This window comes from Thermobia domestica, chromosome 4, assembly GCF_964235325.1.
Source record: "Thermobia domestica chromosome 4, izTheDome1.hap1.1, whole genome shotgun sequence".
In the NCBI taxonomy this organism is placed as follows: domain Eukaryota; kingdom Metazoa; phylum Arthropoda; class Insecta; order Zygentoma; family Lepismatidae; genus Thermobia; species Thermobia domestica.
In genome coordinates, this window is record NC_137457.1 from 301718669 (window position 1) to 301780324 (window position 61656).

General features: G+C 38.3%; 1 long non-coding RNA gene across 4 annotated transcripts; it reads right to left on the reverse strand.

Moving 5' to 3' along the window:
- Nucleotides 1-38615: 38615 nt before the first annotated feature.
- LOC145684252 (uncharacterized) lies at nucleotides 38616-49138 on the reverse strand. 4 transcript variants are annotated; one of them, XR_014131263.1, is made up of 5 exons: nucleotides 48468-49138; nucleotides 46665-46825; nucleotides 44055-44233; nucleotides 41944-42091; nucleotides 38616-40885 (listed from the first exon to the last, which is right to left on the reverse strand). It is a non-coding gene; the product is annotated as an uncharacterized LOC145684252 (long non-coding RNA). The 4 variants fall into 4 exon arrangements; XR_014131261.1 differs by having other exon boundaries at nucleotides 46665-46993; XR_014131262.1 differs by lacking the exon at nucleotides 46665-46825.
- Between the last annotated feature and the right edge of the window lie 12518 nt (nucleotides 49139-61656).

Genomic DNA, 61656 nt, shown 5'->3' on the forward strand with positions numbered 1-61656 from the left:
AAAACCAATAGCTACGCCACCGTTAGCCCGGCGGGTGGGAATGGTATTATCGTGTCGAAGAATGTGATAGGGTGAGAGTTTGCATAAGATTTTAGGAGTGAGAAACGTTTCGTTGAGAAGAAAACAATGAACGTGTTCTTCCAGAAGTAGCTGCTCAAACAAAGGCTTGTTTTTTTGTAGAGATCGAATATTCAGAAAGAGAAAATGCACTGCCATAATGAAAAATAATGAGAAGAGATGGGGAGAGAACTTAGACTGCAGATTCATAGACTGTAGAATGAAAATGAGCATAGTTGTTGGAGTAAGTGCCAGTGAAGTTAACATGCAGGATAGTTTTAGCAGCGAGTTGTACTTGTTGGAAGATATGTTGACGAAGAAATGGATGTATGTTCTGCAAGGTTACAGTGAGAAATGACAAAAATTTATCGATGGTGATCGGTTCTTGTGCAGAGCTAGGAGGCGGAGTAGTAGAATCTGTGTTATGAATGCGGATAGGTACAGTGAGCTCGGGTTTTAGCATCTCTGCAGCTGGTTTAGCCTTACATTTATAGCTGTATGTAGGATGCTGATCTGGGCAGGTCGAGCATTGCGGTGGATTACTGAGATTGGGACAAGACTTGGTGGAATGGGGACCTGCACAGTACCCGCATTTGAAAGGGTTCCTGCAGTCGTTAGTGTGATGGGAGTTATAGGCTTGACATCGCTCACAACGGACAGGAAGAGGCGGAGGTGAGTGAGACGGTTCCACCCGATGTCTTTTCAGGTATATATAGGCACCATTGCTAAGAAGGTCATCCACGGTCTCTTGACTGTTTGTGAGAACTCGGACCATATAAGTGGGTCCGGATGCGTTCTTTATGCGAAGGCATTTCAGGATTGAATGACCCTCCAGCTTAAGTTCATCAGCGACCTCGGCATCCGTGAACTGGGGATCTACTCCTCGTATTACAACAGAGAGAGCTGGAGGCTTGCGAGGAGGTGGAGGCTGCTTAGCCTGGTTGGATGAAAGCTTTTGGAGGTTTGCCGAGGTGCCAAAGATCTCGAACGAGTAGGTGTTACGGAGAGTGGTTGCCATGTTAGGATCTGTCGATCGGATGATAATACCGTTCTTGGTAGGTATTAGCTGTTTGACATCCGATCGTGGCACGTACTTTAGTAGACGTAAGTAAATCTGCTTTAAATCATGGTACTTAACGTCGTAGTTGGTAAGAAGAAAAGAATGGACTACTGGTTTAGATGATTTTCCTTGAATCTCGATATCCATATTGTTAGACTCAGACGAGGACTCACTCAATGTATGATGACGTTTGGTTGGAGGTGTCATCTGGAGTGCAGCAGAAAAGGTAGCAGCTGTCGTAGAGTGAGCCGTTGGACTGCTCGGCTCTGACTCTTGGCGGGCTTTTCGTTTGTCGATCTTTGCCGCCGTCAGAGAAGGTCCCTGAGCAACAACAGGAGGTAGTCCAGTATGACCAGTACCTTGTCCAGAAGCCATAGCGAAGGTCGTCTAGGTTACAGGTTTGAAGAAGACCACCCGTTTGGATAGTGGTCTAGGTGGGCCAAAGAGGCTATCAACCTGCGTAGGTATCTGATGAGTTGGGCTAGATTAGTCTCTCAACCGATACACACAGATGCCAAGCTTCAGTGACCATGACAGTGGGATAGGAGATTGCAAAAATCGTCACTATGCTCTAGTGGCGCTTCAGAGCAGAGCAAAGCTAAGCTGTGGGAAAGTATGAAAATGTTTAGTAGTTCTATTATTTGTTGTTGTTGTTATTAACAGTATGCGTGAGAATAAAAATATACCTATCAGAACAAAATTTAAAATGACATTTAAAAATATTTCCCGGTATTATATTCTAATTATATTTTATTCTTCCGTTTACCTTCGCAATTCCCATGTGGAGAAACCTAATGTAGACGACCCCTTAATAATTTTTTTAAAAAGATTCTCTATAATTAGAAATATATATATATATATATATATATATATATATATATATATATATATATATATATATATATATATATAGTACTCTTTCTCTTTTATTATTTTATGGACTTCGTCTTAGCTTACCTCTGTGCCGAAGGACACGTTACTTTTCGATTCAGTCAACCGAAAAATTTCTTTGCCACTTCCTTCTTGTTTCAGATGTCCTTGTACAGGATGTTGGCCAGATTCCCTGATTCTTCTGTTTCTTTATCAGTGGCGGCTGTTAAGAGAAGTAACATCAGTTATCACAGCAATGGAAGAGTTGAGTTGATTTTAGTTTAGCGTCCCTTTCAGCAGCGAGGCTATATGAGACGTGGAACTACTGATTAACGTGGAATCTGAACCACATGAGCTCCCGCCGGGAATCGAACCCGGACCTCCCACACGTCCGAGAAGTTGGCCCCCCCCATTGAAGCACTAATGATCTCTTCTAGTGCAATCGTTAGTGCTTCGTTAGTGCTTCTTAGAAAACCAACTCCCAACATTAGTGCTTCAATAGTTTGGACGCTAGAAGCAAAAAACTTTGGGGGGGGGGCAACTTCACGTTAGCCCCCCCCCAGAAAGCACTAACGATTAAACCTAGTGGAATCGTTAGTGCATCGTTAATGCTTCCAGAAAACACGAATAGTTTCGTTAGTGCTTCACAATTAGTGTGGCTAGAGCCAGTTATATGTCACGAAATTCCCATAAGGAATACATGGGGAATTTTTAATTGGCACAAATTCCCAACAAATTCAAAAGCGCTAATGATCTCTTCTAGTGCAATCGTTAGTGCTTCGTTAGTGCTTCTTAGAAAACCAACTCCTAACATTAGTGCTTCAATAGTTTGGACGCTAGAAGCAAAAAACTTTGGGGGGCCAACTTCACGTTAGCCCCCCCCCCCAGAAAGCACTAACGATTAAACCTAGTGGAATCGTTAGTGCATCGTTAGTGCTTCCAGAAAACACGAATAGTTTCGTTAGTGCTTCACAATTAGTGTGGTTATAGCCAGTTATATGTCACGAAATTCCCATAAGGAATACATGGGGAAATTTTAATTGGCTCAAATTCCCAACAAATTCAAAAGCGCTAATGACCTCTTCTAGTGCAATCGTTAGTGCTTCGTTAGTGCTTCTTAGAAAACCAACTCCCAACATTAGTGCTTCAAGAGTTTGGACGCTAGAAGCAAAAAACTTTGGGGGGGGGGCAACTTCACGTTAGCCCCCCCCAGAAAGCACTAACGATTAAACCTAGTGCAATCGTTAGTGCATCGTTAGTGCTTCCAGAAAACACGAATAGTTTCGTTAGTGCTTCACAACTAGTGTGGTTATGGCCAGTTATATGTCACGAAATTCCCATAAGGAATACATGGGGAATTTTTAATTGGCACAAATTCCCAACAAATTCAAAAGCGCTAATGATCTCTTCTAGTGCAATCGTTAGTGCTTCGTTAGTGCTTCTTAGAATACCAACCCCAACATTAGTGCTTCAATAGTTTGGACGCTAGAAGCAAAAAACTATGGAGGGCCAACTTCACGTTAGCCCCCCCCAGAAAGCACTAACGATTAAACCTAGTGCAATCGTTAGTGCATCGTTGGTGCTTCCAGAAAACACGAATAGTTTCGTTAGTGCTTCATAACTAGTGCGGTTATGGCAAGTTATATGTCACGAAATTCCCATAAGGAATACATGGGGAATTTTTAATTGGCTCTAATTCCCGCCAATTTCAAAAGCGCTAATGATCTCTTCTAGTGCTTCTTAGAACACCAACTCCCAACATTAGTGCTTCCATAATTTGGACGCTAGAAGCAAAAAAACCTTGGGGGGGGGCAACTTCACGTTAGCCCGCCCCAGAAAGCACTAACGATTAAACATAGTGCAATCGTTAGTGCATCGTTAGTGCTTCCAGAAAACACTAATGTTTTCGTTAGTGCTTCACTATTAATTTGACTTTGGCGAATTACATGTCACGAATCTCCTGTAAGGAATACATGCGGAATTTTTCATTGGGACAAATTCCCGCCAAATTCTAAAACGCTAATGATATCTTTTAGTGCAATCGTTAGTGCTTGGTTAGTGCTTCTTAGAACACCTAGTCGAAACATTAGTGCTACAATAGTTTGGACGCTAGAAGGAAAAAACTTTTGGGGTGCAACTTCACGTTAGCCCCCCAGGAAACACTAACGATTAAACCTAGTGCCATCGTTAGTGCTTCTAGAAAACACTAATGGTTTTGTTTTGCTTTACTATTAGTATAGATGTGCCCACTTATATGTTACAAATATGTCCAAACTCACGAGGTCGGCGCTCACGAGTTCGAAACTTACGCTAAATCGACCTTAACCTCACGAAGTGAGCGTGAGATAAGGCTGGTGATGTGAGCGTGAGGTTGAGTGAGCTCTGGGTGAGACGGGTGAGGTGAGCGTGAGGTCAGACTTGTGATGTGAGCGTGAGGTCAGACTGATAATGCGAACGTGAGGTTGAGTGAGCGTGAGGTCAGGCTGGTGATGTGAGCGTGAGGTCGAAATGAGTTTGTGAGTTCAGGTCGAAATTAATTTTTTGAGCGTGAGCTTGAGTGAGGTTAGGTCAAAGTGGTCACCTCTTTTTACGAAACTCCCATAAACACATGGGGAATATTTCACTGGGACTAATTCCCGACAAACTCAAAAGAGCTAATGATATCTTTAATACAATCTGTAGTGCTTCGTTAGTGCTTCCTACAGTAGTGACTCTTAGCACTAGTGCTGCAATAGTTTGGTCTCTAAAAGCAAAAAAATTCAAGGACAAACGTGAAGTTAGTCTTTTTTTTTTTTTTTTTTTTACTCCTAGCATCCAAACTAATGAAGCATTAATGTTCAGATTTCGTGCTCTAAGAAGTATTAACGATTGCACTGGAAGAGATCATTAGTGCTTTTGAATTTAGCGGAAGTTTAACTCAACGAAAAATTCCCAATGTTTTTCTTACGTGAGTTTCGTCACTAATAATGAAGCACTAACGAAACTATTAGTGTTTTCTAGTACCACCAACAATGTATTATCAATTGCACTAGGTTTGATTGTTAGTGCTTCCTGGGGGGCTAACTTCACGTTTGTCTATGAAACTTTTTTGCTTTTAGTGACCAACTATTGCAGCACTAGTGTTAAGAGTCACTGCTCTAGGAAACACTAACGAAGCACTAAAGATTGTATTAAAGATATCATTAGCTCTTTTGAGTTTGTCGGGAATTAGTCCCAGTGAAATATTCCCCATGTGTTTATGGGAGTTTCGTAAACAGAGGTGACCACTTTGACCTAACCTCACTCAAGCTCACGCTCAAAAAATTAATTTCGACCTGAACTCACAAACTCATTTCGACCTAACACTCACACAACCTCACGCTCACATCACCAGCCTGACCCCACGCTCAAATAACCAGCCTGACCTCACGCTCACTCAACCTCACGTTCGCATCATCAGTCTGACCTCACGCTCACATCACCAGTCTGACCTCACGCTCACCTCACCCGTCTCACCCAGAGCTCACTCAACCTCACGCTCACATCACCAGCCTTATCTCACGCTCACTTCGTGAGGTTGAGGTCGAGTTAGCGTAAGTTTCGAACTCGTAAGCGCCGCCCTCGTGAGTTTGGACATCTTTGTGACATATAAGGGGGCACATCTACACTAAAAGCAAAGCAAAACAAAACCATTAGTGTTTTCTGGAAGCACTAACGATGCACTAACGATTGCACCAGGTTTAATCGTTAGTGTTTCCTGGGGGGCTAACGTGAAGTTGCACTTTAAAAGTTTTTTCCTTCTAGCGTCCAAACTATTGCAGCACTAATGTTTCGACTTGGTGTTCTAAGAAGCACTAACAAAGCACTAACGATTGCACTAAAAGATATCATTAGCGTTTTAGAATTTGGCGGGAATTTGTCCCAATGAAAATTTCCGCATGTATTCCTTACAGTAGTTTCGTGACATGTAATTCGCCAAAGCCAAATTAATAGTGAAGCACTAACGAAAACATTAGTGTTTTCTGGAAGCACTAACGATCCACTAACGATTGCACTATGTTTAATCGTTAGTGTTTCCTGGGGAGCTAAAGTGAAGTTGCCCCCTAAAGTTTTTTGCTTCTAGCGTCCAAACTATTGAAGCACTAATATTGGGAGTTGGTGTTCTAAGAAGCACTAACGATTGCACTAGAAGAGATCATTAGCACTTTTGAATTTGGCGGGAATTTGTGCCAATTAAAAATTCCCTATGTATTCCTTATGGGAATTTCGTGACATATAACTGGCCATAACCACACTAGTTGTGAAGAACTAACGAAACTATTCGTGTTTTCTGGAAGCACTAACGATGCACTAACGATTGCACTAGGTTTAATCGTTAGTGCTTTCTGGGGGGGCTAACGTGAAGTTGCCCCCCCAAAGTTTTTTGCTTCTAGCGTCCAAACTCTTGAAGCACTAATGTTGGGAGTTGGTTTTCTAAGAAGCACTAACGAAGCACTAACGATTGCACTAGAAGAGGTCATTAGCGCTTTTGAATTTGTTGGGAATTTGAGCCAATTAAAAATTCCCCATGTATTCCTTATGGGAATTTCGTGACATATAACTGGCTCTAGCCACACTAATTGTGAAGCACTAACGAAACTATTCGTGTTTTCTGGAAGCACTAACGATGCACTAACGATTCCACTAGGTTTAATCGTTAGTGCTTTCTGGGGGGGGGCTAACGTGAAGTTGCCCCCCCCCAAAGTTTTTTGGTTCTAGCGTCCAAACTATTGAAGCACTAATGTTAGGAGTTGGTTTTCTAAGAAGCACTAACGAAGCACTAACGATTGCAATAGAAGAGGTCATTAGCGCTCTTGAATTTGTTGGGAATTTGAGCCAATTAAAAATTCCCCATGTATTCCTTATGGGAATTTCGTGACATATAACTGGCCATAACCACACTAGTTGTGAAGCACTAACGAAACTATTCGTGTTTTCTGGAAGCACTAACGATGCACTAACGATTGCACTAGGTTTAATCGTTAGTGCTTTCTGGGGGGGGCTAACGTGAAGTTGCCCCCCCCCAAAGTTTTTTGCTTCTAGCGTCCAAACTCTTGAAGCACTAATGTTGGGAGTTGGTTTTCTAAGAAGCACTAACGAAGCACTAACGATTGCACTAGAAGAGGTCATTAGCGCTTTTGAATTTGTTGGGAATTTGAGCCAATTAAAATTTCCCTATGTATTCCTTATGGGAATTTCGTGACATATAACTGGCCATAACCACACTAGTTGTGAAGCACTAACGAAACTATTCGTGTTTTCTGGAAGCACTAACGATGCACTAACGATTGCACTAGGTTTAATCGTTAGTGCTTTCTGGGGGGGGCTAACGTGAAGTTGCCCCCCCCAAAGTTTTTTGCTTCTAGCGTCCAAACTCTTGAAGCACTAATGTTGGGAGTTGGTTTTCTAAGAAGCACTAACGAAGCACTAACGATTGCACTAGAAGAGGTCATTAGCGCTTTTGAATTTGTTGGGAATTTGAGCCAATTAAAATTTCCCCATGTATTCCTTATGGGAATTTCGTGACATATAACTGGCTATAGCCACACTAATTGTGAAGCACTAACGAAACTATTCGTGTTTTCTGGAAGCACTAACGATGCACTAACGATTCCACTAGGTTTAATCGTTAGTGCTTTCTGGGGGGGGGCTAACGTGAAGTTGCCCCCCCCCCCCAAAGTTTTTTGCTTCTAGCGTCCAAACTATTGAAGCACTAATGTTGGGAGTTGGTTTTCTAAGAAGCACTAACGAGGCACTAACGATTGCACTAGAAGAGATCATTAGTGCTTCAATGGGGGGGGGCCAACTTCTCGGACGTACCTCCCACTACAATGGAAGAGAATAAGTCTTCATGTAGATTCAAAAAGTATAACCACAACACTAGTTAGAAAATATAAGCTTTTTATACATAGTTTGTCGCTATTATTCTTTTATTCTTTTAATTTAATTTTAAATATGTGACTTTCCTCATGAACCACCATTATATAGTTAATTTTACCAGTTATAATTGCTGACAGAGAGATTCATTTTATATGATTAAAAAACTGAAAGAAAATCTATGGAACAGCATTACCACTCTTTTAAACCCAGAGCTAGCATAAGTTTTATTACTTCCAAAATGTTCAATAGATGGCAGCACTATTACGACTGTAACTAAGACTATTTATTTTCGCTAATAGCACAGATTATTACTAACATCTCAACATAAGCATTGAGAAAAATATATTGAATGCTGTAATAAGTAATACATTTTATGATGGAATCAAATAAATGATTAATACGTATCATTTACTTCAAAGACAACCCAAATATATTGAGAACAAATAAGGGAAAAAAGATGTAAAAAAAGCGCGATTAAGAAAATCGGGGTGTTATTGTATCATACATCTTTAAATTTTTTTAGGGGCCATTGAGGGGCATTTTAAGTCCTTGGCTCTAATTTTTCAAGACGAAGGTGGTGTATGACTGGTATTCCTTGCAAAAAATAATAAACAAAATATTGGTTTATGTCTTATGATATGATGGATTTGCTGTTTAGGAAAGTACTGTATAGGATAGCATCTAGGGCCTGCAACTAAATGGTATTCAAATTGTAGCCAGCGGCATAGCGAGCATTGGGGGGTAGGGGATTAAACTTGAAATTGCCAAGTCTTGAAAAAAAAATGCCTAGTGTTTCGAACCAACCCTGTGGAAAACTATTGCAGGAAGTTTATTTTCATATTCGTCCTATTGCATGCCCCGTATCAGATACGAATACAAACCATCCATGTTCTGCTTTCGAGTCCAATTTCTCACCTCAACTCGGGATTATTATCCCCCACAATGCATAACTAAATTCAGGGTTGTAGCCAGCTGGTTTTTCTAGTAGGGGCCCGTCGTTTTTTAATGCGGTCCAGCTACAACGTACAAAACAAAAAGAAATGTGTTGCAGTTAGTGTTTTTGAGGCTGAAAAAGACCGAAAATTTTGGTTTCCTTCCGGAAAACAAAGAACAGTTTTTAGCTTATTATTATTATTATTATTATTGTTATTATTATTTATTTATTTATTTATTTTGCGGGGCCTCGGTGTCTCAGTGGTAGAGCGTTCACCTCTGGTGCTCGGAGTCCCGGGTTCGATCCCAGCCCCCGCCAAGTGAACTTTGTGATGGACAAACACCGTGTGCGTGGGTTTGGTCGGGGTTGTCCCGTTTCCTCCGACTTTCTTCATTCCACCATTTCATTCATTACTCATCATCACCGTCTCCTTTAGCCTAACCGGCATAACCGTGAGACGTAAAACTCAAAGATTTCAAAGATTTATTTATTTATTTATTTTATTGCTTTTTCTTCATAAATTATAATTATGGTAGTTTTTATTATTTTTTTTACTAAGAACTACTGACCCGGACCAAACATTATACCTTTGTGCATAACTATTTGAATTTAAGCCCTTGTACACAGAACCTATCTATAAAGGTAACCAAGAAAGTTCTATCGCTTTTTCACCCACCACTTTCGAACATCCATATGTCACCTAAAATGTACCTGAAAGATCTAAACTATCCCCATCATTATCGACGACCTTCTGCCAACGTTCTGGAAGACCATGGATTCCATCGCGCTAGAACTTCGTGGTCCGTAAAGCGAAGAAGGTATCAAATGCATTTTGGACCTCTACTAGGGATTTTAACTGGCGTCCTCGAAGGTGATTATCCAAGGCATAAAACAGAAGATAATCGGACATGCAATACCCGGGAAGAATGGCGAATGCAGGTGTTTCCTATCCAAGCCGAAGAATGGTGTCCTTGTTATCCTAGCTACGTGGGGCTTAGGGTTGTCCTGTAACTAGAGATGCAAAAAAGCCGGCTTTTTTGAATCGATGGTTTTTTTCACATAAAAGCCGGCTTTTTTAGGAAAAAAACGAGAATTTTGGAAATTTTGGCTTTTTACATTTTCATGATTTTTCTATCTAAATAGCTTTCTTATAGTATATTCTATACTTAGATAAGAATTCCATGACCTAAATGCCATATTTGGCTCTAAAATTCACCATCAAGATGGATGGAGCACATGTTTTACGAATTAAAGCTAACATGAAAAATGTAGTATTTGAGGGCAATTTTAGAGGCTAAATAAACTTTATTTTAACTTTTGAGTTATCGATATTTTTTCTTCTCGATATCAATTCAGTTTGTCGTCTGTTTCATTTCTAAGAGCTTAGTACTCTAGCTTCTAACGCAGAAGTTAAACTTACTTTTTTCAATATATCCGTCTAACCATACTTCCACATTTCTGTTATACTGTAGCTGTGCAACGATTTAGCAATAATTTTCCGGATACAACCTTGAATACTAATTTATACAAATAATCAGTAGCGGATTTAGAAACGTACTTTGGGACGGGTTTCTCTGATTGTTTCATTTTCTAAAATCTAATTTTATTTCGAAGGAGCTTGAAGTTTATGAGTACAGGTATAACTAATAGTGTATTTCGTTTCGTTTATATATTTAGCGATAATTTTCCGGATACAACCTTGAAGATCATTTTATACTGAGAATCAGTGGCGAATTTAGAAAAGTATTTTGGGAGGGTTTTTTTCTTACTAATATTTAGTTTTTCTAAACATTCGTAATTTTTATTTGACGGCAGCTTAAAGTTTATGAGTAAAGGCATAACTAATAGATATTTCGTTTGTTTTAGACATTCCGAAATTTTGGGGAACAGGCTTCAGTCCGAAAGACCGCCCCCCCTAACCCTCGCAAAACCGTCACTGCTGGTAATTAGTAATAATAACGATTTAAAAACAATAAGAAATGAAGTCAGCCAACTCACAGTACACGCACTATTTCTACTTCATAGATGGAATAAAGAAAAGTTTTGTCAGAATGGTCGAATGCTGAGTTGAATTCCGGACTTCTCGATAGAAGCGCAAAAGCTCCAGTCAATCATGTTTGTTGTGCAGTTCTATTTATCTTAACTTAAATATATTCCGTAGTCTTTTTGTGTGTGTGTGTGTGTGTGTGTGTGTGTGTGTGTGTGTTGGTGGGGTGGGGAGAGTTCAATAATGATATGAAGGATGTGAGCCAAGAACATGGTAACTAACAAATTTTCAATTGCTGAGTTACGCAGCATCAGATAGGCAGCAACGCATACCGCTTCGTTTAATCCCTCATGTATAGACTTATGTGAAAAATCAGCTTTCCGACTTTCAAAATGGATTGTGCAGCAGAAAATTTCTAATTTCTTAAAATAGTAAAATTATGGGTTACCATGTTCTTATCTCACACCCTTCATGTTCAATTCCTCTTGTTAAAAATACAGAAAACTTGAGAACTGAATAAACCGTGATGGTGGTTATATAAAACTGTAGAATTTCAAGAATATACAAAACCAAAAGCTCTAGGTGTGCAGCCTTTAAGTGTATCATATAAATCTAAGTATTTTTATTATGTTTTATTTTAATTTTATTTTGTTCCAAAAAGAGGGTATGGAATATTTTGAAGTAAAAATACTACATAGAATTTTGCTACTTATTTGAGTATTTTTTTAAAAGAAGTATTTACTTTTAGGGTTGGCTGATTTACACCAGCTGTTTTTCTTCTTTTTTTTTAACTAAACAACTGGTTTAAACCAAAAAAATAAAAAAATAAAAGGTACGAAAAATGCGAATCGTGTGAACTTCATGGTGACGTTTCCATACATCAAACCATCTGTATTAGTTTTATTTTCTTTTCACCTTTTAATCAAGGTGTCCCATGTTCAATTCTCGGTCGTACCACAACCCTTCTTTCATGCGTAAACAAAGTAGCGGTTTGGATGCCACTTTAAGCGAAAGTCTTCTCCTTGCTAACCTCGTTATTACGTAAGGATGTTAAGCCTGAACATACGAAACGAAACTAAATTGTATAATTCTGCATGCCTGAATGCCTGTTGTTTTATAAAGAAGCCAAGGTTCCTTAAATATACTGATATAAATTGACAAAATTTATCGATTGCCTACGTAGCTTCCAACATTAGCTTGGATTGTACTTTCAATGATATGTACGCACTAAATTTGTAATTTAATACCTCAGTTTTAGCGTACTGATTATGATACGTTGACCTTTAAATTTTACATGCAAAGCAATAACAGGATTTTTTCCGTTATTGTTTTACATTTAGAGTAATGACGGGATTTTCCCGATGGCTAGGGCGGGAGATTCTCAATTTAAGAAATTTACTGACCGGACTTCTTTAAGCTTATGTGACCTCTTCCAGCATAACCCCGTTGTTGCATAATAACACCAAGGCGAAACCAACTTATTTCTGTCAATATGTAATAGAAATACATAAAGCAAAATATCTAAACCCAAAAAAACCTGGTTTAAACCAAAAAAGCCTACTTTAAACTCCCCCCAAAAAACGGGTTTTTGGAATTTTCAAAAAGAACCATGGCTATTGCTAACCCTGCTTACTTTTGTATGTAGGAGGTTAAAAAATCTTATTATATACATTGGTTGATCCTTTGGAATTCATAATGTAAATATGTTGAGAAGTAAAATTGTTTGAAATATCTTTTCCAAATTCATGGTTTATTTTCGAGGTTTTATATTATTATCGGCATCAACCACTAATTAAATGACTTTTTGTGTTGTAGAGAAGCGAAACAAAATCTGGTTTATCAATTTAAAGCAGAATTTTCAAAAAAGCCCAAAATTTCCCAAGCAAAAAAGCGAAGCAGAAAAACCCGTTTTTTTTCCAAAAAAGCCGAGTTTTTTCCGAGCCCTTGCATCTCTACCTGTAACAGAAGGACCCCTTTAAGATTCACAAGTGTTGTCTCCAGTTTTTTTTTTTTTTTTTTTTTTCACGCTTCAACTGCTGACTGTACACAGTTGCATTGATACTCTGACCAGCTAGTAGCAGTTCCCGATGCACGATGCCACGAGCAGTCCACCAAACACACAGGACCTTCTTCTGGTGGAGTGTTGGTTTCGGCTGTTTTGGAACCGCTTCATGGGATGCTGACCAATGATGACGGTACAGTGGAGCTTCGTACAGGACCCACTTATCATCACGTTTCAACATCCTGGTGAGAAATGGCTCCTCCTTCAGACTAGACAGCGAAGAAATACAGGTCTCTGCTCGCGTTGCTTTCTGGTCCGTATGCAAATCATATAGGAAACATCGACCCAATTTGTAGTGTTATCCCAGTTGATGGAGGTACTGTCGAATGGTTTCGCCACTCACACTGAATTGTAGACCCAATTCCTCACTTGTCTGGCCACTGTTCGCTTGAATTGCTGCCTGAACACCTTCATTATGTACATGTGTTTGTCTTCCGACCCATGGTGCGTCTTCGAGTGTTTCGTCACCGTCCTTAAACTTCGTAAACCACCACTACACTGTCCGGTGGTCATTGTACCCTCACCAAAGGCCTGGAATATATTCCGTCCCGCTGCAGCGGCGTTTGAATCCAGTTTGAACTTGTACAGCATACGCGCCCTTATGACGCTCTGTGGAGGTTCCATGTTCACTCTGCCCTTACGCAAATTCTCGGTGTAATTTAACTGCCACAATCAGGTAATATGTTGGATATACCCACACCAACACCTAAACTTCGCCTTATCTCCATTCGCATTCAACTCACGGTGGGAATGCCAATTGAACACAGACCTCCACAAAAAGCAACAGAACTTTCTGGGTTATCTTTATACATAATACTGATTCTCTTTGAAAATAACTTAATTTCTTTAAGATTTCCTGACAAAAATATGTATTTACTATTCGTGACTTAAGAAAAAATTATTTTGTTAACAGCTATATCTCACTTCCTGTTTTACACCAAGTAACATTTAAAGAAAGCGAATGAAATCCGAACTGAATAAAAACGTTGTTTTTCACCAAATTTTCAATGTGATAAAAAAATGTTTTTTAAAACACAAGTTACAGCATATAAAAAATATAATGTACTTACAAAGGGCGTGAGTGGATAGGTATAGTGAAATGGCCACTGATGAATCTTGGGACGACAAGTGCATGGTATTTAAGTACCCCCAAGATACATTAATCCCTCACGTTTCAAAACTCAACCCTCATTGGTTCATGAGAAATGGCGCTAAATCGGGAAAGTGCGATTAATTTATATCTCAAGAATGGCTCGATCGATTTTGTTCAAACTTGGATTATGTATAGGTGTATACAAGGGCTTTGTCTGAAAAATTAAGTTCCCCCCTCATAAAGATCGATTGAATATTTCGAGCACCTTTTGACCTATGATGGTCTGCGAGCACAATTATGAAAAAATAAATTTTAGATGTGACTTTAACCCTACAATCACACATATTTTTTCCAAAATTGTATCACGGGTACGCCATTGTCAAAATTAGCCAAAACCAACCATAGCACACCTATAAGGGAGTAAATTCAGAAAGAACAGCTTTTGATGTAACTTTAGCATATTTGTTAAGTAAATGATTGAGAAATAACACCTGAAGTGCCATTCACTGAGGCCCCATTTGACGGCCTGTAGTGCCTCCATCCCTAGTTTGGGATATAGTAATACTTTTGATATTTAACAATTTATTTGGGAATGAACACCCTTGTCACTTTAAAATAAACTCGAAACAATGAATCTTTCTGATTGTATGAATTTCTCGCAAAAAAAAAAAAAAAAAAAAAACCGGAATACTGACAGCTAGGATCGTCTGTTGCGATTTTTCTTGGGGGGCAAAACCCCCATCTACATAAGAATTGTACGTTTTATGTTAGTAAACTAGCAGTCAATGGATTAAAATATAGACCCTGTAAAACTTATATTGTAGACAAAGGTTATGAAGTTCCTATGCCTGCAATTTAAACTCAAAAAAAAAAAAAAAAAAAAAAAAATCACAATTGTGCACTGCAGAAACAAATGATTCTAGGTTTGTTACAAGAATCCGTTGGGCAGTTGAAGCTACACATGGAATGAAAAAAGAAAAATATCGTTTGTTGGATGAAATATTTGACAATAAAATGATAGCTAGTATCGACCCGGATTATAGAATTGCTAGTTCTCTACACAATAAATTCTCCATACGTGCGACACCATGTGGAGACCACTCCGCAATCACCGTAGTCATGAAATATGCCAAAACTTCAGGAAAAGAAAACACCTTAGCAGCCTTTGTTGAACAGAAGAAATTGCGGACAAGAGAATTTAGGTTTACATCTACTTATTCAGAGGATCTTGAGGATTTTCCTCGAATGACCGAAAAATATTTGAAAAGATTGTTTTGTGGATCCTTCCAATATAAACAGGCAATATGTTATTTGGCTGAAATGTTGGATGAAAGAGGTAGTATTAATATGCAAGACATACATATACTTTATCTAAAACCAAATACAGAAAGTTACATCAGTGTTATTAAGTATTGTTGCGACTGTGCAAATGGATTGCGAACAGTTGGCTCTTGCTCCCATGTTGCATCCATTTTTTTTATCTAAGTTATGGAAGATACAGTATTTGTCGAGGATCTGAAAACCAGCACAAATATTGAGCAAAATATTTGGTCACAAAAACATTTGTGTGCTGATAAATGAAAACAGTGACAAGGACTAAAGTACATACTACAATGTTCTTTTCATCCCTATTTATTTCACACATTGAAATACTTGTACTTCTTACATGGAACTTATTTTCCGTTTGCATCATATTTTCTTCTATTTCTGGGATGAAATGCACCTTTTATTCAAATATTGCAGTTTTCCAGTACTCTACTTCTTATCCCCATCCCCCTCTTTCAGGACCTATTGAGACACTACAACAAAGATGCATTACATTATGTTTTTGTTAGTGGTTATTCTCCTTAGGTTATTTCACTTTGATTTGACACTGTAGGTATAGGTAACATTGATTTTTTATATGAATATAGACACTGAAACTTCAGGTATCCTCAAATAGAATACTTACGGGGATCCAATGGCAATTTTAACCTCACATTCATGTTCAGGTTGATTGATTCATATGAAATAAACACCCATATCAACAGTTTCATTTTGGCTCAAATGGGGATGGGGACGCCACAGGCCATCAAATGGTGCCTCAGTGAGTTTGGTGCTTTTCAGATGACATTTCTTATTCATCCACGTAGCAAATATACTAAAGCTACATCAAAAATTGTTCATTTTGCAATTGCTCCCTTATACATGTGGTATGGTTGGTTTTGGCTAATTTTGACCATGGCGTACCTGTGATACGATTTTGGACAAATATATGTGATTGTAGGGTTAAAGCCACACCTAAAATTTATTTTTTCGTAATTGTGCTCGCATACCATCAAAGGTCAAAAGGGGTTCAAAATGTTGAATCGAAGTTTTTCAGGGGGCAAATGGTTGAAGGAGCTGTTAATTTTTTTCAGACAAAGCCGTTGTATGCACCTATACATACATGCAAGTTTGAACAAAATCGATCGAGCCATTCTTGAGAAATAAGTTAATGGCACTTTTCCGATTTTGCGTCATTTCTCATGAACCAATGAAAGTTGAGGTTTGAAACGTGAGGGATTAATGTATCTGGAGGGTACCTATATACAGGACCGTAACTTGTGGGGGGAAAGGAGGAAACTGCTCCCCAGAGAAGCTCCCCGTCGTTCGAACGGGGATATTTTAAGACTTTCTTTTTCGTTTTTTACTCAATGTACGATACGAACATGGAATTATAAACGAAGCATCAAACAGGTTCACTATTACATAAACAAAACATCATACAAAAGGTCAATAAAACAAAAATAAGTCGTGGACCCATTTCAGGAAGAAAATGTCTACAATTTGGGACCTTAGAAATAACATTTATTTGTGGTTTTGAGATTTTCCAATAGTATCCCTTTAATTAATTTGTCATGTATCGAACGAACCCAAGAGTGTAACTTACTGCCCCACAAACTTTGCCGTGCAGGAGGGTCCACAGGCTCCGGGAAGCCCATAAAGACTAAGAGAAAGATGGGGCCTAAGAATTAGAAAAACAACTTTCCTAGGGGCTCAAATACGCGTATTAATTCTTCCCCCAGAAAAAAATCCCTCCCACTTATTGTTAGAAGACTCATCTGGGGCCATTTCACGATAGGCCCCGTTTTTTATTTACAAATAAACAATACTTGGCATAATTAGACTGCAATTTGTTCTAAAATCTTTATATATATATATATATATATATATATATATATATATATATATATATATATATATATATATATATATATATACCTTCTATATATACCTTCTGAATGTCCCCCCCCCCCAAATTTACTGCTTGTGATGTAGGGATATCTAATTTACATAAAAATTGAATTGAGGGGTTCAGTGAGAGACCATTCTAATCTAGGCCTATATCCTGGTCAAAATTAACATTTTGACGGAACAGCATACTGACGTCATTAATTAACTTTGGCTGAACCACTTGTTTGTGTGGCTTTTCTTTAGACCGGAGCGGAATCAAGGAAAGTCCATTGCCCCCTAAGAAGAGGAAACATTTTTATTTTAAATAGCTATAAAATAAAACCCATCCAGAGTTGGAGCTCTTAAAAGTAGCTCTAAGTTGTAAAATACTGGAGCTATTTGGGTAGGCTGCGGAACAAGGCTCTGGCAGAGAAGGGGGAGAAAGTCTAAGAGAATGTCTCTGTAGAATGATTTTCCACCAAAATCAATAATGTGTTTGGTTAGAGAAGCGAAAAATGCACTATAATACATATTTTAATGTATGAGATTTAATTGTACATTATTATTTATTAACGAATTGAAATATGGAAATTTATGATGAAAAGCAGGGTGCGAAATCCTTTGGGAACAGAGAAATTGCTCCACTAATTATTTTTTGACAAAATTTTCCACACTAAAGCCTTAACGGCTAGAACAATACTGTGAAACAATGTCAGATCTTTGCATAATAACTACAGTTTTTCATATGTAATCAACGTGTATTTCATGTCATTATTAGGTGAACTAGTGGTCAGCGATATACTCGTAATACCTAATTTTGTAGAGTTCAATACAAATGGATGCCCAAACACATGAACTTTCTATATCTAAACCTTGAAATGTAAAAGTGGGCAGATGTTTTATTTATTTTATTTATTTACTCTTTATTCCTACAGCTTCCTCCCACTTCGATTTCATGATTTCGCACTCTGATGAAAAGTATTAAATACCGGCAGGAGAAATACTAATATATAACCTCCCGTTTAGGCGCCCCTCCAACCACGTACCTCGCTTTCTTCCCCATAGTTGCGGCCCTGCGAGATACGTAAGTAGCATACAAGGGTTACGTAATGCCTTAACTTATAAATAGGGCCCGGATAATTATGTACTAAAAACAATGAAAATATGTACATATATATGTACATAAAATCTCAATAATATGTAATAAAACCCTTCCAAAAGAGCAAAATATGTAAAATGAAAATACCAGCATTTTCTATTACGTTTTCTACATTTGATGTGGTAAATGCAATATTTATTCAATTACAATGTTTACTACCTGTTACTTTTCCAGCATGATCTCCGCAACACTAAGAAACAGAATGAGTTTCAAATTTTCAGTCAGAAAACTTATCTTGTTATCGCGTATAAAAGAGTTTCTATGCACTAAATAGTCGTTTCACTTCACACAAAGTCTTGCTGCATATTTATACTTTCAGAAATTATCCAAAGGTCGTTCAACTGTACATTACGGGAGAATTCTAGAACACTGGCCCGCCTACCTGTACAACAGATAGTAACCTACCATAACATAGCCTAACCTCTTTAATCTCTAATTAATCTTAATTAACCTTATTTAGGAAGGAATTTTTACGAAAACTTTGTTTATGCCATTGTACATCTAATGAGCGTCCAGCGTTATAGAACCTTCCCGTACATTACACACTCAAAACATTTTAGTAAAAAATATCGTGAAGAACAAAACATTCTCAATTAATCTTTTCACTATTTCAACAGTCGATCTCCGTAACAGTAAGGAACGAAAATGTGTTTCAAATTTTCAAACACAAAACCTCTCCTGGTATCACGCAACAGAGCTTTTTATTGACTGAACGATCGTTCAACATTACACGCATTAATTGGTGCATACTTAAACTTGCACAAATCAGAAGGTGCGTTTTCAGTAGCCACGACATGGATTTAGCTTCACTTAACACTCCACTAATAGCATAAATTGCCTTCTAGCCTGGATTTCTCTGCAAAACGAAAGCTATCTTCTTATTCAATGCATCCCCAACCGGTCCTTTCACACCTACCAGAGAAGCAACTGTTGAGCGAACAATGTCAAGATTGTCTGAAAGGGTAGATGATGATCTCTCCAAGGATTAAATAGCACTACTGAGACATGAAAAATTGCTCTGAATGCAGGAAATATCATGCTTCAACTTCCCGTCATCAAACATTTGTTTCGCTATTTCTATGGAAGATGCATCTTCAGAATCAAAATGTAACACTTGTTTCACTGCATCAAAGTACGTAACATAGTAACACACAGCATCAATCTAGCTTCCCCACCTCGTTAGTACCGGCTGAGGAGGAAGAGGTAGTTCAGGGAACAGTTCTTTAAATTTCTCAACTCTACTGGGAGCCTTCAAAAATACCTTCTTTGTATTTGAAATTAATGCATCCACTTGTGAAAATCTAGAACGAACAAATTTTGCAACACGATGAAATGCGTGGGCAAGACAAGTTAGATGTAACAGCTTCGGATACAATACTTGCAAAGCTTCTGCAGCTTTGCACATGTACGTTGCTGCATCAGTCACTAGAAGGAAGACATTGTTATGCTTGATACCATCAGGCCACAAAAGTCCCATAGCATCATTAAAAAGTTTTGTAATGGCTTGATGGTTGCATCGCGGCAACAAATCACTAGTTAACAGGATAGGCTAGCTGACTTCATTATCTTTCAACAAACCTATTATAACATTACCAACATGTCGCCCCTCTACATCAGTTGTTTCGTCAATTGACACCCAAATAGGACCATCACCGATTTCCCCACGAATAGAATTCATTGTTTCCACATATAAATCAGGCACGTAATGCTTTCTGATTGTAGATTCATCTGGAACTGTTTCGTGTGTGTATTGTTGCAGAAATTCACGAAGTAATGTATTGTTTAGTTTCCAAATAGGGGTAACAGCACATACCTTAGCACGGCACAGATCACTTGAAAACTGAGACTTCCGTGGCCCTAAACTACTTTGAGCTTGAGATTAAGTTACTAACAACTGCTTTTGTGGTTTAAGTTTTGAAGCTCGGGTCTGATGGCGTGATGTGGATATGTGTTACACAACTTGGGAATGTTGAGCGCATGAGACACCCTTCTCACAAACCTGGCAATAAAGCACTTTTCCATCGGTGGAAAAATGCTCAAACTCTTCCGTGAAATGCTTAAGTCTTATTGACAACGGGGTTTTGTCCTTTGGCATCTTGGAAACAGGATTTGCTGACAGCACAGGAGATTAAATATTCAATAAAATAGCTCACACTTTCCCTACGGCATGCGTTGTAGCGGCAGGCGCTTCACTTTTGTAAATCAAGAGTCCAGCCTTACCAATTGCGTGAATGCAAACTTCCCCATCTGATTTAATATTTTTCGCCGAAGGAAAATATTAGTGGGGCGAGTTTGCGATAAAAACACGATAGGCAATCGTAAAGCCGCGTCGCGATAGTAATTCCATTGAATTATTAATCTCACGTAAGGATGTGAGCGCTACTACCGCGACCGAGAGTTTACGATTGCTAATCAAATCAGGTTGTTTCTAACTCTCTCTACCAATCCGCCAAACTACGCTTCAATACTATTTTAAAAGGGTGGAACGCAGTGAAACAATAAATAAATAAGTAAATAAATAAAAATTAAAAATAAAGCAAGCCCTTTAAATTCAAAGAGAGGTGAGTATTTTCTTCTTTTCAAAGTCTATTGTTGAACAGTTTTTGTACGAAAAAATCCCTATAAAACATGAAAATACCAAGAAATATGTAAAATTATGTGCTCATGAGTAAAATATGTAATTATATGTACATAAATGTAAAATATGTAAATATATGTACTTTCAAATGGGTGTTTTTAGACACTTTGGGTCACAAATCACATTATTACCCTGATTTGGTATAAAAATATAACCCCTACAAAAATATGTAATTAAATAATTATCCGGGCCCTACTTATAAATATTGTATATAAAGGAAGAATTGGAATTTTTGTTTAACTATTCGAAAGAAGCAACGACGGGATTAAAAATAAGGTAGAAAGGCAACACATTTGTATGAAAATGAAGTAAAACACTTCACCGGTCAATGCTTTCAACCAGCAAACGTATTGTTTGGAATCCAGAAATCTTACTCTTAGAAAGTTACACTTAGGCTCACAGTTGAAGCGATGAAATGACTTGGCTGATCAATTGTAGCTTTCCCTCCACCGAACATCGCCCCCAGAAACCTAGTATGATACCATTCCCAAAACACTTTTGTTCAGTTCTCTCTATTCGAGAAGCTCTGTAGACAGAAAGTCTCACTACAAAGCAGAACTGAAATAAGCTATTGTAGTCCTCTATATTAATATGATTACCTTTTGTTTAAGAGCGAAGGGTTTTTGACACACAAAGCAGACACAGTTCCACAATATATTCACTCTGGTATCTACTTCCCTTTGAGATTTTACAATTAAAAAGTAACTCTTAAATTTGTCAAATTTACATACTAAACATAGTAAAAACTTTGTACTAACCAGTCACTGCCTTGTTTTTGTTTTATAAATATCAAGTTTTATTGTTCTCTTATTAATCTCCACAAGCTGCCTGTTGTTTTGTTTATGCTCTTGTAATAGGTGCATTTCGCCAGCCCAACCAACTTGGAGTTTCGAAAAAAAAAACTTATCCCAACCGTTTGTGCTACGTTTGTGCCGGAATGTACCGCAAAAATTTTCGTTTTTACCACTTCCGGTACGAAGTTATAATAGTTTTAAAGTGGGGGGCTGGGGAAACGGCAGCCCCCACCTTGGAATTTCGAAACGAAACCTATGCCAATCGTTTGTGCTACGTTTGTGCCGGAATGTACCGCAAAAATTTTCGTTTGTACCACTTCCGGTACGAAGTTATAAGAGTTTTAAAGTGGGGGGGCTGGGGAAACGGCAGCCCACCACCTAGGAATTTCAAAACAAAACCTATGCCAATCGTTTGTGCTACGTTTGTGCCGGAATGTACCGCAAAAATTTTCGTTTGTACCACTTCCGGTACGACGTTATAAGGGTTTTAAAGTGGGGGCTGGAGAAACGGCAGCCTCCAAACTTGGAATTTCGAAACAAAACCTATGGCAATCGTTTGTGCTACGTTTGTGCCGGAATGTACCGCAAAAATTTTCGTTTGTAGCACTTCCGGTACGAAGTTATAAGGGTTTCAAAGTGGGGGGGCTGGAGAAACGGCAGCCTCAAAACTTGGAATTTCGAAACAAAAACCTATGGCAATCGTTTGTGGTACGTTTGTGCCGGAATGTACCGTAAACATTTTCGTTTGTACCACTTCCGGTACGAAGTTATAAGGGTTTTAAAGTGGGGGGGCTGGAGAAACGGAAGCCTCGAACCTTGGAATTTCGAAACAAAAAGTATGCCAATCGTTTGTGCTAGGTTTGTGCCGGAATGTACCGTGGGGGGGGGGGCTGGAGAAACGGCAGCCTCCAAACTTGGAATTTCGAAACAAAACCTACGGCAATCGTTTGTGCTACGTTTGTGCCGGAGTGTACCGCAAAAATTTTTGTCTGTCCCACTTCCGGTACGAAGTTATAAGGGTTTTGAAGTGGAGGGCTGCAGAAACGGAAGCCTGCAACCTTGGAATTTCGAAACAAAAACTATGCTAATCGTTTGTGCTACGTTTGTGCCGGAATGTACCGCAAAAATTTTCGGTTGTACCACTTCCGGCACGAAATTGTAAGGGTTTTGAAGTGGCGGGCTGGGAAAACGGCAGCCCCCTCCACCTAGGAATTTCAAAGCAAAATTTATGTCAATCGTTTGTGCTAGGTTTGTGCCTGAATGTACCGCAAAAATTTTCGTTTGTACCACTTCCGGTATGAAGTTAAAAGGTTTTAAAGTTTGGGGGCTGGAGAAACGGCAGCCTCCAAACTTGGAATTTCGAAACAAAAACTATGCCAATCGTTTGTGCTACGTTTGTGCCGGACGAAAATTTTCGTTTGTACCACTTCCGGTACGAAGTTATAAGAGTTTTAAAGTGTTGGGGCTGGAGAAACGGCAGCCTCCAACCTTGGAATTTCGAAACAAAACCTATGCCAATCGTTTGTGCTACGTTTGTGCCGGACGAAAATTTTCGTTTGTACCACTTCCGGTACGAAGTTATAAGAGTTTTAAAGTGTTGGGGCTGGAGAAACGGCAGCCTCCAACCTTGGAATTTCGAAACAAAACCTATGCCAATAGTGTGTGCTACGTTTGTGTCGGAATGTGCCACAAAAATTTTCGTTTGTACCACTTCCGGTACGAAGTTATAATAGTTTTAAAGTGGGGGCTGGGGAAACGGCAGCCCCCCACCTTGGAATTTCGAGACGAAACCTATGCCAATCGTTTGTGCTACGTTTGTGCCGGAATGTACCGCAAAAATTTTCGTTTGGACCACTTCCGGTACGAAATTACAAGGGTCTTAAAGTGGGGGGCTGGGGAAACGGCTGCCCCCCCACCTAAAAATTCAAAACAAAACCTATGCTAATCGTTTTGCTACGTTTGTGCCGGAATGTACCGCAAAAAATTTCGTTTGTACCACTTCCGGTACGAAGTTATAAGGGTTTGAAAGTGGGGGGGCTGGAGAAACGGCAGCCTCCAACAGTGGAATTTCGAAACAAAACCTATGCCATTCGTTTATGCTACGTTTGTGCCGGAATGTGCCGGAAAAATTTTCATTTGTACCACTTCCGGTACGAAGTTATAATAGTTTTAAAGTGGGGGCTGGGTTAAGGGCAGCCTCCAAACTTGGAATTTCGAAACAAAACCTACGGCAATCGTTTGTGCTACGTTTTTGCCGGAGTGTACCGCAAAAATTTTTGTCTGTACCACTTCCGGTACGAAGTTATAAGGGTTTTGAAGTGGGGGGCTAGGGAAACGGCAGCCTCCAACCTAGGAATTTCAAAACAAAACCTATGGCAATCGTTTGTGCCGGAATGTAGAGCAAAAATTTTTGTTTGTGCCACTTCCGGTACGAAGTTATAAGGGTTTTGAAGTGGAGGGGCTGCAGAAACGGAAGCCTGCAACCTTGGAATTTCGAAACAAAAACTATGCTAATCGTTTGTGCTACGTTTGTGCCGGAATGTACCGCAAAAATTTTCGGTTACCACTTACGGCACGAAATTGTAAGGGTTTTGAAGTGGCGGGCTGGGGAAACGGCAGCCCCCCCCCCACGTAGGAATTTCAAAGCAAGATTTATGTCAATCGTTTGTGCTAGGTTTGTGCCTGAATGTACCGCAAAAATTTTCGTTTGTACTACTTCCGGTATGAAGTTATAAGGTTTTCAAAGTGGGGGGCTGGAGAAACGGCAGCCTCCAACCTTGGAATATCGAAACAAAAACTATGCCAATCGTTTGTGCTACGTTTGTGCCGGAACGTACCGCAAAAATTTTTGTTTGTACCACTTCCGGTACGAAGTTATAAGGTTTTCAAAGTGGGGGGCTGGAGAAACTGCAGCCACCAACCTTGGAATATCGAAACAAAACCTATGCCAATCGTGTGTGCTACGTTTGTGCCGGAATGTACCGGAAACATTTTCGTTTGTACCACTTCCGGTACGTAGTTATAAGGGTTTTAAAGTGTGTGGGGGGGTTGCTGGAGAAACGGCAGCCTCCAACCTTGGAATTCGAAACAAAACCTATGCCAATCGTTTGTGCTACGTTTGTGCCGGAATGTACCGCAAAAATTTTCGTTTGTTCCACTACCGGTACGAAGTTATATGAGTTTTCAAGAGGGGCTGTGGTAACGGCAGCTCCGCACCCAGTAATTTCGAAACGAAACCTATGCCCACTGTTTGCACTACTTTTGAACAGGAAGGTTTCGCTAAACTCTTTTCTGTACCACTTCCGGTACAAATATACGAGAGTTTCAAGGTACGGGGCTGCCGTTTTGATGCCCCCTCGGAATTTCGAAACGAGACCTATGCAAATCGTTTAACAACATTTGTGTCGGAATGTATCGCAAACATTTTTGTATGTATCACTTCCAGTACAAAAGTATGACAGTTTTAACTAGGGGGCTGCCGTTTCCAGAACCCCCCATCTTGGAATTTCGAGATAAGACTATGTCAATCGTTTGTGGTACGTTTTTACCGGAATGTACCGCAAAAAAAAAAAAAATACGTGCCTGAAGTTGGCCCCCCACCTCTCCCAAATCACACTAAACGTTGGACATCGTTAATGCATCGTTAGTGCACATTAGTGCATTTAGAACTAACGTTAGTGCTATCAGCGTTTACGAGATATTGAAGATTTTGGTTTGGGACCTACTCATATGAAGTTAGCCCCCCACCTATCTTTATGCAGACAGATTTTCACTAAACTTAGCGCATCGTTAGTGCATTGTTAGTGCACTTAAACACACTAAGCACTACCGTAAGTGCTACCATATTTTGGGATTATTCAGGATTTTCGGTGGGGGGCCAACTTCAGAAATATCAAATTCTATACAAATAGAGGTAGAAACATGGGGTTGACGGTAATCGTTAGTGCATTGTTAGTGTACTTAAACGCAATAAGCACTAACATTAGTGCTACCATATTTTGGGATTTATTCAAGATCTTTGGTGGGGGCCAACTTCAAAAATATCAAATTTTATACAAATAGAGGTAGAAACATGGAGTTAACGGCAATCGTTAGAGCGTGATTAGTGCACTTAAATGCACTAAGCACTAACGTTAGTGTTACCACATTTTGAAATTTATTCAAAATTTGTGGTGGGGGGCAACTTCAGAAATATCAAATTCCATACAAAGTGTCAGTATTTTCAGGAATCAGTAACGAATGCACTAATTACTTTGTTAGTACTTGAAGAGGGCGCAAATTCACGCTGACCACCAAAGGTATTTTACTTGTAGCACCTACACTAATTAAGCACTAACGTTAGGGGTTGGTGCACGAAGAAGCACTAACGATGCACTAAGGATTGTACTGGAAATGATCATTAGTGCTTTTTAATTTGGCAGAAATTTGACACAGTGAAAAACTCCCCTTAAATTTCTTATGTGAGTTTCCTGAGATGTAACTGGCCATAACTACACTAATAGTGAAGCACTAACGAAAACAGCTCTAATTTTTTCGTTATTGGTTGAAGTGGGGCGCCAAGTTCATGAAAGCTTCCAAAGTTTTTTTACTTGTAGGACCTACATTAATGAAGAACTAACGTTAGGTGTTGATGCACCAAGAAACACTAACGATTTCAGTAGAAGAGGTCATTAGTGCTTTTGATTTTGGCGGAAATTTGACGCAATGAAAAATTCCACATGAATCTCTTATGGGATTTTTGTGGCATATAATTGGCCATATCTACATCAATAGTTAAGCATTAACGGAACTATGAGTGTTTTGCAGAAGCGCTAACGATACATTAACGAATGGACTTATTTTTCGTTACTGCTTGAAGTGGGAACCAAGTTCACGCTGGCCCGCAAAGGTTTCTTACTTGTAGCACCTACACTAATGAAGCACGAAACTTAGGTGTTGGTGCACTAGGAAGCACTAATATTACAAGGAAAGAAAACTTTCGAATTTATCGTGAACTTAGCCCCCACTACAAGCACTAACGAAAAAAATAGTTTTATACGTTAGTGCATTGTTAGTACTTCTAGAAGATACAAGTAGTTTCGTTAGTGTTTCACCATCAGTGTAGAAATGGCCAATTATAAGTCTCAAAACTCCCATAAGAAACACATGGAGAATTATTCATTGTATCAAATTCCCATCTCATTCAAAAGCACTAATTATCTCTGTTAGTGCAATTGTTAGTGCATCGTAATTGCTTCTTAGAGCACAAACACCTAACGTTAGTGCTTCATTAGTGTAGGTGTTACAAGTAAAAAACCTATGGAGAAGTCAGCGTGAATTTCGCACCGACACTTTAAGCACTAACGGAAAAAATAGTCCAATTCGTTAGTGCTTCTATAAAGCACTAACAATTTCGTTAGTGCTTCACTATTAGTGTAGTTATGGCCAATTACATATCACGAGACTCACAAGAAATTTAGGCAAATTTTTCATTGAATCAAATTTCCGCCAAATTCAAAATCACTAATGATCTCTTCTAGAGCGATCGTTAGTGCATTGTTAGTGCTTCTTAGCGCATCTACACCTAAGGTTAGTGCTTCATTAGTAAATGTGCTACAATTAAAATACCTTTTGAGGCCAGAGTGAACTTAGCGCCCCCACTTCAAGCACTAACTAAAACTTAGTGCCATTCGTTAGTGCATTGGTAGTGCTTCTGGAAAACACTAACAATTTAGTTAGAACTTCAATATTAGTTTACTTATGGCCAATTACATGTAACGAAACACATAATAAATTTATGGGAAATTTTTCATTGCGTCAAATTTCCGTCAAATTCAAGAGTACTAATGATCTATTCTAGTGCAATCGTTAGTGCATCGTTAGTGCTTCTAGAAAACACTAACAGTTTCGTTTGTCCTTCAATATTAGTGTAGTTATGGACAATTACATGTCACTAAACTCCTATAAGACATTTATTGGGAATTTTTAATTGCATCAAATTTCCGCCATATTCAAAAGCACTAATGATATCTTCTAGTGCAATTGTTAGTGGTTCTTAGTGCACCAACCCCTAACGTTAGTACTTCATTAGTGTAGGTGCTACAGGTACAATATCTTTGGAGGGCACGGTGAACTTGCGTCAACTTCAAGCACTAACAAAAAATTAATGCCATTCATTAGTGTATCGTTAGTGCTTCTAGAAAGCACTAAATGTTTGTATGAAATTTGATATTTCTTAAGTTGGTCCCACCAGAAGTCTTGAATAAATCCCAAAATATGGTAATGCTAACCTTAATGCTTAGTGCATTTAAGTGCACTAACGATGCAATAACGATTATCTTTAACTGCATGTTTCTACCTCTATTTGTATAGAATTTGATATTTCTGAAGTTGGCCCCCATCTAAAATCTTGAATAAATCCCAAAATATTGTAGCACTAACGTCAGTGTTTAGTATTATAAGTGCACTAACAATGCACTAACGATTGCCGTTAACTCTATGTTCCTATCTCTATTTGTATAGAATTTGAAATTACTGAACTTGCCCATCCCACCGAAAATCTTGAATGAATTCCAAAATATGGTAGCACCAACGATAGTGCTTAGTACGTTTAAGTGCATTAACGATGTACTAACGTTTGCCATTAACCCCATGTTTCTATCCCTATTTGTATAGAATTTGATATTTCTGAAGTTGACCACCCCACCAAATTTTTTCAATAAATCTCAAAATATAGTAGCGCTAACGTTAGTGCTTAGTGCGTTTAAGTGCACTAATGATGCACTAATGATTGCTGTTAACACTATGTATCTACCTTTATTTGTATACAATTTGATATTTCTGAAGTTGGCCCCCCCACCAAAAATCTTGAATAAATCCCAAAATATGATAGCACTAACGTTAGTGCTTAGTGCTTATAAGTGCACTAACGATTCCCGTTAACTCAATGTTTCTATCTCTATTTGTATTGAATTTGATGTTTCTGAAGTTTGCCCCCCACATTAAAACTATTATAACTTCGTACCGGAAGTGGTACAAACGAAAATTTTTGCGGTACATTCCGGCACAAACTTAGCACAAACGATTGGCATAGGTTTTGTTTCGAAATTCTAAGGTTGGAGGCTGCCGTCTCTCCAGCCCCCCTCCAGCCCCACTTTAAATGACTTATAACTTCGTACCGGAAGTGGTAAAACGAAAATTTTTGCGGTATATTCCGGCACAAACGTAGCACAAACGATTGGCATAGGTTTTGTTTCGAAATTCCAAGTTTGGAGGCTGCCGTTTCTCCAGCCCCCCACATTAAAACCCTTATAACTTCGTACCGGAAGTGGTACAAACGAAAATTTTTGCGGTACATTCCGGCACAAACCTAGCACAAATGATTGACATAAATTTGCTTTGAAATTCCTAGGTGGGGGGCTGCCGTTTCTCCAGCCCCCACTTTAAAACCCTTATACGTCGTACCGGAAGTAGTACAAACGAAAATTTTTGCGGTACATTCCGGCACAAACGTAACACAAACGATTAGCATAGTTTTTGTTTCGAAATTCCAAGGTTGCAGGCTTCCGTTTCTAAAGACCCTCCACTTCAAAACCAATATAACTTCGTACCGGAAGTGGTACAAACGAAACTTTTTGCGGTACATTCTGGAACAAACGTAGAACAAACGATTGTCATAGGTTTTGTTTTGAAATTTTTAAGCGGGGGGCTGCCGTTTCCTCATCCTCCACTTCAAAACCCTTATAACTTCGTACCGGAAGTGGAACAAACGAAAATTTTTGCGGTACATTCTGGCACAAACGTAGCACAAACAATTGGCATAGGTTTTGTTTCGAAATTCCAAGGTAGGAGTTTCCGTTTCTCCAGCCACCCACTTTAAAACCCTTATAACTTCGTACCGGAAGTGGTACAAACGAAACTTTTTGCGGTACATTCCGGCACTAACGATTGGCATAGGTTTTGTTTTGAAATTTTTAGGTGAGGGGTTGCCGTTTCCCCAGCCCCCACATTTAAACCGTTATAACTGCGTACCGGAAGTGGTACAAACAAAAATTTTTGAGGTACATTCCGGCACAAACGTAGCACAAACGATTAGCATAGTTTTTGTTTCGAAATTCCAAGGTTGCAGGCTTCCGTTTCAGCAGACCCTCCACTTCAAAACCCTTATAACTTCGTACCGGAAGTGGTACAAACGAAAATTTTTGCGGTACATTCCGGCACAAACGTAGCACAAACGATTCCCATAGGTTTTGTTTCGAAATTCCAAGTTTGGAGGCTGCCGCTCCTCTAGCCCTCCCACTATAAAACCCTTATAACTTCGTACCGGAAGAGGTACAAACGAAAATTTTTGCGGTACATTCCGGCAAAAACGTACCACAAACGATTGGCATAGGTTTTGTTTCGAAATTCCAAGTTTGGAGGCTGCCGCTCCTCTAGCCCCCCCACTTTAAAATCCTTATAACTTCGTACCGGAAGTGGTAGAAACGAAAATTTTTGCGGTACATTAAGGCACAAACGATTGGCATAGTTTTTGTTTCGAAATTCCAAGGTTGGAAGCTTCCGTTTCTCCAGCCCCCCCCACTTTAAAAAACTTATATTTTCGTACCGGAAGTAGTACAAACGTAAATTTTTTCCGTACATTCCGGCACAAACGTAGCACAAACGATTGCCATAAATTTTGTTTCGAAATTCCAAGGTAGCAGGATTCCGTTTCTGCAGCCACTCCACTTCAAAGAGATTATAACTTCGTACCGGGAGTGGTACAAACGAAAATTTTTGCGATACATTCCGGCACAAACGTAGCACAAACGATTGCCATAGGTTTGGTTTTGAAATTCCTAGGTGGGGGGCTGCCGTTTCCCCAGCCCCCACTTCAAAACCCTTACAACTGCATACCGGAAGTGGTACAAAGAAAAAATTTTGCGGTACATTCCAGCACAAACGTAGCACAAACGATTGGCATAGGTTTTGTTTTGAAATTTTTAGGTGGGAGGCTGCCGTTTTCTCAGCCCCCACTTCAAAACCCTTATAACTTCGTACCGGAAGTGGTACAAACGAAAATTTTTGCAATACATTTCGGCACAAACGTAGCACAAACGATTGCCATAAATTTTGTTTCTCAATTCCAAGGTGGGGGGCTGCCGTTTCCCCAGCCCCCCACTTCAAAACCCTTATAACTGCGTACCGGAAGTAATACAAACAAAAATTTATGCGGTACCTTCCGGCACAAACGTAGCACAAACGATTGCCATAGGTTTTGTTTCGAAATTCCAAGGTTGCAGGCTTCCGTTTCTGCAGCTCCTCCATTTCAAAAAGATTATAACTTCGTACCGAAAGTGGTACAAACGAAATTTTTTGGGGTACATTTTGGCACAAACGTAGCACAAACGATTGGCATAGATTTTGGTTTGAAATTCCTAGGTGGGGAGGGCTGCCGTTTCCCCAGCCCTCCAATTTAAAACCCTTATATCTTCGTACCGGAAGTGGTACAAACGTAAATATTTTCCGTACATTCCGGCACAAACGTAGCACAAACGATTGCCATAAATTTTGTTTCGAAATTCCAAGGTTGGAGGCTGCCGTTTCTCCAGCCCTCCCACTTTAAAACCCTTATAACTTCGTACCGGAAGTGGTACAGACAAAAATTTTTGCGGTACATTCCGGCACAAACGATTGGCATAGTTTTGGTTTCGAAATTCCAAATTTGGAGGCTGCCGTTTCTCCAGCTACCCCACTTTAAAACCTAATAACTTCATACCGGAAATGGTACAAACAAAAATGTTTGCGATACATTCCGGCACAAACGTAGCACAAATGATTGGCATAGGCTTTGTTTTGAAATTTTAGGTGGGGGGCTGCCGTTTCCCCGGCCTCCACTTCAAAACCCTTATAACTTCGTACCGGAAGTGGTACAAACGAAAATTTTTGCGGTACATTCCGGCACAAACGTAGCACAAACGATTGCAATAAATTTTGTTTGGAAATTCCAAGGTTGCAGGCTTCCGTTTCTGCAGCACCTCCAGTTCAAAACCTTTTAACTTCGTACCGGAAGTGGTACAAACGAAAATTTTAGCGGTACATTCCGGCACAAACGTAGCACAAACGATTAGCATAGGTTTTGTTTTAAAATTTTTAGGTTGGGGGCTGCCTTTTCCACAGCCCCCCACTTCAAAACCCTTATAACTGCGTACCGGAAATGGTACAAATGAAAATTTTTTCGGTACATTCCGGCACAAACGATTGCCATAGGTTTTGTTCCGGAATTCCAAGTTTGGACGCTGCCGCTTCTCCAGCCCCCCCCATTTTAAAATCTTATAACTTCATCCCGGAAGTGGTACAAACGAAAATTTTTGCGGTACATTCCGGTACAAACGTAGCACAGACGATTGTCATAGGTTTTGTTTTGAAATTTTTAGGTGGGGGGCTGCCGTTTCCTCAGTCCCCACTTCAAGACCCTTATAACTTCGTACCGGAAGTGGTACAAACGAAAATTTTACGGTACATTCCGGCACAAACGTAGCACAAACGATTGGCATAGGTTTTGTTTTGAAATTTTTAGGTGGGGGCTGCCGTTTCCTCAGCCCCCACTTCAAAACCCTTATAACTGCGTACCGGAAGTGGTAGAAACAAAATTTTTGCGGTACATTCCGGCACAAACGTAGCACAAACGATTGCCATAGGTTTAGTTCTGAAATTCCAAGTTTGGAGGCTGCAGCTTCTCCAGCCCCCCATTTTAAAACCTTATAACTTCGTACCGGAAGTGGCACAAACGAAAATTTTACGGTTCATTCCAGCACAAACGTGAGAACAAACGATTGGCATAGGTTTTGTTTTGAAATTTTTAGGTGGGGGGCTGCCGTTTCCTCAGCCCCCACTTCAAAACCCTTATAACTTCGTACCGGAAGTGGTATAAACGAAAATTTTTGCGGTACAATCCGGCACAAACGCCGCACAAACGATTAGCATAGTTTTTGTTTCGAAATTCGAAGGTTGCAGGCTTCCGTTTCTGCAGCCCCTCCACTTTAAAACGATTATAACTTCGTACCGGAAGTGGTACAAACGAAAATTTTTGCGGTACATTTTGGCACAAACGTAGCACAAACGATTGGCATAGGTTTCGTTTCGAAATTCCAAGGTGGGGGGTGTCGTTTCCCCAGCCCCCACTTTAAAACTATTATAAATTCGTACCGGAAGTGGTACAAACGAAAATTTTTCCGGCACATTCCGGCACAAACGATTGGCAAAGTTTTGGTTTCGAAATTCCAAATTTGGAGGCTGCCGTTTCTCCAGCCCCCCCACTTTAAAACCTTATAACTTCGTACCGGAAGTGGTACAAACGAAAATTTTTGCGGTACATTCCGGCACAAACGGAGCACAAACGATTGGCATACGTTTTGTTTTGAAATTCCTAGGTGGGGGGCTGATTTTTACAAAGCCCCCCACTTCAAAACCCTTATACCTGCGTACCGGAAGTGGTAAAAATGAAAATTTTTGCATTACATTCCGGCACAAACGATTGGCATAGTTTTGGTTTCGAAATTCCAAATTTGGATGCTGCCGCTTCTCCAGCCCCCCCATTTTAAAACCTTATAACTTCATACCGGAAGTGGTACAAACGAAAATTTTTGCGGTACATTCCGGCACAAACGTAGCACAAACGATTAGCATAGTTTTCGTTTCGAAATTCCAAGGTTGCAGGCTTGTGTTTCTGCAGCCCCTCCACTTCAAAACGATTATAACTTTGTACCGGAAGTTGTACAAACGAAAAATTTTCGGTACATTTTGGCACAAACGTAGCACAAACGATTGCCATAGATTTTGTTTTGAAATTCCTAGGTGGAGGGGGTGCCGTTTCCAAAGCTCCCCACATTAAAACTATTATAACTTCGTACCGGAAGTGGTACAACTGAAAATTTTTCCGGCACAAACGTAGCATACACGAGTGGCATAGGTTTTGTTTCGAAATTCCAAGGTTGGAGGCTGCCGTTTCTCCAGCCCCCCCACTTTGAAACTCTTATAACTTCGTAACGGAAGTGGTACAAACGAAAATTTTTGCGGTTCATTCCGGCACAAACGTAGCACAAACGATTGGCATAGTTTTTGTTTCGAAATTCCAAATTTGGAGGCTGCCGTTTCTCCAGCCCCCCCACTTTAAAACCTTATAACTTCATACCGGAAGTGGTACAAACGAAAGTTTTTGCAGTACATTCAGGCACAAACGTAGCACAAATGATTGGCATAGGTTTTGTTTTGAAATTTTCGGTGGGGGGCTGCCGTTTCCCTAGCCCCCACTTCAATACCCTTATAACTTCGTACCGGAAGTGGTACAAACGAAAATTTTTGCGGTACATTCCGGCACAAACGTAGCACAAACGATTGCCATAAATTTTGTTTCGAAATTCCAAGGTTGCAGGCTTCCGTTTCTGCAGCCCCTCCACTTCAAACCCTTATAACTTCGTACCGGAAGTGGTAGAAACGAAAATTTTTGCGGTACATTCCGGCACAAATGTAGCACAAACGATTGGCAAAGGTTTTGTTTTGAAATTCCTAGGTGGGGGGCTGCCGTTTCCCCAGCCACCCACTTCAAAAGCCTTATAACTGCGTACCGGAAGTGGTACAAACAAAAATTTTTGCGGTACATTCCTGCACAAACGTAGCACAAACGATTGCCGTAGGTTTTGTTCCGAAATTCCAAGTTTGGAGGCTGCCGCTTCTCCAGCCCCCCCATTTTAAATCCTTATAACTTCATACCGGAAGTGGAACAAACGAAAATTTTTGCGGTACATTCCGGCGCAAACGTAGCACAAGCGATTGTCATAGGTTTTGTTTTGAAATTTTTAGGTGTGGGGTTTCCGTTTCCTCAGCCCCCACTTCAAAACCCTTATAACTTCGTACCGGAAGTGGTACAAACGAAAATTTTTGCGGTACATTTCGGCACAAACGTAGCACAAACGATTGCCATAAATTTTGTTTCTCAATTCCAAGGAGGGGGCTGCCGTTTCCCCAGCCCCCCACTTCAAAACCCTTATAACTGCGTACCGGAAGTAATACAAACAAAAATTTATGCGGTACCTTCCGGCACAAACGTAGCACAAACGATTGCTAGAAGTATGTACTATATGTGAGCGCGAGTGGACGTGTGTGTGTCGCTCCGGCAAAATACGGTAAAACGTACGGTTTGCAGACTGAGCTGGAAAGTAGCCGCTTGTCTGTGGACGCGTAAAGGTATAACGTCAAGGTGTGCGAAAATAGATGTTCAAAATTTTAGAAACTTACGGACATATTAGTAAAATATCTAGTGTTTTTAGTGTATTACATGACAATTTTTAAATGTTAAAAACCTAAGACGTGGAGACTGAAGAGGAAAAAGAAATATTTGCAAGTTTGCATTTTGTGCGAACATAGGAAGTGACAAAGTGTAAATCAACTATGAGTGACCTAAGTGTGCGTGAATTTCTCCCGCGGATACTCATCCTGTATCATGTGTTGTAGTAAACAATAGTAAAAGATCACGTGTGCATATAGTGACATTTCTGGCTGACTTAAACATCAACATAACAAGGTAAGTGGACTTTATAGCTTTCTTTGTTTTTTTTCTCCACTGACTTGTATATGCAAAACAGATAAGAACTTTGCAACATAAACAGGGGGCGGGATCCCCCCAGAACTAAGAAATACAAATTAAATAAAATGGATAGACTACCGCGATATTCAAGTGGCTCGTATGACGATATGCTTGATAGACTGGAACAGGAACAAGGACATTTAATGTACCAAAGTGTAATTTCAAATCAAAATAAAAGTATAAACAAAAAGGAAGATGAGGAAATATTATCTGCCGACGAACAAGAATTAGCGAGAGAAAAGGACAAATATCAGGAGGAGGGATCAGTGGGAGATATATCACAGACGTATGAATCTGCTTTAGAATTTGTGGACAACGCAGTAAAAAGGAGCAAGGCTAGTGGTGCTATTGCAAAAAGCATAAAGAAGGAGCTAACAAAATGGCTCATTCAACAATCAAAAACTCTAGGCAAAAACGAGCATCTGAAAATGGAAAACGAAAAATTGAAGCAAGAAAATGAAAGACTGAAGACCGAAATTGCAAAATTAAAAGCCGAAAACGGGAAACAAGTAGAAAACAAACCAACATATTCCTCAGTTCTTTCGGGAGCACAAAATACAGGACTGACTAGCAAAAGAGCACAGGTAGTGCAACAAGTAATAACAAAGCAGAAGCCCACAATATTTCTGAAAGGAAAAAACAACGAAAGTGTAACGGAAGTACACCGAAAATTCTGTTCAAATGTAAACCCGGCAAAGGAGAAAATAAAAATTACATCATTAAGGAAAATGAAGAACACAGTAATTGTAGAGACTGCTACCGAAGAAGACATGAAAAAAATAATAAGGAACAAGAAACTTCAGGAAATGGTAATGGTAGAACAACCCAAGAAGAAAAAACCATTACTCATTATATACAGTGTCCCATCTGATTTCAAAGATGAAGAAATAATAGAGACACTCATAGAACAAAACTTCGAAAAAGAAGAAACAGGAGAAGTACAAAGTGAAATAAAACCAAGGTTTCGAACTGGACCCAAAAATCAAACAAAATGTCATTTAGTTATAGAAGTCACCTCTAGAATTAGAAGGAGGCTACTACAAAATGGCAGGGTATACCTCATGTATGAGGCCCATGCAATAAAAGATTTTATAACTATTCCCAAGTGTTCGGTGTGCTGTGACTACCTACACATAAGTAAGTACTGTAAAGAGGAGAGAAGAGTCTGTAACCACTGTGGAGAAAATCATGACCGGACAAATTGTCCTAACAAGGATAAACAGAAAGTATGCATCCCTTGCACAAAAAGGAAAAAACAATGTAGTGCAAAAAACGATCAAGACTGTGCAACTTACAAATTGTTATATGAGAGAACAATAGCAAGAATTGACTTTTAATAGAAGAAAATAGTAAAATAACAACAAAATCCTTGAACTATGACAAACTCATATTAACAAAATGAATAACCAAGCTAAAGAAGAAAAAATAACAGTCATTCAACTAAATGCAAAGGGAAGCAAAACAGTAATGGATGAAATCAAAGATTTGGCAGAAAAAGTGGAAGCAGATTTGATTATCCTTCAAGAACCATATACAAGAAACAAAAAATTAACAAACATGGGAACATGGGAAACAATTGTATCTAAAAGTCACACAGGAGGAGACCATAATTTATACAATACAGGTGAAAAACCACAGGCAGCAGTTATAAATAGGAACAAAAATATAAAGATATTAAATATTACGCAATTCGGAGATAATTGGACTGTGTGTTTAGAGTTAAGGTCTACTTTAGGAAATTTCAAACTAGTAAACTGTTACTGCCAATATAGCATGGATATAGAACCCTTTTTAAACAATATTGATGACTTCTGTCAGATCTACCAGGGAGACAGTATTTTAATATGCATGGACTCGAATGCAAAATCAAATTTATGGCATAGTAATAGAACAGATAAAAGAGGAGAAAGAGTGGAAGATCTAATAATGAACAATAATTTAACAATAATCAACGAAGAAGGAAATCCTCCCACTTATAGAAGCAGTCAAGGAGAGTCAAATATTGATCTAACAATAGCATCAACGAAGATGCACAGCCTAATAAAAAATTGGAAAGTTTTAGATGCGGCCACTGAAAGTGACCACAATATAATAATCTTCGACATAATAAAAACAAAAACTCAAGAAATAGTCACAAACAAGGGAGAGGATAGATTTCTATATAACCTAGATAAAATAAATTGGGAAAAATTTTGGAACGAAATAAAATTACCAAAAATAGAAGATGGGAGCAACCTAGATCAACTTGGCCAACAGATAGAGGAAGCAACAAAAAGTGCAATAAAAAAATCAACTAAAACTAAAACAACAACTACATTAGAAATAAATAATAATACATTTTGGACAAACGAATTACAAAATTTAAAGAGGAAGACAAGAAAAGCGAGAAAATTATACCAAAATACTATAGATAATAATCTAAGAGAAAGAAGGTTAAACAAGTACAGAAATTTAAAACAAAACTATCAAAATAAAATAACAGAAAGTAAGAAAAGAAGCTGGCAATCTTATATCGAAAAAAATCTGAATATAGATCCGTGGGGAGAGCCTTATAAAATAATAAGCAAAAAAGTAAAAACACCTACCACTCTTTCAACCTTCAGAAAACAGGACGGGACGTACACAAAAAACTGGAAAGAAACAGTGGAATACCTGATGAACATCTTGCTGCCAAAAGACGATCAGCGGGAAGACAATGAAACACAGACACAACTACGAAATTTAATGACGGTGACTCCAATAAAAGATAAAAATGAAGAAGTTAACAATGAAGAAATAATAAATCACATTAAAAGATTAAAAAATAAAAAGGCACCACACTGAAAAAAAGGTTTGGTCAAATTGACCAAAAAATAGGTTCTGGTTACCAAATCGTTTGGTCAATATAGCGCCAACCAAACGCTTGGTCACCAGCACTAAATCATTTGGTCACGATTTGTTTGGTTGCAGGAACCTATTATTTGGTTACCAGTACCAAATATGCATTTGGTAATTTTGACCAAATAATGACCAAACAAGTAGAATTTGGTTGGGAATACCAAAAATTTGGTTAAAATGAACGAAATTTGGTTCATGGAACCAAATAATTTGGTTGCAAATACTAAACCCGTATTTAGTGAATTTGACCAAACCATTTGGTAGCAATTACCAAATACTGTTGCTATAGGTACTAAACTGAAAATAATACGAGGGTTATCACAAAATTCATGGGAAATTTTTTCTAACGAAAATGGTAACAAAGCAAGAAATTCTTAAACATGCAAATGGAAAGTTAATACATATGTAAATATTACGTATAAATTGGATATAAATACACATCCCATAATACGAACAATTATTTTTACTTTTTTTTCTCTCGTGCTATATTCTGATGGAGATGTGTATGTTTACACAATTCCTTACATGTAACGTTTACGTATATGCGAACCTTCCATTTGGATATTTCAGAAGTTTTTGATGCGTGACCATTTTCGTAAGAAAGGAAAAAAAAAGTTGCCATGACTTTTGCGGTAACCCACATATAAAGTTAGAAGTTATTGCTTCTAGTTATTAAGAACTTCTTCACAAATAAGATTTACATATACACTTTGAAGCAACATACGAAATATGTACACGAATACATGTAAATTTAAAATTCTATGTATATGTACACAAAGTTTCAAATCAATTTTTTGAGGAAAATAAAACTATTTAATATATAAAGAATTTACACACAACATTTTTCTACAAAATCATTTTACTGTAAATAATAATAGTAAAAAAAAAACAGCAACTGAGTCAATGGCTTCAAAATTAAACAATGATATTAACATCTGTTAAAGTACTGAAAGTAAGATTTTTAGATCAAATGCAAAACTTCAAGAAAAACCGTAAAGAACTTAAAGCAAACTTATGCTGTAATTTTACTCCCAGTAAACAAACACCAGACCCTTTGTAGGCACGAAATTAAAGATATACAAAGACTGAAAAAAATATAACTGAACCGGAATTCCAACCTGGAACCTCCCGCTTACCATGCAGATGCGCTACCACTGCACCATTCAGTCCGCTCCCAGAACAGCCATACATTCTTCCACCTTGTGGAAGAGCATCGTTATAAAGAGTGAAAGAATGTATTGTTGTTACTGAGAGCGGACTGGGTAGCACATCTGCATGGTAAGACGAAGATCCCGGGTTCGAGTCACGGCTCAGACGCATTTTTTCACTCTTGTATGTCTTAAATTATCTTAAATTGGTGTCATCAGCATAATTAGGCGCTTCCGACCAAAGTTGCAAATAAACTTGGTTTTCTTATACTGAGGTCCTGAACTCATATTCGAGGCTTGTCGGTTTATTCCTAGAATAGCATGCATATACATGAATACATGTTCATTTTCATGAAGTTCTAATACATGTACACACATATATGAACAAAGTTATAAATCAACTTTTGGAGAAAAATAGAACGAATTTAGGATATAAAGCATGTACTTACAATACTTTTCTACACAAGAATTTTATTATAACTGAGTATAGCAACTGAGCCATACAGACTTCAAAATTAAACAAAAATATTAAATTCAAAATTAAACAATGATATTAACATTTATCAACTGCTGACTGAAAATAAAATAGCATTTTAGGCCAAATATAAATCTTTTCAAAATTACATAACGAAACTAACTGTTTACTGAAGATAAAGTAACATTTTTAGACCAAATATAAATCTATTCAAAATTAAACAATGATATTAACATGTATCAACTGGTTAGTGAAAATAAAATAACATTTTTAGGCCAAATATAAATCTTTATAACAAAAAAGGTAAAAAACTGTGAGAAAAGTTATAATTTTACTCCCAGCAAACAGCATTGAAGATCTTTCAAATAAATTATAAACTATTCTTAACTGAGCTAGGCAACGTGCTCAAGAGTGTGGACATATGTTTCAAAACTTTTTTGTGTTTAACGCAGAATTCCCTAAGGAAGGGGAACATCTTTGGCTTCTTCTGCAAAAAGTTGTATATGACATAAGTACTCCTCACGATAAACAGACGAAACACTATTGTTGGATATGATTTTTTTTTTTTTAACTGATATGAAATATCTGTAAACAATAGTGGTCGAAACAGATACAACTACTGATATTTTATGCTTGCTTGAATCACGTTTCTCTAAACAAATGTTATTTCAGTACCATGCGTTATACGTAATTGAATGAATTATATGGAATTGTTTGTAACAATGCCTATTTGTTTAATTTGCAAATCAAATTTTATGCTAGTAGCAACACTTATCCTTCATTTAAAGCTCAAACACAGAATATCCTTCAATGGAGTCTTTAGATGTATTGATGAAGGTTGTTTTCGCGAATTTCAAGGGGCCAAATCACTTAGAGTTCATTTTCGGAGGAAACACAAAAATCTATATTGCAGACGAAAGTTATTTAACGTAGTTGTATGTAAAGCAGCTCCTTATTCCGTAATTGCCAACAACGAACACTCAACGAATGTTGCAGGTCTCTCGTTTCCATGAAAGGTTGAACATCACACATTACCTGTGGAATCAAAGAGAGGTTAACTGATCATGTTACATACTTAAATAATTTTTCTTACATATAAGAACAAAGACACTTCTTCTTTCTCAATAGTCTGAAAGCATTATTTATTGCACATTTACAATGACATATGCATTTTGTGCCTATAAATATATGTTATTTTGAAGCTAAAAAATTGGTAAGTAATACTAATACTGCAAATGTTTTAAAAGCTGTTAAATGCTTTAAAAGCTGCAAATGTTTTTAAAAGCTATTTATATCTGACTGCAAAAACGATTCATTCAAACAAGGACAGAAGCTACTAAATTACGAAAACTCGACAACTTGTCCTCAAATAGACATAAGAACTTCCTCACTAGCATCTACCAACAGAGAATATAGAACAGATCACATTTATCCTCAGTAAGTGGTTTTGGTTATTAAAATGAAATGAAAGTTTTGAGTTTTATGCCCCACGGTTATGCCGGCTAGGCTTAAGAAGACTGTGATGAGAAATGAATGAAATTGTGTAATGAAGAAAGTGGGAGGTAACTGGAGAACCCCGAGGAAACCCACGCACACGGTGTTTGTTCACCACAAAGTTCACTTGGTGGGAGCAAGGTTAAAACCCGGGACCTCATGCACCAGAGGTGAACCGTCTATCACTGAGTTACTGAGGCCACTATTTTGGTTATTATTAAATAAATGTATCGAGTCCGTATTTGTTCATACGTAATGAAACGTCGTAGCTCAGCTTCACACTCCGAAAACAGGGTTCTTGGCGTAACCTTAATTTTCTTTCCAACGTATGTCTTTGAAGAGTGTGTGTGGGGGGGGAGGGGGAGAATTATTGGCGGGAACAGTTTTATACTACTTTGAAAGGCACAAGTGACTTTAGTTTACGCTACAATCCTATGTATACTACCAATGTATAACTATTAATATGATCATTACAACATACTTGTTGCAATAAAACTGGATTCAGATAGAAAAATCTACTTCATTCGTACAAGTAATTACAATTTCAAGTTAATGAAACAGAAATAAAGGAAGAATAAAAAACATAAAAATAATATTACCTTCTGTGTCTAACAGACTTAAAAGTTCGACTGCTGAAGCGTCATGTAGCCGTTTCTTCCTTAGTTTTTCCAATTTTTTACTGACAGAATCCCATTTCACGAACAAGGATGTATGATCAGGATATAAGTCTTTGTTATCTTGATCAATCTGGAAATGGAATTCCATTGTATTAAAACATTTACATTGATAACATTATATCATTAATTGTTACATAAACTCAGTGATGACTTCCACGAACATGTGTTCCTTACCATTTGTTACTTTATTTTTCAGTCAGTATTTTATCTATTTGTTATAAGAATCACAACTTCCTTTAAGTGCATAAATGAAATTTCTTAACTGTAACAATTTCAATACAAACTACTGGTTACAGCGTGTACTTTTACGGACTTGGACTTGGGTTCAAATTCAACCTGCTTTCCCCTGGTGTTGTCCAACATCTTGAGGAAATTGACTTACTGCTAGCTTAAATAAGTAGACCACAAAAGCCAGATACGTAGTGCAAGAAGATGTTACATTGACGATAACTGCCAGTTAGACCCATATTGAGGTTGTGGCATCACGGGCTTTCGTCGTGTTATGATGGTTTTTGGTTATATTGCTTAATATAAACAAAGGTCTATTTACTCGGATAGATTAAGCAAGGATGGGGAAAGTATTGATCTGGACTTAATATTACAGGTACCATCCCGGCATTTGCTGGAATGACTGAGGAAAAACCCAGGGAAATTTCACTCACGATGACCGGATTTGAGCCCGGAAGCTTCCGAACGTAAAGCCAAGGTTCTACATGCTGAAATAAGGACACTAGGGTTTCATATTGATTTGTCAAAGGGCAAAGTAAAGAAAATTCTACAATATTGTTAGCGTTTATCAGACAATAAAACCACTATTTGCCATCTACTGAGAAAAAGGCTTATTGAATCGAAAAGTACTTTATGCATTAAAAAAAAAATCACCGTCAAAGTTTCTATTGCTGTACGTATATGCTTGGTTGATACGCAATCACAAGAAAGATTGTTTATCAGTCATGTAAGTATTAAGTGGCCATACATTACGAACACTTGCATTGAGTTTACCTTGCAATGGAAAGAAAGGTAGTCATATTCAGTAAGATAAAAATTGAGCACTGAGATCTCGCTTTCATAAACAAGTGACATAGTGTTGCAAGAACTCAGTTCTCAATTTTTATCTTACTGAATATGACTACCTTTCTTTCCATTGCAAGGTAAACTCAATGCAAGTGTTCGTAATGTATGGCCACTTAATCATATGCGTCTTAAAAATGGAAACAATAATTTTAGGTTTAGAGCATTTGTTTTCAGACTTGCAATTGAGCATTTCATCTAGTTGTTCAAAGCAAGATCGAGTTGCTAATAAACTGAACTTAATACTTTCCCACTTTGTGTTCCATGCGTGGGGATGAATATGTTACAAAGAACCAGCAAGAAAAATTATTTCCAGCTAAAAAGACATGTTTTAGTTCTTTAAACATGCAATCTGAATACAATGCAAAATATTCACTTTTTGAAAAGGAAACTGCAAAAACTTTTAAGATTCATTGATTGTCTCTATCCTCTTTCATCACCGGAGCTACACAGGAGGGAATCTATAATTTGTAGTTGAATCTGAATTACTTTTATACAATTATACACCTACCGGGCATCGAACCGATAACCACCAACCCACAGGCAGTTCAGACCTGCTTCAACATATCTCAACATTCATGAACAGATATTACATAAGAGGACAAGGAAGTAATTTATTTGTCCATCATTTATATATATTTTTATTATGGTTTTATGACAACTAAGGTCTATTAGCTCAGACATACAAATACGTAAACTAGTATATGTCATTTCAATATTTAGTATGACTTTATCCTGAAGGTTTTTACTATTTTCTGTACAAACGCGACACAATTTTAAAGGAAACTTCTGTTCTAAAATGTACGTTATGAAAAAATCAACTTCTGGACGTAAGTAAAAGATTTTATATGAATGTTCTCAGCCCCAAAGAATAATTTAATGCTTGTAAATTATGGCCTATTCAGTAACAACACAGTACTTAGTAGTAAAACAGAATGAAGGTTAATAACAATGAAACTTACCAATGTATAGCCCAAAGGCTGCTTCAATGCTAGCCAAGTTGAAATTAATTCATGAACAGTTTTGCCCTCTTGCTAGCATCGAACTTTCAATGTTTTCTTCCAAAGATCAAGTACTTCCTGCCAGGGCTCGACACTATGCTTTAACCACGCTAAGCTGTTTTCAATATCTATGCCACATTCTGAAAGAGAAGAATAAACTTACCAAACAGATCTGTATTACATTAAAAACTTAGTAATAAATTCCTATATTTTTCAAATATCAGTTAAAATGATTCTATACTTTCATAAGTCCTCTGTACAAGTATTTATATCCATATGTAATATATATAAAGAAAAGAAAGAAAGAAATATATTTACAAAAAAAAAAAAAAAAAAAAAAAAAAAACTGTTCCTGTGAAGCTGAACTTGAAAATTGCCTTCAAATGTTAATCTATATTTCCGGCACAAATATCGAATGCCTTTCATCAGAATGGTTTAATTCTTCAAATATGTAGAACTTATGTAAATTACATGTTCTAGCTTAGTACTTCAATGGTATAACGTAATAGTGGTACTATATAAGTATAATGACTATACGACGAAGAAAGTCGCAAAATATTTAGTAATAAATGCTACTTATCATTTCTTATGAACAGAGTAACTCTTGTAATGAAGGATTTGACGATTAAGGATACAAAATTTGGACTTGTTCAGTCTTGTAAATAGAAACACACAGAATCTTAGTATTAATTAATATAGTTCACTATTTAATCCTTAATAGATTAGTTGGTTGCTTAACTGAAGAGTAGGTGAAAAATTTCTCGACTGTAGTTTTATGTTGTAAACAGTAACAATATCTACACAGTCCCATTATTACCTTATACTATTGAAATAGTCAGCTTGAACTGAGCTTGAACGCATATACACTTTAAGTTTTGAGCCATCCTGATGAAAGGCACTCGATATTTTTGGCAGAAATACATGTGAACATTGAAGAACCACGTTTTAATCTTACAGGAATATTTTCAGGTTAGTATCGACTTATATTAATGTGTGTTCCATACGTTCAATTAGCAGAGAAAAAAGAATTAAACGAAACTAAACCATTTTTTAAAACATGGTTCTTGCAAACCCTGGCACAAAATTGGTAAATCATTGGCACTTTTTAAAGTATGATCGGGGCCTCGGTAGTTCAGTGGTAGAGCGTTCACCTCTGACGTGTGAGATACCTTGTTTGATCCCAAATCGCGCTAAGTGACACCGTCTGCGTGGATTTTTCGGGGTTCTCCCTTTCCTTCCCACTTTATTCATTCCTAGTGATAGCAGACAATTTGTTGTTTTGAAGATATTCATTGCAAACTTTTCTGCCTGTTAAGCTCTGTTTTAGAAAAGTCTCAAGATTCTGAGGAAAAAACAAACAGCATTATATGTACGATTACGTCATTCAAGATCACTTAATCGAATTCATTGAAATAGAATTTCAATTTTGCATTTCTGTATAAATTAATAGCTGATTAACTTCTGTTGAAGGATAACCATATTTAATAATACATAACTATATAAATAAATAAATAAATGAATAATAATTACGCCTAGAAATCAAACTGAGAATTTCTGCTTTTCACGTATTCCTTACACAAATTATTGGTGATTGATATTCAAAGAAACACAATTTTGCTTAAAATATACAATGTCCCTTATTACATTTAAGTCTGTTTGTTCTATAAACTAAGGAAATTAACTTACGAGGAGCTCACAGCAGCATTGGTGTTTTCACTTCAAACATAATAAGCTCTGTGCAGCTCTAAAATTGCACTATTCTTATAGAACACACTTTTGAAATGACACCATTACTATATACGCTAATCTTTGGGTTTATTGTTTGACAAATACTAAAGTGTATCGACCTGGCGTGAAAAGAAACGAAAGTTGGTATTTTAGTATGATCTATTTTTACTAACTCCAAGGAAATATAAATTTTATAGATAAACGCATTAAGAAAAAAAAAAGTTACAATTTTAAAGATCCTGCATATCGTGATATCATTTCGCTTAAATTGAAGTAACCGAAAATATAACTGAATACCAATCTCTTCGCCCTCCCAGCTACTCTAGTGGATAACGCGTGTATCCTTGATGTATGTGGTCCTGGATTCAATTCCCGGTGAGAGCACAAAAAAAAATGCGATCGTTCACTTTCATTAATCACCTGTTTACCTTAGTCTAAACAGCATAACCGTGGGACGTTCCAAAAGCTCTTTCAATGTACCTGATGCTTTCCTGGTATCGTGATGCAAATAAATTTTCTCGGGATATCAGCCAGGTGATGTATTCGTTGTGCAAAGTCTCGAGAACAAACATTGTTCTCATGATACTGACCCTGATGATGAGAACAACGTCTGTTCTCGAAATTTTGGACAACGAGCATATCATGTGATTGATATCCCGAGAAAAGTTACTTGCACTAACAAAGATGGAATAAATATAACGCAGGCTGTCACCAGATTAAAAGGTGAACGCCAACATCTTTTACATTTCGACTGGTAATGAATCATATTTGCACAGTTCATATTTGCAGCATAAGTATCACTGTATCAATTCATATTCAAGTGACTAAAGGCAGAACACTTACAAAATCTGTCAGCTTGAAGAGCTTCGAACTCCGAGACTCTGTAGAGAAATTTGTCTCTCGTTTCAGCATCGTATCAGTTCCTCTTTTAGTAGGTGCTGGCATGGAACAACTGCTTTCTGTAGTTTCAGATCGAACTGACACTGAGTCATCTGGCGTTGACACTGATGGTGAAGCAAATGAGAGCGAACCGTCATCTAGCACATCATAAATTTCAACTGTGTTTGTTTCTACAAATTCCTTAAATTTTGCACATGTCCCTATTTTGGGAATTAACTGAGTAATTAGTTCATCAGTTAATGAATTAAATGCTGCTTCGTCTATTTCCTGTTCTGCAATATAGATTGAAAGTTTATAATTAACCAGATATTTACTGAATATCAAAAAAGAATTATACACTGGTGAAAGCATTTAAGTTTTATTACACTACCAAGCGAAATTTGGTATGTTACGCGATCATGTGCCACACAAAGAGTATAGGAAGTTGCTCACCCCAGTTTTTTTTTTTTTTTTTTTTTTGCCTTTACAGAAATGGGTGTATTTCGGCTAAGCTAAAGAGAAAAATGTTCATGGTAACTTCATACTGTCAAAGTTACAAGATTATAGAAGCAACAACAAGAATTTAAGAGCATTTTTAACTCATGCAAATCATTTTGTAATTTGGTACATAACGGGTACCTAAAGTCTAATGCTAACCGATTGTTTTCAAAGACTAATGTACTTCTAACAAACAATGAAAGGTTCTATGCAGAAATCATAGCCTGTCTCCTCTCTCTCTCTCTCTCTCCTCTTTGCAATTTCTGACATTGGTCGTTTTGCTCCAAACCACAGAATTATCTTTTGGAGATAATACACTATTTTCTGAATGCTTTGAAGAATGTAATATTTTCTGAATACCTAATAGAAGTTACCTAATAAGAAGTATACACTCGAATATATATAGGGAGGGGGTAGTGGTTCATGTTACGGAAGCACAATTTTGTAAAATTTACAGAAGAAATATGATATAGTGTACACAAGCTGAATTTTACGTTTACAAGTGGAGCGTTACTAGTGTCAAAGCATGACAAGTGCTATTGAAACTCGTATCATTGCAATATCCCACCTCTTTTCATATCTTTACTTACGCGTATACCCGCCATCACTGACGTGCCTGCTCCTTGCGCTGCCGCTTCGGCCCACCATCTTTGCTTAGTCCTGACTGTTAGATAGCATTCGCGCTTTTTAGTAGATAACAGAGTCAATACCAAGTCATCTGGAGGAGAAACTAAATAATAACCCATATTTCTTCCGTAAATTTTAGATTTTTGTTCATCTGTAAACTATAAATGCACCAATTTATTTTGCAAACTACTAGCGTTAGTGTCACTTTATTTACCCCTTTCCGGAAGTATCTAGTGGTAATAGAAATTACCCCAACTCTTGCTCCTGCAATTTTATACCCTGCTCTAGTGTCGTCAATGCCCCCTTTATCCATATGTAAGGGGCTAGGTTTTACTTAATAATGCCCGCTCCGGGTTGTAAACTCACTTTGAAACCAGAAATTACTCTCTGTTAATTCTATGAAAATTGATAAAAAATTCCCTAACCTTAAGCGAACCCGTTCCTACAACTACCTTACTCTACTGTACCCTACCCTACTCTAATCTACTACACCTTTGAAAGCGGTTCTACATATCGATGCGCAGTTGGGGCGTGCATTGTAAAGTTTACCCAAGGCGTATTTGTTACGCTAATTTTACAGCCAATAGAATAAGTATATGTGAACTAACAGCAAAAGTAATATATACGAAAAAGTACACTTACCTTGAAACACGTCGATTAGCTGCGGTAAATTCCAGCTTCTTAATAAATTTATATCATGGATCCATTACGTCGTTGAAAAGTAACAATTACTTCTCACTTCACATCACTGTGACTTCGTTGAGAAAGTTGTATAGTGCACACTACACTCATTTACACACAGTTCTTATACGGTGTCCCTTATATGATTGTTGTTCTACGTGTAGCTATTTTTATTTTTGCGATCCACACTTTCGTAATCGAAATGTTTATCCAGAATGCAAATAAACACATGTGACCTTGTAAATAGACATTTTGGTCCGGAAAACCAAATAATTACCAAATCAGTTAAAATTTGGTTCGCATAACCAAATTAATCAACCAAATGTTCTGACCAAAAAATATAGTGTTCATGACCAAACACGTTTGGTCAAAATGACCAAATTTTGGTTAAATTAACCAAAAAAAGTGACCAATTGCTCTGACCAAACAAATTTGGTATTCCTGACCAAGCCCTTTTTTTCAGTGCAGGTCCAGACTGCATAAAACCAGAAATTTATAAGAAAAACGCGGATAAATGGGCACCATACTTGTCAAAGCTGTTTAATCTATGTTTTAAAAAAGGACAAATACCCAGAAGATGGAAACAGGCTAACTTAGTAATTTTTAAGAAATCTGACGATAAAAAAGATGACGATCCGAAATCCTATGTGATGTACAACAAATGTTACATTATATATTATCCGTAGCTCGTGATATGCTGCAACATATTAAAGCCTCAGAATAGTTGGGCAAGTGAATAATCCAGAAGTTACGTAACCCTATTGCGTTCATGGGAATGAAAACACAATAATTATAACTATGCTAAATTACTATAGACTACCAACTGCTCATTCAGAGAATTTATGAAGTTCACTCTATCGCAATAGTTTTATACAAACTAGATTTAGACTACGGATAATAGTTTTATACAAACTAGATAATCAATTATTATTATTATTATCATTATTATTATCATTATATTTGCAGTACAACCAAATACAACGACATTAACTATTAGTTCTAATTAACTGAATTGAGCTGAAAATTAAATCTTGATCTTTAAAGATTAACTATTAATTTTATGCGTTCTGTACCTTTCTAAAGGAATAAAAGCTGGAATTGGTTTCAAGGCTGTTTCTGAGTGAATACTTTCTTCAAAATAATATTAAAAATTATAGAAAGATTTTCGAGACATTCGAGTCGAGTCGAGATTTTTAAGAGCCGTCTCGACTCGAAAATTCGAGTCGAGAAATACGTTTGTCTCGACTCGTCTCGAATTTTACAAAGTGTGTCTCGACTCGAGCGCATCCCTAATTGCAGGCTTCCGTTTCCCCAGCCCCTCCACTTCAAAACCCTTATAACTTCGTACCGGAAGTGGTACAAATGAAAATTTTTCCGGCACATTCCGGCACAAACGTAGCATACACGAATGGCATAGGTTTAGTTTCGAAATTCCAAGGTTGGAGGCTGCCGTTTCTCGAGCCCCTCCACTTTAAACCCCTATAACTTCGTACCGGAAGTGGTACAAACAAAAATTTTTGCGGTACATTCCGGCACAAACGTAGCACAAACGATTGCCATAGGTTTTATTTCGAAATTCCAAGTTTGGAGGCTGCCGTTTCTCCATCCCCCTTACTTTAAAACCCTTATAACTTCGTAGCGGAAGTGGTACAAACGAAAATATTTACGGTACATTCCGGCACAAACGTAGCACAAACGATTGGCATAGGTTTTGTTTCGAGATTCCAAGTTTTTAGGCAGCCGATTCTCCAGCCCCCCACATTAAGACCCTTATAACTTCGTACCGGAAGTGGTACAAACGTAAATTTTTGAGGTACATTCCGCCACAAACGTAGCACAAACAATTGGCATAGCTTTTGTTTCGAAATTCCAAGGTTGGAGGCTTCCGTTTCTCCAGCCCCCACACTTTGAAACCCTTATAACTTCGACCGGAAGTAGTACAAACGAAATGTTTTGCGGTAAATTCCGGCACAAACGTAGCACAAACGATTGGCATAGGTTTCGTTTCGAAATTCCAAGGTGGGGCGCTGCCGTTTCTCCAGCCCCCCACTTTGAAACCCTTATAATTTCGAACCGGAAGTGGTACAAATGAAAATTTTTTCCGGCACAAACGTAGCACAAACGATTGGCATAGTTTTTGTTTCGAAATTCCTAGTTTGGAGGCTGCCGTTTCTCCAGCCTTCTCACTTTAAAACCTTATAACTTCATACCGGAAGTGGTACAAACGAAAATTTTTGCGGTACATTCAGGCACAAACCGAGCACAAACGATTGACATAAATTTTGCTTTGAAATTCCTAGGTGGGGGGCTGCCGTTTCCCCAGCCCGCCACTTCAAAACCCTTATAACTTCGTACCGGAAGTGGTACAAACGAAAATTTTTGCGGTACATTCCGGCACAAACGATTGGCATAGGTTTTGTTTTGAAATTCCTAGGTTGGAGGCTGCCGTTTCCCTAGCCCCCCACTTCAAAACCCTTATAACTTCGTACCGGAAGTGGTACAGACAAAATTTTTTGCGGTACATTCTTGCACAAACGTAGCACAAACGATTGCCATTGGTTTTGTTTCGAAATTCCAAGTTTGGAGGCTGCCGCTTCTCCAGCCCCCCCATTTTAAAACCTTATAACTTCATACCGGAATTGGTACAAACGAAACTTTTTGCGGTACATTCCGGTACAAACGTAGCACAAACGATTGCCATAGTTTTTGTTTCGAAATTCCAAGTTTTGAGGCTGCCGTTTCTCCAGCCCCCCCACTTTAAAACCCTTATAACTTCGTACCGGAAGTGGTACAAATGAAAATGTTTACGGTACATTCCGGCACAAACGTAGCACAAACGATTGCCATAGGTTTTGTTTCGAAATTCCAAGTTTGGAGGGTGCCGTTTCTCCAGCCCCCCATTTTAAAACCCGGAAGTGGTCCAAACGAAAATTTTTGCGGTACATTCCGGCACAAACGTAGCACAAACGATTTCCATAGGTTTTGTTTCGAAATTCCAAGTTTGGAGGCTGCCGTTTCTCCAGCCCCCCCACTTTAAAACCCTTATAACTTCGTACCGGAAGTGGTTCAAACGAAAATTTTTGCGGTGCATTCCGGCACAAACGTAGCACAAACGATTGCCATAGGTTTTGTTTTGAAATTCCTAGGTGGGGGGGCTGCCGTTTCCCCAGCTCCCCACTTTAAAACCCTTATAACTTCGTACCTGAAGTGGTACAAACGAAAATTTTTGCGGTACATTCCGGCACAAACGTAGCATAAACGATTGCCATAGGTTTCGTTTCGAAATTCCAAGGGGGGGGCTGTCGTACCGGAAGTGGTACAAACGAAAATTTTTGCTTTACATTCCGGCAGAAACGTAGCACAAACGATTGGCATAGGTTTTTTTTCGAAACTCCAAAGGGGGGGGCGGTGCTGGCGAAATGCACCTTTCCCATTCAATTACATTGCACTAACTACATTTTTGATACTTACTAAACAGTTACTAGATGGTAGCAGCATTCGAATGTAATAAATGCAAGCCACTTTTGTTAACAACCCATATTATTTCCATATTCTGTAAAAGGAAATTGAGAAAAATGTATTTTAAATCTCAGTAAATAACAAGCTTTAAGATAGCAAGAAGCAGGAGTTTAAATTATGTCATTTATTTCAAACAAACACTATGAGAAAAGATAAAGTCACGTATATAGTAAAGTACGAGGGCGCCTCTACGACATACTTCGAACCTAACTCCTCTCGTAGTTAGTTACTGTACTAAACTGTGAGCAAGTATAGCAGACGTACTTGGGAGATCAGTACAGATACGCTACCTAGGAGGCTGACAGAAGGTCCACATCTTCTGGAAGGTTTTATCTTAGCTTTTGGAGGTCATTGTTTGCATTTATACTCTGACCAACTCTTTTGTCTTTAGTAGCCTTTAGTAGTACATCTGAGTATCTCGTTTCCATTGCTTTGATCCTTTGGGATCATGCATCGGCTACCGGGGATAGTTGTACCTCCCACTTGCAATCCCTCGGCAGATACAGGAAGGGATCCTCGCAAAAATCGGCGCAGTCGACCGTCGTCTGAAAGCAGTGCTGAATCAGTAGATAAACGCTCTCGTTCCCGTTCCCCTACTTATATACAGAAAGCACCTGAACGTACGGAAGAAATGCAGTTTACCATCGATCCGCAAGAGCCTACACCGTCTACTTCGGTAACAACTCCAGTGTATATTGCTTCACCGACCCGCCCGAAGATTTATTCATTTCTATTGACTAACTATGACGCCAAATACAGCAATAGTCGGCACATTTTCAATCAAATCATGAAATACCTTCCTCGTGCTAGTGTAAAGCAAATTGTTTTCACCAGGAATGGTATTATCATAAAGTCAGATGACGAGAAATTCGGCATAACACTCCGTAACAAAGCCAGTTATGAAATATTTGGTAAAAATGCCAAGCTTTCGAATCTGACGGATAAAGTAAAGCAGAATCCACCACCACCTCGCACACCTATGATGTCTGTGGTTATTCGAGGCGTTTTGCCAGAAATAACGGATGATGAAGTTCTCGAGGAACTTAAAGCAGAAGGCATTGATGTAGCGAAATGTATTCGCATTAAAAATAACAATGGCGCTACATACATGGTTCGTGTCTTAACCACGTCCCAGAATTCTATTGACACCTTGTTGCAAGAGGGGGCTTACATCTTCAAAAAACGACACCGTGTAGAGCCATCACGTACTACCTCACCTCTCCCAGTTAGATGTGAGAAATGTCAAACTTATAATGCGCACATAACGTCAAAATGTCCAAATGTTCCCAAATGTGGGTATTGTGCAGGACAACATGAAACTAAGGAGTGCCCGAATACAGGAAAGCAACCACATTGTTCCACATGTTCAAGCACAACGCATCCTACTTACAGTTACAAATGCAAGTCTAAGCCGGCACCTGATCCAAATCAACCAGAAATGACAGTTCCGCTCCGTACAACGGATGCTTCAGTTCCATTCTCCCAATCTATTGCTTCACCCATCACTGTGGAAAACTTCTTGCGATATATCACTCTTATTTTGCAAAACATTTTTCCATTCCAACGTCAGCTTATTCTCGACCATGTTATTGCAGCAGCCTCTGTTATTTTCCAAGTTAATTTCTATGCCACGTATTCTGGTCCCTTTGTTCACTTTCATATTGCACCACGCGAAACTGCAGTTTAAAACCCACTCCTTCTGTTTCAGTATGGGCCTTACTATTCTTTTTATGAATATTCGATCTTTAACTCAACATCGAATACTATTTGAGCAACTGCTTCTAGAAGAACAGGTCGATATATTTGCATTGAACGAGACAGCTCTTAAACCTCCACAATCCATACGCTTTCCCAGGTATCAGTTTGTACGGCATGATTACCGAGACACTAACGCCAGAGCACAAGGCGGCGTAGCAATTGGAATACGGAATAAACTTCCTTATCGACATCACTCCGTACCAACGTATGTTCCATTACCCGAGCACTTAGTGACGACAATATATCTATCAAACTTGGCTCTAACTGTGGCTACGATCTATGTCCGTCCAGGACATACACTTCCACTAGAATTCTTTCGATACTTGTTTTCTCAGTATCGTCATCTTTTAATCTTAGCAGATCTGAATATTCACAGTCGCTCCGATAGAGATAAAACTCAGTTTTCTGATTATATATCGCTAGGTTTGCATGGACATATATACAATCTACCCAGACACACCAGGCCCAGTAGTCAAACTACTCCTGATGTTCTTATTAGCACAGTTTCATTAGTTGCTAAAGTCACTGTAACTGTTCTTGATTGTATCGGTAGTGACCACCTACCAATAAAGGTCCAAATCAATCATGCACGCCAACCATCGTCTCCATCATTCACAAGAAATATTCTCTTGTACGATAAAGCTAACTGGGAGCAGTATAGAACTGATATTAATATCGCGTTGGATCAGATGGAACCACCAACATCTGAAATTGATCTCAACAACGCCGTTCATAACATAACCACGGCACTTGTTGACAGTGCTAACAAGAATATCCCTACCTACCATGGTAAAACGTATCAACCAATATTACCACCTCAGTACCTCACACTTGTAAGAAAATCCAGGCAGTATTTTCGTGAATACGAGAGGACACGAAACCTTGAATATTTAGCTCACGCGCGTCGTTGGCAACGCACAGTTCACAACTACATTGTTGCCCATAAAAGACTTAGTTGGAGTAAAGTGTGCAACAAGTTGAACACGGAAACGCACCCTACAAAATACTGGAAGCAATTTAATCTACTGACTGGACAGAAAGTTGGTACTAATTACCCTCTGGTACAGGACGATCATCTTTTGCAGACAGATCAAGCAAAAGCTGATGCTTTTGCATCACATTTGCAAGCAGTCTTTACACCGCCTCTATCCACACACCGTTTAAGTCCCCGGCTATCTGAGCCAGCACTTAACCGATTGCTCCAACCTTCTACATCGCATGAGTTAGATAACTCTAACCCTTTGACTCAGGAGATTACTTCTGATGAAATACGCGGAGCTCTTAAACGTAAACGTAATACTGCTCCTGGATTTGATTCTATATCTTATAGAATTCTTAAAGAATGTTCAGTAAAATTTTTTGTCTTCTTAGCAACAATCTATACGTTTATTCTACGAACTGGCTATTATCCGCAGGACTGGAAGATGTCTAAAGTTTGTATGTTTTTAAAACCAAACAAACCACCTCACTCCGTGACATCATATCGACCCATACAATTAACATCTACGTTAGGTAAACTATTTGAAAAAATCCTAGTACACCGTCTCCATCCATATCTTCATGAGCATAACCTTCTACCTTCTCACCAAACAGGATTCCGGCCGCTATATAGTATTAATGACCAATTACTTCGCCTTACCACTATTATTACAAATCATTATAACAAAGCACTACCGTCTTGTCTCGTACTTATGGATCTGGAGAAAGCGTTTGACCGCATTTGGCATTACGGCTTATTTTATAAACTTTTGAAACTAGGAATTCCTCTCACTTATCTCCGAGTTATATATTCCTTTATACTCAACCGTATTGCCTATGTGAACATCAACGGCTCTCTATCACATCCTATATTTCCATTCACCGGTGTACCACAAGGTTCAAGCTTATCACCTCTTCTTTACATCCTCTATGCCTCGGATTTGCCATCTCCAGCACCTAATACATATTTATTCCAATATGCGGATGATACCGCTTTTCTCACTCTTGGTAAAACAATCCAGCAGATTAACGTCCACTTACAGGTTACAATTACAGCATTTCTTCACTGGTGCGATAAATGGAGACTCACTGTTAACGAAGACAAAACACAGGCTATAGTAATTTTACCACCCAACCGCCGCAGCAGGGTTCATCGAAATCCAAATTTGCTACGGATACGTGTTGGCGATCATCATTTACAACCTACTAAAACTGTTACGTATTTAGGTATTGTTTTCGATGATAAATTGCGGTGGACAGCCCAACTCCAGAAACTTGTTGTGAAAGCAAAAAACCGATTACAGCTTCTACGTCGTCTTGTGGGTCAAAACTGGGGTTTAAACTCCAAATTATTACTAAATACTTACAAAGCCTTTATGCGTAGTGTCCTTACTTTCGGTCATATAGCCTGGTGCTCTGCTCCGCAGAAGTTTTACAATAGATTAGAAATTCTTGAACGTCATGCTATCAGACTCGCATTTCGCATAAAACTACCGTATCCCAATGATGATCTTTATAATAAGATTGATTTTCCTCCGCTTGTCCACCACATAGCTCTCTTACGCCAAAAATTTATAGCTAAATGTCTTCATTCATATAAAGATATATTTCTCGACACCATATTCACAGACTTGGAACAAGACTCTCAGTACCGATACTGCTATACACCTCTCAGCATCCTCCTTTCCATTTATGCTCGACAACTTCCAGATGATCATCATCATGTAAGATTTTTCCGACGACAGCTCATCCATGACGACATCCCTCATCTCTTACCATTATAGCACTGTCTCCCACAACACTAATAAGGGCTTCCCCCTGTTTCACATCAGTCTTGAGTTGCCCCAAGACAGAAGAATAATCAGCATTCGTCTCACTAACTTGTTTCATTGTGTTGTGATGTGATGTGCACTGCATTCATTATCATGAGCATAACAATCTTCCCTCACAATGCGCTTATATTCATTAGCACTGTTGTCTACACATATTTTGACTATTCATTTATTTTGTTGCTTTCTCTGCACCTCTTATTTATTTTATGCACATATTCTCTTCTACTATTTATGTATTAGTTTCGATATTATTACTGCTCATAATGTCATATTATTATTTTTTATTATTATTTCAAATATATTCGATTATACTAATGTACGTATATATGTTTGCACCATTTGCTTTTTGTATATTGTTACTTAAAAAAAAAAATCATTTGACAGCTCACTACCCAACTAAAATGCAATCAAAAATAATTGATGCTCCCACATCCCAGGCCAAGAGAGAGGGCGAAACCCTCTAGTGGCAGTTCTTCTTATTTCCACACGTTGAATGACAATAAAGATTCCAAACAAACCTGTCTCTCAAAAAAAAAAAAAAAAAAAAAAAAAAAAAAAAAAAGCCTCTACGGCATTCACTACATTTTTGATGTGAAATTTTTGTAGGGGTCATTAATGGGCAATTTAAGTCCTTTGCTCTAGTTTTTCTGAAGTAAGTGGTATTTAATTTTTTTTTTATTATTATTAAATTTGAATATTCAGAGTGTTCGATTACTGTTTGGGACGTAGTAAGATAACCATAGTGTATTATCATAATTAGTGATGGGCAAAATGATTCATTTACTCTGATTCACTTAAATGATTCGATGATTTAATTCATTCATATGAATTGGTGGCCAACGCATCCCCTTCGCGCAAGTGAATTGGTTGGGAATGATTCGCTCATTGAATCAGTTAGGTTTCCGCGCATCTATTATGCGCAAATGAGTTATTCGATCATACGAATTGAGTAGGAATTATTCGATCATATGAATCGCTTGGGCTACTACACTTTTTTTCTGCACAACTTAGTAAATTCCTTGTAAGGAAATGCAATCTCGTGTATCATCTTTGCGACACGACACGGACAGCGTTGCATTGGGGTGAGTGGAGTGGCTCGGGAACTAGTATAATATGGTTTTGCTCTACTCCCATTGTGACTTTTGCATCCTGTTTTCATATTACGGCTTGAGGCAAAGACTAAAACTGTTGCAATCTCGACGTTCTTTTTAAAATTCCAATTTCAGTTTTTCGAGACTCCATTTAAGATTTTCACAGGTTACGAGCAGTTATAATAATTTCTTTTCAACTTCTTATTGTCGTACATATCAATATGGAGGGAAATATAAAGCTCTGTATAGGCGACATTCATGCTTTTTGTTTTTAATTCAGAAAGCATTATAAAATGGGTTTGTAGTTCTATATTAATTTTTCGTGAGTATTATTTTCCCAGGTCATATAAACTTTGTAAAGTACACATCATGTTAATGGATTCTCTTGTTATAAGTCTTACAGTTATGCCTTATAGGCTAAAGAAGAGGAGGAGGATTAGTTAAAGTAAATTGTTATTCTGCTACCAATTCTATTCTATCCTGGGGGTCACCGTGGCTCATTGATAAAGCACTTGCCTCCGGTGCGTAGGATCCCTGGTTTGTTACACTGTTCAGTAAACTTGTGGTGTACATCATAATGATGTCCGATTTGTTGGGGTACTCCCGTTTTCTATCACACTCTCATTCCACCTTTTCTTCCATCGTCATATACTTCCCTTAATCATTCGTTTTCCTTAGATTTCTATTTTATCCTGTTGCATTCTAAAATATGTTCTATTTTATTCTTGACTGGCAAAAAATAATGATATATTTTACTTCCTTTGAGCTAGAGAAGAAAGTGAGTTGACACATCAATTTATATTTAATATTAATGTGATAATTTTAAAAGGTTCCCCTCGGGGAGACTGAAAAAATGAAATCTTAGTTTTACGTTCCATAGTTATCATCATGTAGACTAAAGGAAATGATGATGACGAGAATGAATGAAATGGTGAAATGAAGAAAGTGAGAGAAAACTGGAGAACCCCGAGAAAACTAGGGATGCGCTCGAGTCGAGACATGTCTCGAATCTCGACTCGACTCGACTCGAATTCGAGTCGAGATTCGAGTCGAGACACTCTTTGTAAAATTCGAGACGAGTCGAGACAAACGTATTTCTCGACTCGAATTTTCGAGTCGAGACTCGAGTCGAGTCGAGACAGCTGGTAAAAATCTCGACTCGACTCGAATGTCTCGAAAATCTTTCTATAATTTTTAATATTATTTTGAAGAAAGCACTCGCTCAGAAACACTCGGCACGAGAATTTCGGAAACTGCAGGACTTGTCAGGTGTTCGAAGAGTGCTGTGGTGATTGTCTTCAACAAGTGGCGAAACCAAGAGGAAAAGACGTCCAAATGTCGAGGGGTTGGGCGCCCCCTACTCCATTAAAGATGTGGAGAATAAGAACGAGGACAGAAAAAGAGAAAGAGAACACTGACCGTTGGGAATTATCCCTTGTTGAAGCGATGGTTGGAGTAATAAAACCAGTTAGTATTTCCGCTGTTGTATTGTTGATTTCACAGAAATGTTCAAAAATAAGCAAAACGTGACTCTGCACAAGATATTTACTTACCCATAGTTTTATTAACTGAACCCTGAGTGTCTGGGATGTTTCTGTCCCTTCTCACTTTACAACTTGAGAGGGGAGGGGGTATTATCATCAGGGTACCACTAGTAGTACACCGCTAAAAGAAATGCTTTAGTGCTACGTCGGAAGCGGCATGTTTTGTATATATTTCTTAAAATGTTATCCATTCATAAAGTATAAATTCCCCCACCCTCCCCTCATTCTGTTTCCAATACAGAGAACCGACTCTTTAAATGAAGAACGAACCCTGAACCTTCCCGAAAATGCTAAAATGATTGATGCGTACAAATAAGAAATCTGTGGATGAATCAGAAAATGCAGATACATGAGAAGATACTTGATGCAGTGCAGTCCAACACACGTAAATAGATTTGAAGTGTTCATATTTGTGTATGTGTACGTGTGTATGTGCTTGTTTCTGAGTATTTATATGCGCGTGTGTCTCGTAATTGTTATATTAATATCCACTGGATTAAGTGAAAGTATAAAATGGATTTGATGCTGCCAAATTGACGTCACATTGATAAGTCATTATTTTTTAATATTAACAATATTAAATTAGATTATAGTTTAGCGTCGTTTTTAGGAGCAAAGCTCTACAAGACGTGAACGTACAGTTTACTATCGGATTTGAAACATGAGCTCCTACCATGAATCAAACCTCGTTCGAGAAAGGCGCATCGCTAACAACATAGCAACGGGGAGCTAAACATTTAGTAATATGTATATTAAGTTGTAAAATTATATTCGTTTAATTTTCACTAATATAATCTTCACAATGTAAAGCATTCGCTAGACACGTTATCTTGTTTAAAAACAAAAAGCCTATCTCTTATGTTTCCGTCTCGGGGTTGGACTGCGAGATGATAGAAATCCGAAAGAGATGTTTTTATTATATTTTGTACAGTAGATCTGCTCCTTCATAATCTCCGTGTTTGATAAGAATGAACCTCCCTGGCTCACGAAAATGTATACGTAATATAACAAACCATGCACATTAAATGCCAGACTAATATAGCAAACATTGAAGATGTTCCCCTAGAAAATTTTCTTCGGCCGTCCATGTTTGGAGGTACACAATTTCGCAACTCAGTGGATACGATGTGGATGTATTCAAAGTCCACTGATTTACCCATCAAATTTAAATTTTATAAAAGTATTATCAGTGAATACTAACCTGAGGAGAACTATTTTTTTAAAAAATTCGAACGCAAAAGCAGTTTTTTTTTTCCACCAGGTCTCGGTAATCATCCGGTACGAAAACTGAAGTTTGTACAAGTGTTTCCCCAGCAATTTCTTTGAGAAAGGGGTCCTCCAGGAGCGTTATTTATGGGGAAATTCCTGCGTTTGTTATATACATATATAGATATAAATATAGATATACTGTATACATATAAAGATAAGTAGGAGCGGGTCTTTAAAATTAGTTCGGAAAGAAAATCTGGTATAATTTCCAAGAATCTATCTAGTCTAATATAAATAAAATAAACAGTTTGTTTGTGTGTTTGTCTGTCTGTATGCGCCCTGGGGACCAGACGAGTGGACCGAGAGTTACCAAATTTTGGTCAGGGGTACCTTGGCCTAGGCCCGAGATCAAGACGAAAAGTTGTTTTCAAATTTCGAACCAGGGGAGTCTCATGGGGAGGCGTTTACCAGAACCGGCTTGGGAACCAGACAAATTGACCGAGAGTTACCAAATTTTAGTCACGAATACCTTGGTCCAGGTTCCAGACCAGAGTTAAACGATTTTGTCAAAATTCGAACCAGGGGGGTCTCAGGGGTTGTTTACCGGGACATGTAAAAGTAGTAGAAAATAACAGATATTAGTGTTGAATTCATAGTTTTCGCGGTCGCTGAAATCAATGGTGAAACTCCGATCGCATTAACTTCCAAATTCATGCTATACGGCACCGGGCCGGGGGTCAACGGGAAGGGGGAGTTGAGATATCGAGACATATAAAAGTACCGTAATCACAATGACCGATATTAGTGTCAAATCCATAGTTTTCGCGGTCGCTGAGATGAATGGTGACACTTTCATTAGTGATCACTTGCTAATTCAGCTACCATTGTATGTGGGCCGGGAGTCAGCGGGGGGCGGGGATACCGAAACATGTAAAAGTAATCCACAATGACCGATATTAGTGTCAAATCCATAGTTTTCGCGGTCGCTGAGATGAATGGTGACACTTTCATTAGTGATCACTTGCTAATTCAGCTACCATTGCATGTGGGCCGGGAGTCAGCGGGCGGTGGGGATACCGAAACATGTAAAAGTAATCCACAATGACCGATATTAGTGTCAAATCCATAGTTTTCGCGGTCGCTGAGATGAATGGTGACACTTTCATTAGTGACCACTTGCTAATTCAGCTACCATTGTATGTGGGCCGGGAGTCAGAGG